Source organism: Sarcophilus harrisii, chromosome 1 (genome assembly GCF_902635505.1).
Source record: "Sarcophilus harrisii chromosome 1, mSarHar1.11, whole genome shotgun sequence".
In the NCBI taxonomy this organism is placed as follows: Eukaryota; Metazoa; Chordata; class Mammalia; order Dasyuromorphia; family Dasyuridae; genus Sarcophilus; species Sarcophilus harrisii.
This window is the reverse complement of record NC_045426.1, coordinates 481,616,113-481,688,201: the sequence shown is the minus strand read 5'-3', so window position 1 is coordinate 481,688,201 and position 72,089 is coordinate 481,616,113. Positions and strand designations below refer to the sequence as shown.

The 72,089-nt window shown below is 32.0% G+C and overlaps 1 protein-coding gene across 3 annotated transcripts; it reads right to left on the bottom strand.

Annotated features, from left to right (window-relative positions):
• Positions 1-13,177: 13,177 nt before the first annotated feature.
• DSC1 (desmocollin 1) lies at positions 13,178-51,322 on the bottom strand. Of its 3 annotated transcripts, XM_031946487.1 has the most exons (17): positions 50,850-51,322; positions 47,431-47,515; positions 44,739-44,941; positions 43,339-43,458; positions 42,208-42,363; positions 39,520-39,661; positions 33,240-33,403; positions 31,560-31,694; positions 27,527-27,712; positions 26,481-26,740; positions 26,213-26,355; positions 21,681-21,893; positions 20,976-21,218; positions 18,109-18,230; positions 15,409-15,666; positions 14,530-14,575; positions 14,310-14,445 (listed from the first exon to the last, which is right to left on the bottom strand). In XM_031946487.1, exons 1-16 carry the CDS (start codon positions 50,910-50,912, stop codon positions 14,540-14,542), a joined length of 2,529 nt encoding a protein of 842 aa, XP_031802347.1. In that variant the 5' UTR covers positions 50,913-51,322; the 3' UTR covers positions 14,310-14,445; positions 14,530-14,539. The 3 variants fall into 3 exon arrangements, with proteins under 3 accessions (XP_031802346.1, XP_031802348.1, XP_031802347.1); XM_031946486.1 differs by lacking the exon at positions 14,530-14,575 and having other exon boundaries at positions 13,178-14,445; XM_031946488.1 differs by lacking the exons at positions 14,530-14,575; positions 44,739-44,941; positions 50,850-51,322 and having other exon boundaries at positions 13,178-14,445; positions 47,431-47,505.
• Positions 51,323-72,089: the final 20,767 nt, after the last annotated feature.

Genomic DNA, 72,089 nt, shown 5'->3' with positions numbered 1-72,089 from the left:
TTAGAGTGGATAAAGCAATGGTAATGGATAACAGAGAGAAAGAGGAGCTTCTCAGTTTTGCTCTCTATCAAGGATAATGCTCCTCAGTCAAGATAGGATAAAACAAATCAAAATAATAGCAGCAAAACAACAAAAAAGTTAGGAGGGAATTGAAATCTAAGATAACTGAAGAGTCAGAAATCTCTTCATTGCCCTCAATCAGTTATAATCTCCTGACCCTGATGAATTATATTTCAGGGAACTGAAAAAAACTAGAAGCTTTAATCTCTGAATCACTGTCTCAGACCTTTGAGGAAATGTGAAAATTAAGAAAGGTGTTATAGTCCTGGAGATGGATATATTTTACTATAATTATTTGAAAAGAAAAAACAAGCTCTAAAAGCTCATCAAGTCTTTGTAAAATACTAGAATAAATTTATTAAAAGGAGAATATGGGAGCACACAAAGAGGGATAAGATTCAAATAAGAAAGATTACATACGAATGAGTTTGACAGGGTTTAACAAAGATAAAAAGGTAAGGCATTTAAGTGCTACTATGCAAAATACTGAAAATATGACAATGACAAAAATAATAACCACAAAAAAGATTAGAATTGTATTTATAATATATGTGGATTATAAGTCTTGCAGAATCAATAGACTCTCAGAACTGGAAGGCATGTTAGAAATTACTGATTCTACTCCCTCATTTTACAAATGAGAGCTGAAATGATTTGACCAAGATCACAGAATATAATTAGATGTTGATTTGTCCAAGGCTACATAAATCTGTCTCTCTCTATTAAAGAGGTCAAGACTATTGACCTCTCTGGGCCTCGATTTTCTCATTTGAAGAGTGAAGCCTTTGAATTAGATCCTTTCTTCAAACTTTAACACTATGGTCTATGTTCTTTATGGACAAAGGTAGGCAGATTGTAGCTAGAGATATTTATATCCCATATGGAGCAGGGGGCAAAGGGATAAGGCAACTGGTGAAGCCCCATCTAGGACAAGAAGATGAAACACATGAGGAATTGGAGGGAGCGAGATAACACCATGAAGTAATGAGTGCTCCATTATTAGAAATGTTAAAAACAGATATAGGAGAACTAATAAATCAGGAATGTTTTGGATTGGATTATGGTTTTGGTGTTGGTTGAACTAGAAAACATGGAATCCAAGCTTTGGGTTTCTATGATTCAGGTGCTTCCCTTGTTACTAATACTGAAGTAAAAGAAGTGAAAAAATTTTCATTTGATTTCTTCTTTCCTTGATATTCAACCTACTGCACTCTTGCTTCTAAATGAACTTTCTAATCTCATCTTTTCAGTAGTGTTCTCTTTAATAGATATCAACATGATGTGATCAACAAGATGACAAACTACAATTCTTATATTTTAGAAACCATAAATCTTTGGTTTTCTCAGCTTTAGGATTTTAGTATGAGGCTACAATGTTTCTGTCTGAAAGAATTTGTTGACTATCATATCTGTTAGAGTTAGAGGGATTTTGAAATATTCTCAAGATGAGAATATCCTTACTAATAATTATTCATTTAATGAGGTTTTTCTTGTTTTTTTTTTCTTCTAGATCCCTGATTCCATTAGTACAGGCTGTTCCCATTTAGAAAACCAATGCAGATAGACACCTAAAATCTTGGAGAGTTGCCTGGGATATTGAAAAGTTAGGTGACTTACACAGTCTCACAGTCAGCATGTGTTAGAGGTAAGACTTGAAACCCAAGTCTTCCTAATTTCCAGGTGAACTTTCTCTTCATTATACCATGCTACTTTTTGATATTTTGTGACATATGTGGAAATAATTATAATAATATATTTTCATAATATTCATGACATAAATCAGTAAAAGTTCCACTTCTTTAATGGGCAAATGTGCATTACACCAGGTGACACATGTCACACCCAAAACTATGAACACATACTGTATTAAATTAGAGATTTAGTCATTTTGAAGGATCACCATTGTATCAGAAAATATTTAATAAATATTTATTATAAATAAATATGAGGAAAAATTCTGCAACTAATGAACAATAAAGAAAAAGCTATTTTTTTAATCTGATAGCTTTCTAGGTTCATGAGCAAATGCTCTAAAGCCCTCAGAATACCACCAAATATTAAATTCCAAGAAACAACAATTATTTCATACAGAAGGAGTTGGATTGATTTAATCCTACTCAATTTATGACAATGTGTCAATGTATATAGTGTATACTAGGTGATTCATTGGATAAAGTTCCAGTCTTAGAGCCAGCAACTCATCTTCCTTAATTCAAATGTGGTCTCAGACACCTATTACTTGTGTGCCCCTGAGCAAGTCACTTAACCCTGTTTACTTCAGTTTCCTCATCTGTGAAAGAGCTAGAGAAGGGAATGGCAAACCACTCATTTTGTTAAGAAAACCCCAAATGGAGTCACAGAAAATTAGATATGACTGAAATGATTAAACAACAACAATTTCAATATTTAGAAGAAGAAAGTCTTGACAGGATGGAAACATGTTTCTATTTCTATAAATTTATGAAACTAAAGTTGAATCAAAGAAAGGAGTAACAGAGGAAGATGTGTATTTTTTTTTTCAGGTCTTGAAAATTAAAGAGAAAAATTTAGATTTCATTAATAGGCATTGCCACCAGTAGGTAGGATTTCATTATGGATCCTTAAACTGTGAAGGGAAACAATGAAAATAGCATTTAGAAAGACTACTCTGTCAAATAATCTAATCAGGATAGATGAGCAGAAAAACATTGAAGGTCAGAAAACGGGCATAATTTGGAGACCTAAACTAAAGCATCCTTTGTGAGAATGGAAAGAGATGAAAAGTGGGAACTCTTCTTGAGAAGTCAGAGATACAACTAGAAAACAAGATGAACTGTTTACCTAACAATTTTTTCATTTTTCTGTTGTATCTGCCTCTTCTACCATTTCCTTTTTCAGTTTATCTTACAGAAAAGGAAATTGAAGCAAACAGAAATAAATGACTTGCCTATAGTCATATAGTTAATATCTGAGATCAGATCTGAACTCATTAAGACCAATCTTCCCTACTTCAAAACCTTCACTCCATCTACTGCACTTCTTAGGTCTCTCAACATAGTAATATCAGGCCATAATTAGATGAAAATTCCTATAATTCTTTGGTATTCCTGTAATATCTAGACATCCCAGAGGAATACTTGCAACACATAAAGTGGCCATACTTTGGCAGATTCATTGGAAGATGTAGATAAAGTTGACATAATGGAGTCAAACAATTAAAAGCAGTATCTACACTGAAGAAATCACAGCTTCATCATAAAAGAGAAATAAATATGGTTCAATAGAAAGAACACTGGGTTCATGATCAGAGAACCCAGGTTCAAATCCTGTCTCTGATGCTTTCTCTCTGTGTGGCCAGGCCAAGTCACTTTACCTGCTCCAGTCTTAGTTTTTTCATTTATGAAATGAGAGAGTTAAACTAGAGTGCCTTGAAGATCTTGTATAGTTCTACATGCATTATACTATGAATATATGGTACTTTTCGTGCCTAATGCCACAATTTTTTTCTTGAATAAAAAATTCACAATGTATAGAAACATGTCTTTAGTGTATTCTCTAAGGCTTTGTCCTCTCTTCTATTTACTATTAGATCATTTTTGGCAACATATTTTCACCACTTTCCCCAATCTTCCCAAGTATGTTGTAGTCACTGAATCTTAAAGCATATATTGGCTTAATTTGTAGGATCTTATTGAGTCTTTTATAAATTATTTCTCCTTCCTTATTCTCTACAGCAGACATTGCTGAATAAGCAATAAATATCTTCACTAATCATGTACGTTTTGCAAATGCCTGTCATGAGTACTGCAGTAAGACATCCAATTGGCTCATAAAATGATGTTTCCTGTTGCCTTTGGATTAATGATGAAAACCAACTCCTTCATTTGACTCCATGAAAATCTGTGAGTCATCCTCCCACTTAGTTTCCTTCTGTCTTCTGACTTCATTTATAGAATGTCAAGACTGTTATGAATCAAGTAGCATATTCATGTATTGGTCACTGGGCAAGGAGCTCACATTTGAAATATTCACATTTAATGTTTTTAGATGGTACAATAACAACAATAACTCATTTTAAAAACATTAATATTTGCAAAAATCTATGTATGTTGTTTCATTTGATTCTCACAGCATCCCTGTGAGGTAGGTGCTACTCAACTCGAGTGGACAAAAAGACTTGCTTAGAGACACACCTTTAGTGTCTGAGGCTAGAGTCTAACTTAAGTACTCCTGCTTCCAAGTCTAGAATTGGGTTACTATGGTGCCTCTTTTATTTCAAAATTGTATGATTCTTACTGATCTCCACTCTGTACCCGTTTCCCTGAACTAGTCATTATATGGCATGAACTCAAGACGATTCACAATCTTTCCTGTCCTCCTTGACTTCACTTCTAAACATTGCTTCATTGGATTTGAAGTCTTTATTAAAATGTGATTATACTGGACTTGCAATCTCTGAAAGATGCTACTCAACTATATTCTCTGTCATCACCTCTATCTTGTGGATCATTTGAAATTTTTAGCTGTCTCTTTTTTCAGGAAGAATAGATGTTACCATTATACTTCAGCTAAAATAATATCTAAAAATTTTCTCCTATTTTCTTTCAGAAAAGGCCAAAGCCTTAGGAAGACTACCAAAAAAAGCCTTCCCACTCTAATTCCTTTAGGTTCTAGATTATCAAGAATTCTCATCTCCTTAACAAAAGATTCTCAGTGTCAGAGGTCAAGTTATTTAATCATTCTAGTGACATAATTCTCTTAATCTTACCTTTGGACTCTTCTTCCTGAAAAATTTAGTTACCTTGGTTGGAGATTTCAGTTCAGAATGAGCAATGAATACTTTCTAATTTCATAGTGGATAAAATACTGTACTAAAGTCAGGAAGATCTGTTTCAGAAATTTACACTAACTTTTGGAAAGTCATTTCATCTACCCTAACCTCCATTCTTTATCTATAAAGTGAGGGAGTTGAACTTGGTAAGTATTAATGGTACTTTTCAGATCTAAATATTTGATTCTTTGAAAGTTAAGCTTTATCTTATATCTATGAGTTTGGATAATATGATAGAAAAAGAAAATGAGAAATGTTGGAGAGAATATTGGAAAATTATTGTTGATGGAGTTGTGAACTGATTCAACCATTTTGGAGACCAATTTTAAACTATTGGGGCTAAAATACCAGTCATACCCTTTTTGATCCAGCAATACTACTACTAGATCTGTATCCCAGAGAAATAATAAAGCAACCTATATGTACACAAATATTTATAGCACCTATTTTTGTGGTCAGAGAATTGGAAATCGAGGAGATGCCCATTAATCTGGGAATGGCTGAACAGGTTGTAGTATATAATTCTTATGGAAAACTATTGCATCTTTAAAAAATAATAGATTGTATGCTCTCAGAAAATTCTGAAAAAAACTTGCATGAACTGACACAAAGTGAAATGAGCAGAACATTGTGTACAATAAGAGCAATACTGTATGATGATCAAATGTATATGGATTAGCTATTCTCAGCAGTGATCTAAAATAATTCTGAAGGACTTATAATGAAAAATGTTACCCATCTCCAGAGAAAGAACTGCTGGAGTTTGAATGCAGATGGAAACAGACTTTTTAAAACTTTCTTTTTCTTTCTTTCTTTTTTTGTCTGTATTTTCTTTTATAACATGACTAATATGAAAATATGTTTTACACAATTGCATATATGTATAACCTGTATCAAATTGCTTGCCTTCTCAATGAGGCAGAAAAGTAGGGAGGGAGAGAATTTGGAACTAAAATTAATTTTAGTGAATGTTGGAAATTGCTTTTATATATAATTCAGAATAAATATTAAATAAATACAATTTTTAAAAAGGAAGCCAAGCTATAAACTTAATAATATTGTTTGCCCAATAATTACCAAATAACTTTACTGTTAATTGCTCCATAGTTTTAACACCCTGTTTCTTCCATTCTCCTGTGTACTTAAAGGAGGGAGAATTTCTAGATGTCATTCATTTTCATTGTTACTTGCTTTACCGTGTTCCTTATCTTTTTGTGTGTAGGCAAAGCTATCCCCAAACTCAGAGGGGCTTTGTGAATATTCCCTATATGTGAAAGTGAGTAATTTTCCATTGATTTCCTAATTTTTCCTAATTTCCTAATTTCCCATTGATTTCCTAATTTTTCCTAATTTCCTAATTTTCCATTGATTTCCTAATTTTTCCTAATTTCCTAATTTTCCATAATTCCAATAATATCAATGGCTTTTATTCCATTTTCTTTTCCTTAACACCAGCATATTTTACTCTTCTCCAATTCTACAGCACTTCTCAGTTTCTCTATAAAATTTGGAAAAATTGTTTATAAATAACGTACAACATGTTCCAATGTTACACAGAAACAAAAACAATTTAGAGGACTTCACCACGGATAAAGATTTAACATTTCTATTTTAACTTTGTACTGGGAGGGGAAGAATATATAAATATCATAATAATGAAAGATAGCAATTATTTGATGCTTTTATGATTTTCCAAGCACTTTACAAACATCTTATTTTGACAAGGGGAACTCTGAAACACACTCTCATTCATTCTCTCTCTCTCTCTTTCTCTCTCTCTCTCTCTCTCTCTCTCTCTCTCTCTCTCTCTCTCTCTCTCTCTCTCTCTCTCTCTCTCTCTCTCTCTCTTTCTGATTTTGGGGGGAAAGCTTGGGAAACTCCCTCAGAGAAGCTCTTCCCTGAGAGACCCACTCCAGGGAATCAAGATAATGTGGTTTCTTTCTGTTATCTGGGTGGGACTAGTTGAGTTCAGGATCACTCCTACTTAACCCCAAGCTGGAAGTCCAGATTTCTATCCAACTTTATTGACATTCTCTTTTCAGCATTACTCCTTCTTTATCTCTTTCACCCATTTCCCTAACAGGATCTTACCCCTCTTTACCTCTCTATCAGGATTTCTCTGCTAGAAACTTTCTCTGTTAGATTTCTCTGCTAGATCTTTACTTCTCTATCAGGACCCTGCTGCTAAGAAAGTCAGCTTACAAAAGCTGACTTCTCAGTTTTAATAATAAACTTTTTTTGCCAGTTTAACTTTTTGGTTTTGTAAATTCATTTACGAAGGACCTGTGCCCACCAGAAAGGGGTTCCCACAACTCCCTGCCCTGCGCCGAACCTCATCATTTTTGGCTCCCTGACCGCTAACAGAGGGGAGCCGAACCTCATTAATTTGATCTTCACTACAATTCTGTGAAATGAGTGCTATTACTCCCTTTGATAGAAAAGAAAACTGAGGCTAATTGAAGTTAAGTAACTTTCTTAGGATCACATCTGAGACTAAAAGTAAACTTATATTTTCCTAACTGTAGGCCCAGCACTTAACATACATTGGCAACAAGCTGCTTCAGATATTTGAAATATAAGTATATAGAAAAGGGGTTGCTTTTTTCCTTGCCCTTAAAGGAAGCAGAAAGGCAAGCAGATTTGAGTTCAATATGAAAAAACTTCCTAACAATTAAAGTTGACCAAAAATGTAGTAGATGTGATTTTCCTGTTGCTGTAGTTATACAAATGAAGCTTAGTAGGACAGATGCTTTTGATCAAGCTAGCATTTCATAGAGATTTTTTGCCTAAGTATGGGTTAGATTAGATGGTGTTTTAAGATGCCTTCTAACTGAGTTTCCATGTGGGATGATTTCCCTTCATCAGGTTGTTGTTTTGGCCAATTATATTCACTATGTTTTAGAACTGGAAGAGATGTTGAAGATCCAGTTCCTAATCTAAGAAAAGCAGTACTTTGTGAAGCAGGTTTTAACAATCAGATAAAACATAATCATGGAGAAAATTGGTTATTCTTTATTTTAGATTTAAATCTTTCACTATTAAGGCCACTTGAATATCTTTTTTTCTTTTTATTTTTTTCCCAATTGGAAACAAAAAAGCAGAAACAAACAGAACCAGATAGAGCAGGTTACCTAACAGGATGCCGCTGGTTTTAACAGGTCTTAACCACACCCTTGTGATACTTCAGGGAACCACACCTATGACAAAGAGGGCATTAAAAAAATTATAGGAAAAAACTAGCTCTGCAATTAAGAACAGTTTGAGGCAAGATAGCACAAGTGAAGCTGAGCTCTGGTGACATTACCCCTGATTTAATTCTGAAGAATATTCTAAATATAATTTGATTTATTAGGTAAATAATCAAAATTAGGTAAGCTGAATTTGCCACATAACTGGGATAATCCTTCCTCTTCATGACAAAGATATGGTCAAAAAGATTAAGAATTTTTTCAACTAAATTATTAGTTAACAAAATAAATTAAGTTATGACTATGTTTTAAGTGAATATGGTCATATTAGGCTTCATTAAGTCACCTTGTGCAAAGTAATTTACATAGTGCTTGAATGTTTGCAAAACATTTTACAAATATTAACTCATTTGATCCTAATAACAACCCCATAGGTTATTATGATTATCCCTGTTTTACAGATGAGGAAACTGAGGCTAAGAAAAGTCAAATGATTTGCCTAAGATTATACAATTAGTAAGTGGTTGAGGCCATGCCCATACTATAACAGAATCATATAAATATTCAGTGATAAGAGTGCAAATGAAGTTTGTTGAGGGAAAAACATCTATATGCATACCAAATTGGAATGGGGCAAGGGTTCAAGTGTCTAACATACAAGTGGTTATAGACTTTCTATACTTGGTGCCAACCTATACAGCTACTCCATTTCCTATAATTTTCATAGTTCATAAGTTTCATAATTAGAACCATTAGTTCATGGTATTTAAATATTAATCTAAAATTCCATGGAGATTGTTACTATTCTCATTTAATATAATACTAGAAAATAAAATTATTTATTATTTTTCAAAATCTTTTAGGTTTTATAGGCATGAATTTTATAATTTTTATAATTTATACTTTAATAGTAGACTCAGAATCCATGCTTACCTTTAGATTTTCCCTTAAAGTCAAGCCATGAACTATTTTCTTTTCAGCAAAATCTTGTGGTTTTCTTTGATTCATTTTATTTGAGCTAGATGACTCGTTTATAGGCATGTTACTGAAAAGATTCTTGTCTTTGTATGCTCAGCACCTGGAATAGGGTCTTATATAGTATATGTGTGTTTCAAAATTTTTACTTGAAATAAATTCAGATAAGCTTTTTTAAGACTTCATTCAACTGAAAATCTGTGAAGATTTTCCCCAAAGGATGAAATCTGCTTTAGGAAACAGTGGAATTAATTAAATATGTTAGATAACTTGAAAAATATTTGATTAGTTTCTATTCATAATAAAACATACTTTCTGAATAAAATAGTTGAGACATTACTTTTTATGAAATTTTGTTTTTATTCTATGTTTACAAAACATTCCTTTCACTTAATTTCAGTTAGTTTGCATATATATTGGACAAGAATCATGGCAAACTTTTCATTTTGCTACTGTGGACTATAAGTGCCTCTATAAGTCTGAACAATCTCCGAGTTCCTAAGACATCCTTAAAATTGTTTTGAAAAATCGCTATATTCACTTAAAACTAAATTTGACTTTCTGTAATTTGCACATATCTGTCTTATACCTACTTAATATTGCCTTCCCTTTATCAGGGTCTTTTTTTTTTTTTCTATTTTTTTACTACTTTTCCCCTATTTTTATTATTCCCTATATCAGTAAGAAAATACATTGTAGCCAACACCAGTCATTAGTGTTTCACAATTTTTTGTGACTAATTGACAAAAAGTGATTAGAATGTCCAGGACAGAATATTTCCATGATTTATCAGTCTCCTTGACCAATTTTTATTTGAATATGTCTAGACTTTAAGTACACGACTAGGCTTTTTTCCTCCCACCCCCAAATTTAACAAGCCATAATACTGGAATTTGCTTCCCTTTTAATAGCTATTTAAAAATGCATTATCTATAGTAATAATACAAAACTTTTCTAACTACTATAAGCATATTTTCTTGAAGAATTTTTAAAAATATTTCAACTGATACAAAATCATCTACATTTAATGAACACAAAAGATTAAAAACTTTTAAGGGTTAATGAGGAACTTGGTATTCAGTGAAACTCATTTATGATAATTACACTTAATTTTCATATACTTCAATACTCCCACATAATTCTTCCCTATGAGTAAGAGATACTTGGGGATATGACATAGGGTGAGGATGTCCCTTCAATTTTTTTTCCTCTTCTCATAGTCCTGAAACTGTTGTGTTTACAGATATCCCTGTGAACTCAGTTGAAGTTGTACTTAAGACAAAATTCACAGGTAATTAGTATTACACTTACATGCTTGAAATAGTATCATACCTTAACAAAATTAATCTGAATCAATACCTTTTTAATGAAATTTTAGAAAATTCATTTAGAAAATTAAACATGAGGTTGACTCTATATTACTTCAAATTTTGGTTAACTGTTCCAGAAAGACTTTATATTATTGATGTTCATTTTTTTAATTTTCCACCCCCACATACACACACAAACCCACATGACAACACCAATGATTGCTCTATAAATTATGATTATAGAAACCTATAAGTAACAATTCTCTTAGGTCCTTGATACCATGAATACTATAGTAACAGGGGTATCATATATACCCTAATTTCCTAAATCATCATTCTTCAAAATTGATCCCACCAACCACTGTCAGTCCACGAAATCTTCTGATGATTTGTGAGCATATCTTTTGTGAATAACAATGGCCTGTTCCTGGCATTGTCATTAATTTACTAAGGAAACTTAGATAGATCATTCTGCTTTTTGGAATTTCAATTTTCTTACTGTCAAAGAGTAATGATTCCCAAAGTACCTCTAGATTCTTGGACTTTAAGTAGCTTTATATTCTTGAATTTTGATTGTGCCCTATTAATTTAATTATGATATCTTTGCTTTTTTACTTTTATCTTTGTTACCAGTGTCTAGAACAATGTCTGTTGCATAGTTGATATTTAATAAATGCTTATTGATTGCAATTTCTTACTCAGTATCACCTATATGCTTGTTTCAATGCGAATGTCATTTTTCAAAGTGGTAAGAAGACAGGTGAGATAGGATCAAGGATTACTAAAGCATATCCTGGGCAAGTTTGTGCATTCTGAAACACAATTTTGCCAAAGGGTAAATAATTATTTATGTTTAAAGATAATTTCATAATATTGATTTTATTATTTTGACATTTGGGACTCTCCCTTTGGAGTTAAGCATATTAATTTAAGGTAGATTAGGATAGCTTTCTGAAAGTCTGTGAATAAACCTCTGAAGGCATACAACTTTCTTGTAGGAAGAAAAATTTTTCCTAGGGAAAAAGAAACACACATAATATTAAAATTAAACAAAAGAATGGTATATAACCTCCCAATTTAAAAGAATCATTGATATATTTTGTCTTTGAACAATATGCAAACTCTTTCATTAATGTCATAATGGGATTTACATCTGTGAAAAGCTAGAAGTAACCTAAAATTTTAATTCTTATTGATGAAGAGAATTGATGTATATACAATCTCACTGTGTTAATATATATAATCTCACTGTGTTAATACGCATATAGGAAAAAATACAAAGAAAAGCAGAAAAAAACAAATTTATTGCAAAATACAGTTCTTCCTTCCCACCCTACCACTGGCTACTCACTCCATTAGAAATCTGTTTTTAAGGACTAAAACATTAGAAGTACAGAAAATAATCATTTGTATAGGTTAATAAGTATTAGCTTATTAATTTGTAGGACATGTTAAATTCTGAAATTTTTGACACATAATTTCAATCATAACACTGTCTTCAAAAATCATATTAATTTTAACAGAATTTAACTGATATTTCTGAGAGGTAATAACTAATGATATCCAAGTGGTTTTTAAACAGTGAAAATCAACTTAGAACTCCTTCCCCCCCCCCCAGACTTCTGCACATTTTCCCCAGAATTTTAATGATAAATTCTCTAACTTGAAGAAAAATACATGTTTGAAACATAAAATTTTATGTTCACATATATGAAAGTCAACAAGCTGTACTGGATAATATGTTTGATTTGACATCAGGAAGACCAGGGTTCAAATTTCTGGCATTTGCTACTAAAACAAGATAATATAACTTTCTTGAGCTACATGAAACCCTCTATGACAATGTATTAAAGATGAGTTGCAATCTGCCTTGATGGTGGGAGCTTCTACACCACCAAAATCATTTGTCTTTTATACAGTGATGATTAGAAACATGCTTCCTTTTTGTTCCTTCCCTAAAACAATGTTGAGTTCAGTGTATTATAGAAAGTAAAGTTGGGAGCAAATTAATATTGCAGCAGTACCTTTTTATCTTTCTCCACAAAACTCCTTGCAAATAGCTTTTTATGTTGCTAATAAAGCCTCACCACATTCTTGTCAGTACTACCACCTTTCCTTAGAGTTGTTATGCAAATGAGATATAGACCTTTCTTTTGCAATGTCTTTGGTGTAACAAATCAATTTAACTTATGCCATTTATTATCATCTATTTCTTATTTTAAAATATTTTACATAATGTGTATAACATTTATAACATCATTTATAAGACACTGAGTCATATGTGCAATGGGGGAAATATATGTCTCTCTTCTGCTCCAATACACGCTTTCATTTTAAGGAACACATAGAATGGAAATTGTCACTGAGGAGAAAAAGAGAGTATAGGGAGAAAAATAAAAGCCCAACCAGGTACCCTATTCAACTATCTAACCAATTAATTGACAAAGAGAAACCTATTTTTTTAGATAGAAAACCATTTCTATGTCATTTGTAATTTTTATCCATTGATATTTCATATCCAATAATCAAATCTCTTAATAAATATTTACATAAAAACCAAAACTGTGCTCTTTTCTGGATTGATGTATAATTGAGAAGTTTAAAACTTTAAAAAATTCACTTGAATTATTTTATATACATATATGTCAGTTTTACTTCTCTTTCATTTTCTGAAAAATCTTTTACATTGCTTTTATTTTCATTTCTGTCAAAAGGAAATTTCAATAATCTCAATATTCTTTTCTTATTTTGTTTTGCATTTACACAATACCTTGTAAACAGAGAGATTTAATAAATTATCCATGACATATGCTAATGACAAAAATTCAGAGATGTAAATATATTTACATATGTGAGAACTACACTTATTTTATGCAAACTCTGCTCTCTGGAGTAAGGTGCTTGAAGCTGATTTTTAATTGTAATTCCAAAGAATCCACCAAGGAATACTGACAGATTTTACACCAGAAATTGGACCTGTGATTTCATTGATATAAAGAACTCTTTGGAGAGAAAACTCCTTCCAACTTTGCAGCTATATTCGCCTTTTCTAAAATATACAGTCTTAGACAATTGCTGGGGGGACTGTGAGGGTAAAGATCACACACCCAGTATGTATCAGAGGTGAGGCTTGAATACAGGCTTCCTGCCAGATCAGCTCCAATATTACCCTCTTTTTCCTCAACCTCTTCTCTTCTTGAATATTAAAATTCTTACATTTATATAGTAACTAAATCAGAGCAAGAGGTCTTATTTATAACCAAACAAGCTTAAAATCTTTCATTTCATTATCCTTGACAATATACTTATTTTCCAGGTATCTCTATTCACAGAAAAGATACATAATGTACAAGATTGCATAAAAAATTCCAAGTAGATCATCACTTGCTTGTTCTGTATTAAAGCATAGGAAAAGAAGACAAATTGTTGCATAAAATGAACAAAGGAAATAACTGATAACCTTTTAAAATTAAAATACTGAATCAAACCTTGATGAAGTTTACCTTTCTGTAAAGAGAGAAAAAGAGAGAGAAGGAGAAGAAAGAGTCACAGAAAGATACAGAGATTCTGACAAAAAAATTGATTTACAATCCCTGTAAAAAACAAAACAAAACAAAACTCTAAAAGAGTCATTAATAGTTGTCACTAGGATTATATGATTTAGAGTTGGGAAGGATCAACTCTAAACTCTTCATTTTGCAGATGAATGAAGAAAAAGTATGGCTTAATAATACTACTATTAACTCACACACTTATATTGCATTAGTATTTGCAAAATACTTTACAAACATTTGATTTCATTGACTTACTAAAGGTAGCATGGGCTAGTAACAATCAAGTTTTAAACCCAGTCATCTGATTCCAAATTGTATGTTCTTTACACAATTCCCCACTTCCTCCCACTTTATTTCTTTATGCATGTCTTTGCTAATGTCCTAAATTTGGGTTCCAGATGGTCTAAAAACTCAAGTCCCTCTTCATCCTGCCGATCACTGCAACAGCCTACAGAGCCAGCTACAGATCCTTTTCCTTCATAGTTATATGAAAGGACATAGTCTTTAGAATACTTATGCTCTTCATCTTGTCCACAGTGATACACCTTCTGTAGATGAAGAAAAGACATTTTATTATCATTTTTTAAAAAACACCTAAACATATTCACATAAAAATAATTTCTTTGATTTACCTTTTATTGTTTAATTTTTAATCAGAGTGTGTCCTCTAATGGATTCCTACATATAAAAAATGCACATGATTGGTCTAAATTATATTCATATTTAAAATAAATATTTAGCAAATAAATGTTTCTAGTGATTTACAAAGGTATAAATTAAATTATATATCTATTATAAAAATAGCTAACATTTTTCCAGTTAAACCCAAAAATATTTGAGGTCTTTAATTTGTCTGCTAAATAAGTGTTTTACATATTCAAGAGAAATTATGTTGTCTGTAAGGTTTACATGGAGTTGCAGAACTATAATATTTGAATACTTTAAACTAGGTAATGTTTATATTAGGTGATAAATCTCTACAGTAATCAAAATGGAAGATAAAGAATCAAAATAATCATGTCATTAATCATATTAGCTGATGTCAAAAGTTGTTCTGAGTTCCCCATTGATTATTGAATGCACTTGATAGTCACATATATTATAGTTGTAAATTATGTGCTTTAGTGCCAGATGCTTATTTTAAATTCATCAAATGTATTTCTAATTTATAATAAGCTCATCATTATGCAAACCTTATTTAACTTCATATTACTGATAATATTAAAGCAAGAAAGATGTCACTAAAATCTTTATCCCTCACTAAAATATATGCCTGTCCATAAATATCTTTGTCTAATATCTCTCTTAAAAGGTAATGGTAAAAGAATTTGTTGAAGAAAAATCAAGGAAACCATAAGTTATAAGCTGAAAAATCAGATTAAACTGTAGCACATTGCTATTGAGAGTAACAGGATGACCAGCAGCATCAAATACACTGAAGTTTGTCATACATATATAATCACACTATGAAACACACACATATATAATGTGAACTTGGGATAATAGCTTACTTCACCAAGGCGAGGTTGGGTAAAACTGTGCCAGTCAGTATATGCATATCTTCCAGTATCCACCAGTCCCTGTCCTGATCCTTTGTATGATTCCAATGTCTGATGTCCTCCACTTTTGGTTGATTCCAATGTGTAACCTTTGACCATTTCAAAACTTTGTTGCCCACCGGTTTTGGTTGCCTGTCCACCAAGTGTCCCAGTGGAGATAATCGGCTCAGAAATATTTGTAGTTTGTGTGGGAAGTCTAATATTTGCTTCCTAAAGATAAAATTTTAAAATCATATAAAATAATGTTAATAATTTGATTTTATTCCTTTTATAGATTTTTCATTTGATATTTTCTACCCAATAAGGTAAAATCATAAGACTCAAAAGTTAGGTTTTTGTTTAATATCCCAGTGTGAAATGAAAACAAGCAAGGATCCTTTAAAATTTTAAATATGATAAACATTTATGAACAAAAAAAGACCTGACCTATAAAGTAAAAGAATAAATTGGTATTTTGTTATTTCTATGGATTTAAAAGATTTCATATTATGTCTATAAAAAGCAAAGATGTTTACTTGAAATTAAATTTTATTTAATAATAAAAAAAGGTGTTGCCTCACTTGACCAGCAAGAAGGTAAAATGGAAGCTTTATATAATCTTTTCAGTGTAAAATTTCAAAAGAAAATAATTAATGTAGGAATTACAGCAGATTCCATAAGACAAGAAGGCAGAGTTTTACTCCCACCACAGGGTTTTTAAAAAATAGAAAATTCATTAATAAATATCAGAAAATTTGTACATAAAGATCTTTCACTGAGGACTACTCTCCCAAATAAATCTACATACTTGCTATAGTTAATGCAAGTCATCTCTTAGATTTGTTTATGGGGATCTGGATGTAAGAATCTCTTATAATTGTTGTATATTTGCCTAAAATACCTCCCCTATGCTTGTCTCATCCCAGAAGATGCAGTGGATATTGATTCTGCCTACCCATATAAGGCAAGGAGAATGAAGGGATAACATAACATCACCCATTGCCATAGGCAAGAAAGGCAGAGCATTGACTCTAATGAAAAAAGGACGAAAACCACATGGGGTCAGGCCTCTCTTCCCCGAGGTTACTCATGGCAGGGACTCCAGCAGATGACTCCATATTTCCCAAGGTAAAGAAGCTGAAGTTGCTAAGGAGCCCAGACTGTGCAACAGTGGAAGGATATACCCAAAGAGTAAGTGCAAGATAAATATAAGAAAAACATTTAAACAACATAAATTTTAAAAGATTTTTTTTCAGTAAAAGTCATCTACCCAAACAGATTAATGAACACAAAAGGACCCCTCCAAAAAAAAATCAAATCCAAACCCAAATCTTACAAAGGAACCAAAATATTTTAAACAAATACTATAATATGAAAGAAGGGAAACTGTCATAACTTAATAAAGACAGAATCTTGTGGACTCAAAATTACATTAGTTCAGAGTTGGAAAGGATCTCTATATATTCTAACCAGTTGATTATTCTCAAAAAAGAGCAAAATGTTATCTTTATGTCAAGTTATGGTGTATCTGATTTTGGCTGATTAGATCAATTTGAGCTTGAAATTCTCTGCCACATTTGGGGTGGATTCCCTAATTTTGCACATATTGAATTTCTTCTGAGCTACTTCCATTCTATTTTGCTTATAGAACACAGTACCTTTTCTGATGAGGGCATGACATGATGGGGGGAAAAGGGGGTCCTGTGCCAGTGTCTTCCATGTTGTGCATTCAATTCTAAAGTTCTTAAAAGAATCCTTGAGAGTGTGCTTATATCACTTTTTCTGACCACCATGTGACCACTTGTCTTCTGTGAACTCTCCATAAAATAATCTTGTTGGCAAGTGTACATTTGGCAATTACCTAACAAATGGTCACCCAGCCTCTACTTTAAGGCCTTTATGAGATAGAAAGCACCATTTCCTTCCATTGGACCTTTGTATAGCTCTAATAGTCAACAAGTTTGTCATTACTTCTATTCATTTTTCCTAATTCTGCCCTCTGGGTTGGCCAAACAAGACAAATCTAATCCCTTTTCTATATAACAGTCTAAAAGTAATTGAAGAGAACTATCACTTTTATCTGAACCTTTTTCTTTTCTGGCTAAACAAGCCAAATACTTTAAATGATTACTTAAGCTTTCAAATATTTTGAATGACTTACAGTCAAACTATTTAAAAAATTATCAACAGTCATTGCCATGACTTCTCTATATCAACTCACTTTTCATTATTTCACACCCTGGCTTATGACCTTATTATTTGATTAGAATTGCACTTGCCAAATATATCAATAATCTCTTATTTTCTAAGTTATTGGTCTTTTCTCACTACTTATCTCTCTTGATTTTTCTATAGCATTTGATATTGTTTACCATCCCATTTCCTAGATACTCTTTCCTCATTCTCAAGCCACAATCTTCCAACTTTAATTGGAGCAATATGGAAGGTGAGGAGGAAGCCCAATATTCACCTTATGCATTGTGCTCCAGAAGAATCGAGCATATTTATATTTATATAATCTATAAAATAATAAAACTAAAAAACTATGAAACCAAAAAATCATAAAATAATAAACTAAAGAAAAAATATGAATAAAAGAAAACATTTGAATGCCACTTTGAAATTTATCACAAAATCTAAAACAACCTCTCAAAAATATATAAAATGTTTTACCATCACTTCTTCTCCTGGTGCTTCTGTATTTGATACAATTAAATTCTGTTGAGCTATATCTTCTGGAAAGCATTTTTGTACTGTCTTCTTAGTGGTAACACAGAAACATGCAAACAGGACACCTAAAACAAAGTACTTGAGTTAAATCTTCCATTTGTCTAAATTTTTATTGGATGGCTTTCTTTTGTGGATGCCCCCAAGGTTCTTAGCTTATTGATAAGTTGTAAATTCCTCTCAAAACCTTTACTCTTTCTTACAACTTAAAAAAAAAACAAAACAGATAGACACATTGGGAAAGACAGTAGTGAATTTTATAAAAAGATGTTAACAAATTCATACATTTTAGTTTCTTTATCTTGCTAAAACAATGATTCATATAATTAAATTATCATTAGAAATCTAAATTTAAAAAATATAGAATTAGACCACCGATTCATTAATTTTGTTCACTGATAATACACTCAATAAGAGTTTAACATAATACATGACAAAATAGACTGATAATTACTTGATTCCAAAAAATAAGAGAATTTTGGATTCTATGTCCAGTGCTGTTTTATGAACTTATATGTCAGGAAGTTAAAAGAATAATAGTAAGCCATCCAATATAAAACTTCCTCTCTGAAAGATTATTGGGGAAACAAGGAAAGAAAAATCATAGAGGAGGTTAGAGGTATCCACACAAATAATATAATAGACCTTTCAAAGCATTAGGTTCTTTCCAGCTCCTGAGTTGCTGTGCCCTTTTTAGAAATTACTGTGCCCAATTTAGAAATTGACTGTAATTCTCCTTTGGGAAGAAGACCAAATCCCAACCAAGATCACATAGGTGATAGTAAGTTGAAATGAAATTTGATTTCAAATCCTCTGACCTCACATTCATTGCCTCCCACTCCCTAGTAGCACATATCCCCTTTTGGGATCATTTGAGGTAGAAGAACTATCTCCACCATTTTCTTCATCATTCTGATCTTTCCCTCTCCTACTTCCTATTGTACCCTTAATTCCTTTCCATCCCTCCAAGTTCTCAGTCAGTTGCAGTATTTAAAAATAAAATTAATCATAAAACAAAACATAACAAAAACTTTGGGATATGATTTCAATTGGGGGTGGGGTTAAAACTATATAGGGAAATATAAATAATTCTAGGCTTTGAATATATTCCATTGCATCAAATTGATCTTGAGATTAAATGATCAATGGCTTAAATAATAATAGTTGACTTTATTTTGTGCTTTAAAGTTTGTAAAGTGCTTTATAAATATATTTTTTGATATTGTATATCAAATGTACCTTATGAGGACCTTATGAAATAGGTACTACAAGTTATGTCCATTTTATTGGTGCTTAGAGCATACAAGTGATAGGATCACATGGCTAAGTGTTAGAGGATGGTTTTAAACTCATCCTCTATTACTTCATGCTACTGCCTCCAAAGCCAATCCCAAGTTCATAACATAATGATTAAGAAAAACTGCAAATGTAGACATGATCTGAATTAACTACACTATAAAACTCCTTGGAGGAACTATCTTTTATTTATTTGACATTTTTCTACCTCTCTACCATCCATCAGTCATATTCCACTGCACACAAGATATGAAATTGTATGAGGGAGGATGAAGCACATTAAAAGAAGACTATTTGAAGTTCTGTCCTATAGCATTTTAGTAAAGATGAAAAAAAAACTGTCACTTATAATTTCACTATTTTATTACTGAGAACAGTGGCTTTACTTCATGATGCCTGACTTCTACCCATTAGGGTGATATTATTTAAAGCAGGAGTTGGCCACAAGATAAGAAATCTGTATTTTTCAAAGTACATATATTTAATTTATTTCATTAGTTACAATTGCTAATAGCCTGAATGAGCTACCAAGGCACCTGAGACAATAAGTTACAGAACAATAGTGGGCACTTGGACATTGGTGTCTATTGGCCTATGTGTGCTCCCTAATTAGGTTAAGAGCAGGTTATTAGGTTTCATGTAGGCTTTGGGGTCAAGCAAAATGCATTTAGATGATGGGATAGCTCTAGGGTAAAGTAAATTGGAGTGGAGGACAGCTGTTAGGTATTAGAAGTTTAAATATTTAAATAGAAAAGATTCAAGGCAGAGTGAGCATGAAGCACTAGAAAGAGAATTGCATTTGGAATCAGAAGACTTGGGTTCAAGACTACCATTCCCTGTGGAACTATAGGAAAGTGAAAATCACTCTAGAACTCAATTTCCTCATATGTAATGTCAGGATTAGACAAGATCACCTCTAAGATCCCTTCCAGACTTAAATCCATAATCCTATAGCAAGCCACAGACTAGACTCTTACATTTAAATTTGTGTTAAGAAAATTACTAATTCATATCTGAATAGCCATAGTTTTAAAGAGGAATAAAATTTCTGCTATGGATAGATTCAAGTATCATACTCAAGAATATATTTATTTTTTTTCCTTAAGGAGGACAATGAGTAACCCCTAAAACCATGGCTAGGAGATGATCTATGTGACTCACAAAAACCTTCCTAAGGAATCACAAAATGAGGTGCACTTCTTTTTTTGGTAGCGTGGAATATGTTAATCCTCAAACATGACAGAGCTGTCCAATGCCTCAGAGTAAGAAAAGAACAATGGTAGCTTTAAATTAAGCTATTCCCTAGCTATCTCCCTCAAGTAGGTATTGCTCAACCTCAGTTTCCCTATCTATAAAATGAGAACATTAGACAGTATGAAATTTAAGTCCCCATGTAGTTCTGTAATTAATTTTCTATAGAAGTTCATAAATTAGATATTATGAAAAAGGTATTGATGATCACAAAAAACCACATTTAATTTAATTTGAGGAAAGATAAAGTAAATAATTATACTTACATAGTAGCAGTGCAGAACCCAGCACCATTGCAAGGATAGCCCATTTTCCAAGACGTATATTTGAAGGTTCTACATCTCTCACCCGACCAGCAGGTAACTTGCAATCACTTGGTAAAGTACAATCACACAATCTGACTTGTAAGTGAGATACTTTACCAAGGCCATGCCGATCTTCTACTCTAATAGGCACTGAATAAAAATCACTCTTAAGGCCATCCTTTGGATGAATTATTGCAGATGTATCTGAATGAAGAGAAGTATTGACCTAATATTAACAAGACTTTTCAATGCAATTTAATAATCAAGTTATGTATTTTGATAAAAGTTCTTGGGTAAAAAGAAAAGTCATGTGGATATTTTTATTTGGAGTTACTCATTTATTTTGAGCATAAAAGAGATGGAGTTATCCCTTAACTTAAAGAAAAGCTCAGTTTAAATCTCATGGCATTTAAACATTAACAAAACAAACAAATTGCATATTCCTATATGAACATTGACACATTTTTGTCCTTAAAGGCTTTATCCATTAAAGGATTTGCAGAGCAGGGAAGCACATGCAATGTTGTTTTTTTTTTTAATAATACTTTTCTACCTTTTCATAATATCTGAGATTGTTACAAACTAATGCTAACAATTTTCATTGCAATAAGAAGATATAAGGATTTTAGTGGATTATAAGTAGAAACATTTCTTATCTTTACATACCAGACTTTTTTCGTATTGTCCAAAGTTTATTAGACTGATTGTCCAATATAAATTCAAAAGGTGGACCATTTCTAGGTCCATCATGATCCACAGCTTCTATCACACCACCTTCATCCCCATGACGACAAATTGTCACATTTTTCTTAATTATTGGTGAATTATCATTTTCATCTTCCAGAAGTACTACCAATGTACCAGTGCATGACCTGCCAACTAAAACAGAAGCATAATAAATATTGAATTAAAATTGATTTTTTTCATTTCATTATTCATACATTAAATGGAAAGATCTATAATTGGGATAACTAGGTGGTACAGTAGAAAAAATACAGGAAGACATAAGTTCAATTCTATACTAAAACATTTAGTATCTATTTGCCTCAATTTTCTCAGCTGTAAAATGGGAATAATATTTCTAAAATTGTTGTGAGTAGCCAATGAGATTATATTTATAAGTTGCTTAGCTTAGTTTCTGGCATATAGTAGGTACTATATATTCATCATAATCATCATTATCCTCGTCCTCATCATCATCATTATTAATCTTTGTCACTGATTAACAGCATGACCTTCCACAAAAATCACCTGATCTCTTTGGGACTTAATTTGGGGAAAGGACTGTAAAACAAGGAACATACCAGCCAATCTTAAAGGTCTTTGTTGGTACTAAGAGCAAAACTATTATTGTTCAAAGTGAATTCAAACTACTTTTAGATATTTTTATACTACTTTTTAATTATTTTCATCATTTTCTTAAATATACAAAATTTACCTCATCTTAAGTATATTTTATTGTTCCATGATTGAATGTTAAATCAATTACAACAAATTGACAATAAGGATATGGGGCTAAATCATTTTAAGTTCCTTTGCTGCTCCAAATCGAATATATAGGTACATATTTTTTGTTTATACTTCAAATATCTATTTAGTGAATAGAGTTGAACTGGATTAAAGAGAACTGATAAATAAAATTGCTTACATATAACAATAGTGAATCTTTTCATATTAATTAACATCAAAATATAATTTAATAAACCAAACCTTAGATTGGGGAATTGAACAAATATAAATATAACTGATTGCCTTACTGTTCTTCCTTGCTTAGAAAATAATCATTAGTTCATCAAATTAAATATGACTATAATACAGTATTTAGATAGAGAAAATTTCAAAATCAAAATTTTACAAGGAAATATTTGGAGATTATTTCATATTTAACAAAACAGATCTTATTTTTTTCCATGACTTTAATCAATGAAATAGTATAAAACCACTATACCTATTTAAAATGTTTTCTGTTCAAATATATATTTTAAAGTGACTGGGAAAAAAAGACTGCTACTCTATGTCAATGGTTTATGACAGATTATGAAGCTACAACATGTTACTTCACAAAATAAGGAAAAGGATTTGGGAAATCTTAAAGCAATATTTAAGGATTGAAAGAAGTTAAACAAAACAAGTCTTATAAAGATATAACTGTACCTGCAAGAGAAAGATGAGAGATAGGTTAGGTGATGAAGTCTTCTGATTGAACTAGAAGAACCATTCCAAAGATAAAAGTGTAGGATATGATTACTTTTGAATAATGTACATTTAACTTTATATTTATATAATTATTTACTCATCCACCTCTAGATAGGATTCAGATTAGATGCCCTTTGAATTATTTTCCAATCTGAGATTCCCTATGCAAGGCTATCTTCCTTCTATGTATGATCTCCAAATCCACTGATCCAGTCCTAATTTGTCTCCTGAACTAGTCCTGGAATAACAATGGTCTGATCTCTACCTGGTTGTTCTGTGGACACAGAAAACTCACTATGTACAAAAGAGACACTGTGATTTTCCCTCTCCCCCCCACCCAACCCTGGCCATTGGCAGCTAGATGGTGCAGAGTTGGTTCTGGAGTCAGGAAGACCTGAGTTCAAATCTAGTCTCAGACACTTACTAGCTGTTTAACTCTGAGCAAACCACTTAATCTCTGTCTGCCTTAATCTATTCAACTGTAAAATGAAGAATGCAATACCTCCCAAAATTGTGAAGATCCAATGAAGTATTTATAAAGCATTTAGCACAGTGCCTCACACCTAGTAAGAACTTTTAAATTCTTATTTCTTTCCACTTTTTTAAAACTTATTTCCTCATTACACACACACACACACACACCTGAATTTAGCAATATATCTCCCTCATCTGTGCCTTTACAAAGGGAACTCCTTTTGCTTAGATTACACTACTCTCTCATCTCTCAATAAAATCCTTATTTCTTTCAAGATTCAAATCAAAGACCACCCCATTATTCTCTTAATTATTAATGCCCTTTCTACTTAAATTGTCTTGCATTTATTTCTACCCTGCTGACAAGGACAAGCAGTTCAGGGCACCTCTACACTTTGGAACATGTCATACATTTTAGACATGATTGTGAGATTAGCCACTAGATGTAAACCATTTTCCCAGAATGTCTGACAAACAACAGTATCAATAGCTAGGAGGAGGAGTGAGAAGTTTCACTCTTTAAGCATCACTGGTTACCCATACTGTCTCTGTGACCCTAAGTGACTAATGTAGTCCCTACCGATTTGATAATTTATTAGTGAGCAGCCCAACTGGCATGACTGATACTGATTCAATGAATACATCCCAAAGATCTAAAAGAACTGACATGTAGTAGTAGTAGTAGCAGAGCAGCAGTAGCAGCAGCAGCAGCAGTAGATGTAAGGACTAGGACTAGGACTTGTAATACTAGTAGTACTAGTAGTAAGAAGAGGAGGAGAAAGAGAAGGAGGAGGAGGAATAGTAGGAGTAGGAGTAGCAGCAGCAGCAACACCTGATACTTATATAACACTTCAAAATAGACATATTTCTTGCCAAACCACTTTCTATGCTCTTTGAAAAACAAAGGAGAAGGGTGAGAGATACTACAGAGCTGCAGAAATGTGAGACAAAGATTTTCAGAAAACCAAAGAACATGAAGTCTTCAAACTATCTAGGCTAAAAAAAAGTAAATTTTAATTCCTAGGAGAAAATAGTCAAAGTAAAAGGGAAAATCTCAAATTGTTTATTAAAAAGAGAGTTTGTGAAACTTAGAAATTGAAGTAACAAAAATCATAGCTTCTTCCCAAACAAGTCAGGGCAGATTATCTTCATTACCTTTTCTGACTGGGTTTTGATGCATATAAATCAAGAGAATCTTTTAAATATGAACTCCTAGATTTTTGCACATTTGACAAAATTTCTTTATTTTCAACTTTAGGACAAGATAGAAAGATATAGACAAGATTAAGATAGGTGGATTTAATTTGAATGACCAATGAGTAGTGATGAATCAATGATCAGATGCTATGTTGGAGAATAATCTCTGGTGGAACATCTCAGGAATCTTTCTTTGTTCTTGTACTATTAACATTTTTATAAATAACCACGATTAAGTTATTAATGACATGTTTATAAATTTTACATATCATATAAATCTGTGAGTCAAAGATAACATATTAAATAATAGCATTCAAAAATATTTCTTTGAACAAAAATGGGCCAAATGAAAAACTAATTTTAAAAGGGATAAATATAAACCCTTATATTTGGGCTCAAAAAATAAATTGTAAATTCAGTGTATGTGGGAGAATTCATGGTAATATAACAATTTGCGTTAAAAAAAAACCCTAGGATTTTAGTAGACTATATTTCAATGAGTCCACAATTTGACATGGTAGCTTTAAAATGTTAGAAAATCATATTGCCTTTGGAGACATAATCATCATTATCTTGATCCTACATTTAGGATATTAGGTTCAGTTTGAGTCAATTTTTAGGAACAATATTGATGATCTTCCAAAGGAAGGAGGGGAGAATGATAAAGGAACTAGAGACTTTGGTATATAATGATCATTTGAAGAAATTGGGATGTATTCTTAGGCTTAGAAAAAGAGAAATCTTAAGAGTTTCATGAGAATTACCTTCAAATACTGGAAGGTAATGTTGAAGAATAATAGCTCACAAATTTTATAAAACTTTAAAATTTAAAGAAAATTAGAAGAGAACATTATTCTCACAACAATGACATGAGATTTGTTGAACAAGTATTATTATCCCAATTTTAAAGATAAGGAAATTGAATCTGAAAGAGATTGTCCTTTCCATAGAAGTTCAAATATAAAGTCTCAATACCAGGATTTATAGGAAGTCTTCCTATTCCACATTCAGTGAATGTTCTTTCCATTTATACCCTCACATTATGAATTAATTATTCTATTCAACCCCCTAGGGCAGAATTAATGATTGTAAAAAGGAACATTTAGGCTCCTATAAGAAAATCTTCCTGAAAGTTAGAACTGCCCCAAAATGAAATTGGCTACCATAGGAAATAGTGGGCTCCTCATCAGAGTCTGTCTTTGAGTGAAAGATGGATGAATACTTGCCAGGAATCTTGTAGAAAGGATTTCTGTTCAGAAACCAGTTGTAGAAAATAATTTCTTCCAATTCTGCAATTCTGAAATATTATATTTTTCATATATGGTACTCACCACTATCTATTGCAAGCACTGTGACATTGTATTGGTCATTTTTTACAAATGGTGACTCTCTGTCCAGGATTTTAGTGGTTTTCATATTCCCTGTTTTTTCATTAATTTGAAACCAATTAGCTTCATCTTTTAGCTTCTGATACCTAATTAGCAGATGTGAAATGAAAAATGATATATTATAAGATTCATCATATAGGAAATGCTTGTCCCCTTTCCCACATTCCCTACATATGAAATTAAAAATAAATGTGACTGAAACATTCCATACCTTAAGCCTTCACCACTGTAGGTGTCTGGGTCATGTGCTTTGTATCCAAGGATTTCTTTCCCAACCCCCATACCATCTTTAGATTCTATAACTGTTACAGGAGGCTGGCATTCAGGTCCCTCATCACTATCTTTGACATTGACAATGACAGAAGTTGTGCAAGTCGTAATGCCTTTGGAGTTTGTTCCCTTAGAGAACTCAGCTTCATTTACTACACCAACTTGTAAAATTACTTGGCGACTGATTTCATAATCCAGTGGCTGTTCAATCAAAAATATCTTATTAGTCAGAGAAAACAATATATACATAGTAGATCTATTTTTTATTTGAACTATAATTTCTAGGCATAATAAACAAAAAGTTTGGGAATACCAAAGATATGCTCAAAATAAAAATTAAAGTAACTGGAAACTAACTGGCCACTTTCAATAGACTTTCCCATACAAGCTTATGAGATTTAGGCAAATGTTTTCTATGTTACTTCATATTGTTTCGCTGATAAGTTTCAGCCTTCTTCCTTTTTTAAAAAATCTGCTCTTAATTACAAGTACAAATGCTAAAGAAGTTGTATAATACTACAATTTGAATAGTCTCACATTCCACATAATGCTGCTTCCCCCATTTATATAATACAAAAGTCATTAAATCACCAAGAAAACAGAAACCCATTAGACTAAGGAGATCTAGTAATTCATTAAAGAACCACTGACACATTTTTTATTTTATTTTTGGAAAAAGCAAAAATATTATAAATACAACTCATATATTGAACTACTCAAGTGGTTCTGTTGGAAATTCCCTTCAAGTAAACAGAATTCAAATCTGCTCATTCTGTAGAATTTTCATTATAAAAAAAATCAGTATTATTTAATCAACTACATGAGTGTTTCATACACACATATTTTGTGTATATATAACTACATAGTGTGTACATATAAAGTGAATATATATAAATATATATAGTGTGTATATAAATATATATATATTATAATTTGAAATCCTATAGATATAGAGATAACAAAAATGCTTGAATTTTATTTATTTACCTTGACAACACACAAGATGCCTGCATTTGTATTAGGATCAGTAGTGATTTGGAATTGTTCCTTTTCATTTCCTTTTAGGATAATGTATTTAGCTCTTGAATGAGGAGTGTTAGGCAAATCCTTGTCCTCTATGTCCATGCGCAGAATTTCTACATTGATTCTGTTTTCTTCCACCTCTGTCACATACTGAAAAAAAATTATAATTTCATCATATACATGATTTCTAAAAGCAATATTCTGTTCACACATCTCCTGGCTTCAGCAAGAGTTAGGTCAGATTGACAAGTATTTATTAAGTGCTATGTGTTAGGCTCAATGAGTTCTAAGTGCTAGAATACAAAAAACCAAAAACTGTTCCCCAAGGAACTCAAAAGCTAAGGGAGAGAGAAAACAAGCAAACAACTATATAGTTATGATATACACAGGATAAATTGGAGATCATTTCAGAAATATTAAGGAGGATTGGGTAAGATGTTTTACAGAAGGTAGGACTCAGCTGAAACTTGAAGGAATTCAGGAAATGCAAGAAAAGATGAGGAGGGAGAGATAAGGAGGGAGAGAATTCTAAGTATGGGAGACAAATAGTGAAAATGTCTGGAGTTGGGAATTGGAGTGTCGAATAAGAAACAGCCAGGAAGTTAGTGTCTCTGGAGAGTAAGGTGGAAAAATATTGAAAATGTAGGACTTCAACTGGGGGGAGGCAGGTATGTTTGATCCTGGAAGTAACAAGGAATCATTGGGTTGTATTAAATGGGTATGTGAGTGGGGTAATGTGGTTAGACATCTGCTTCAGAATGAACAATTTGATGCTAAATGGAAAATGATCTGGAGTGGAGAGTAGGGAAAGATTTGAGACAGAAAGAACAACCACTGGACAACCAGTATTGCAATAATACAGATGTGAGGTGCTGAGGGCCTATATCAGGCTAGTAACAATATCAAAGGGAAAAAAGGAAAGTTTATGAGAGATGTTAACAAAGTAGAATCAGTAAGACTTAGCAAAATATTGGAAGGAGGGAGGATAATAGTGAGGAACTGAGGATGACACAGAAGTTATAAGTCTTTATGGTAGCCTTTGATAGTAATAAGAAAGAGAAAAGAAGGGAAGGTTTTGAAGAAAAGATAATGAACTGAGTTTTGAATATGTGGAATTTAAGGTGTTTATAGAACACCTACTTTAAGATATCCAGTAGTCACATGGTTGTAACAATTTTACTTAATTTATTTGTTCATTACCATACAATCAAACTATCAAAGAATTATTTTGTAGAGATAGAAAACAGTCACAAAATTCAATTTGAAGAACAAAAATCAAGAAATTTCAAGATTTGATGAATTGATGAAAACAATGTGAAGGAAGGAAGAAAAGTAGTTTCAGATTTTAAAAATCACTAAGTAGTAATCATAAATACAAATCTGGTAATAATGCTAATAAGTAGAGTGGTACATCAATAAAAAAGATTAGGTACACAACATACAGTATTAAATGACCATAGTCATCTAATATTTGATAAACCCAAAGATCCAAGCTTTGGGGGTAAGAACTTATTTGACAAAATTTGCTGAGAAAATTGGAAAGCAGTTTGGCAAAAACTAGGCATAGAACAACATCTCATACTTCTTTCACAAGATAAAGTCAAAATGGAATTAGACACAAAGAATGATATAAGTAAATTGGGGGAACATGGAAACATGAACCTGTCAAATCTATGGATAAGGGAATGGTTTATGACAAAACAAGAGAAAGAGGAAATATAGGAAGTAAAATGGATAATTCTGATTACATGAAATTAAATTTTTTTGCACAAATAAAACTAATGCAGCCAAAATTAGAAGGAAAATAGGGAACTGGGAGTGGAGGGGAATTGCAACAGGGTTCTCAGATAAATGTCTCATTTCCCAGATATATAGAAAACTAAGCCAAATTTAATTTTTTTTTACAAAGAGTCATTCTCTAGTTGATAATGGTTAAAGGATATAAACAGATAATTTCCAGAAGAAGAAATTAAAGCTATGCATGATCATATAAAAAAAATACTCTAAATCACTATTTATTAGAGAAATGCAAATTAAAAGAACTCTGAGCTATCACTTCACACCTATCAGATTGGCTAATATGACAGAAAAAGATAATGATAATGCTGGGGAAGGGAGTGGAGAATGTGGGAAAATTGGGAAACTAATATAATTTAATTAAACCATTCTGTTTTAACATCCAAATTAAACATCCAAAGGAATACAAAACGTTGCATACTCTTTGATGCAGCAATACCACTACTAGGTCTGTATTCCAAAGAGATCAAAAAAAAGGGAAAAGAACCTATTTCTTCAAAACTATTTGTAGCAGCTCTTTTTGTAATGACAAAGAATTAGAAAATTAGGAAATACCCATAAATTGGGGAATGACCAAACAAACTATGATATATGATTGTAATGGAATACTATTATGCTATAAAAAATGAGGAGTAGGATGGTTTCAGAAAAACCTGGAAAGGCATATGAATTCATACAAAGTGAAATAAGCAAAACCAAGATAATATTGTAGATATTAACAGATTTGTAAAAATGTTTAATAGTGAAAGACTTGGCTACTATGATCAAGCAATAATCCAAGAAAATTCCAGGTACTCATAATTAAAAATATTATCCTCCCCTAGAGAGAGAAAACTGATAAACATACTTTTTAAAAACTTTATTATTATTATTTTGTTTTGTTTTATGTTTTCTTTTGCAATATGGCTAATATGGAAATTTAAAATAAAATGAGATAATTAACTTTAGCTGCTTATGAGTAATCCCAAGGTAATGTTGCCTTACCATATTTTAAAGAATATATTTTCTTGTTTAAAAATTTTGCAGTTTAAATCTGGCCTCAGAGACAGCACTTCCTATCTGTGTGACCCTGGGCACCTAACCTCAATTGCCTCAGCAATAACTAAATAAATAAATAAATGAAATAAAAATAAAAATAAAAATTTTGCAGTTTTATATTACCATATACATGTTTTGTTTTTAATTGTTCAGTCTTACCCCATATGCTAATCACTTCTCCCCATAGCAAAGACAAATGAAATTAGCCTTACTTTGTCTCTCTCTGTGTCTCTTTCTTTCTCTTTCACTCTCTCTCTGTGTCTTACTTTGTGTGTGTGTGTGTGTGTGTGTGTGTGTGTGTGTTGGTCTCTATCTACACCAAAGGGAATTATGGGATTTTGTATATTTATGCATATAATATAAATACATATGTACATACATGTTTATATGCTTATAATATATAAATTTAATGTGTATATGTATATATATGTATATTGTGTGTGTGCTTGTGTGTGTCTATATGTCTGTATTCAGCTAGGGCTTGGGATTTAGGAGTAGAACTGCCTTAGAAATTCTACTTCCTAAACATTATCTTCTTTCCTTTCACATTTCTCAGTAGCTCATGCATACTAAACTTATTTGTCCTTATTATGACTTTTGTTCTCTTAATTCCTACCTTTTTTTAGTCTATTTTTCTCTATGTCCACCCTTGTTCACAGCCTTTGGTAGAGTCTTCCAAGCTTGTATTGTGACAATATGGCGATGTCACTTTGGTCCTTTTTGAGAATGAAGGACATCAATCAACCAACCAATCATCCTTCACTCAATGATCTACTAGTTTAGTGATTCACAGTTACTATTACAGAATTCCTCATTCCTTTTATTTAACACTATTTCAAACCTAGTAATCATGTGCCAGTAGCCTCATGAGTTTATTTAGGGGAGAAGGCAAAAGTCTTTATGGTGAAGATAAAAGTTTCTCCAAGTACAGTTAGAAAGGAATAATTCTCTCCTTAATATTCTGGATCTTTTGACTCATTAGTTTGAAATTAAGAGGATTATCATAATATTCCTGTCAACGTACTATTTTCTTTCCCACATAAATTTTGCTACCATATATAATATAAACACTAAAAGGTCAACCATAATGACTGTTCATGGTCTCACAAACCTATCAATTTCTGAGGCAGAGGATGGATATGTGGAACATTGTGAAACTTACAGAAGTTTTTTTGAAAGTTGGAGCATTGTCATTTTCATCTTTAATGTCAATAGTCAGTGTTGTTGTACTTGATAAACCAAAACTCTGGCCAGCCATATCTCGTGCTTCAACATGCAGTATATATTTAGGACATATCTGGGGGGGGAGGGAAGAAAGAAATATCAAAGTCTGTAATGTTCCTCGTTCCTATAATACACAAAGCCTTAAAGTTAGCATTCACAATCTCTAGTGTAATTTGCAACCTTTTGGGGACAAATAATAATAAAAACTAGCACTAATGTATAACACATTAAGATTTTCAGAGCTCTTTCCACATATCTCATTTGATCCTCACTACAATCTGGGAAAATAGGTGATTATCTCCATCTTAGAGTTGAGAAAATTAAGGTTTAGAGGTTAAGTGGCTTGCTTAGGATCATACAATTAAGTAAGTGAATGAGGCTCAATTTGAACTCAGGTCTTTCTGACTTAAGTCCAGCACTCTATTCATTGCCTCACTTAACTGCCTTATAAATATGATGGCCACATTAATCAAATGTAAGCATAACAACAAACTTGAAAATAATGTTTTAAAAATCTATTTAGAAGGGCAGGACAAAACTCTCATGGAGAAAGATTTGGTTTAACTTGCTAAATGGTGTGATAAGAAAGAAATTCCTAATTCTGATTGTAAGTGATTCTTGAAAAATTTTAGGTGACAATCAATTTGCTTCTCTTTCTTTGGAGCTCGCCATTTCTTTGGAAATGTTTCAGTCTTGATTATGCATTTTCATAGACAGAAATGGAGCAACTTGGATATTTCCTTTATATTTCCACTTAATTTTAAATTTCTTAAATTTTTGCTTGGCTATTTTCACATCCTGAATTTTGTTTTGCTTCCTATTCTCATGTCCTCCATTAAACAATACTGTCTTATTTCTGACTTTTTAAGAGAAGATAAAGCAAGGAACCTAATCATGTTTGCCATTTCAATTTGACTTTCTGTCACACTTGTAAAATTTTTGATTTGCTAAAATTTGCATCAATTTTATAAATGGGCTTTTTTCAAATTTACCTTTTCCCAAGTTTCTTTTTCAGTTTGAGCATAGAACCTACTTGGTTTCATCTTTTGATTTTTTTATTGTTATGGATTTGCTTCATCTGCTTTTCTAACTTGACTTATTTGATTGGATAGTTTATCTTCTATCTTCTAGAGATACTGTTATAACATTGATGCAACCTTTTATCTCCCCTTTAATATTGCTTCATCTTTTTTAAGTTGCTTGCCCATTGTAATGATTGAACTATTAATATATTAAGTGGACCAATATAAACTCATATAAACAGCAATTTTACAAAGATAAATGTACCAATTTTATGAATAATAATCAATTTCTACCATGGACTTTTTACTTTCAAAAAAGGAAAAATGAAAAGGGAAGAGATAAGAAAGAAGAGGTAATGATGCTTATGACAGTGATCTTCCCACGTCATCTATATCATTCCAAACTCTCTTGAAGCATACAGAAAGGACTTTAGGAAGCAGGCAACAAATTTCCTGGCAAACAAATTTAATAGATACTCCAAAAGCAACCTTACAGGAACCAAATAGTCATCCTAGTTGTGTTATTCATCACACACACACACACACACACACACACACACACACAGCATTACTCAGAAAAATTGAAAATAATTTACTTCTCTGTCAGGTGGGAATATGGTAGTGATCACCCCCGTATCTGGATGGATTGCAAAATGCTTTGGGTTTTCTGGAATCTGCTTTAAAATGGTATATTTCAAACGAGTATGTAGTGTATCAGGCTCATCCCTGTCTTTGGCCACTACTTGTCCCACCGAAGTACCTGTAGAGATAAATCAAATTTTCTTGGATAACTGAATGAGTGATGAAATTATTATTTTTGATACATATATGGTTATAGATCATTCTTTTCAAAAGGTGAGAAATAGAATGGTTGAGGCTCATGTGATCATATTCTGAAAATTTTTGATTGTTTACAAAATTTTAAAATAAACTTTCATTAGATGCCTGCTTTAATTAATGTAGTTTGTTTCCAACTTAATCTATGTGTTTCCTATTCATTTGTAAGTATAGTTCTCACCTACCTCCAGACAGAGAATTGATGAACTCTTAATGCAAATTGAAGTATATTTTTGCAGTTTATTTTCCTTATTTGGCTTTGTATGGCTAATATAGAAATATATTTTGCATAACCTCATCTGGATAATTGATATCAGATTGCTCATCTTCTAACTACATAAGATGAAGGGAAAGAGAATTTGTGGCTCAACATTTTTTTTAATTAATCTTAAAATAAATAAATAAAGCACTTTTAAAAAGCAGGTCATCACTATGCAGAAGAAAAAAAAATGATTAGAATTAAGACTAAGTGATAGTACTCTTTTTGATGAAGCCAAAGAAAACATACCTGTTCTTAAAAAAAAAAATGGAATAACAACAGTATTAATTTATGTCAGCAGCAAAAATACAGATGTTATTACTTTAAAAGCATCATTAACATAAGAAACCAATATTGGACCATTTTTAAATGATATAGACTACCTTTGAGACTGTACTTTAAGAATTATTGATTATTTGATGCTCCATTTGTAAAAACACATCTTATTGAAAATAAATGCTTTATAAGATTAATAACCTTTATATTTCCCCTGTAAAAGGTTATATTTGTGGTGTTCCATTTTTTTTCATTTATAAAATATATCCTTTTGAAAAGGAGTTTTTGTGCCCATACTCATAATATTTTATTTTTTAAGAATCTTAAGATGAATGATAAAATTCAGAAATATTTTTGTTTGTTAACATATTTATTGATTAATATTTATGTATTTTTATATTATATGTTAGCATTTTAAATACATAAGATGTTCAAAAGTTATTTGTGCCTTTCAAATATTTTCTATCTTTTGGATTTGTGATAACCACAATTTTCTCATTGGTGGTTTCTCTGATTTTTTGTAATACATAATTGTCCTTACATTATAATTGTGGAAATATGTTTAGAAGAAGGGGTTTGGGGAAAGAATGGAGAAATTTAGAATGGAAGGTTTGCAAGGGTGGATGTTGAAAATTATGCACATATTTTGAAAATAAAAAGCTTAAAAAATACATATTTGTCCTGCATGTTGTATGAAATAATTATACTGCTATAGAGACTATTTTATTAAGTCTTTACTATTTAGAATTTACCAATGCAAATAAATATTGCATATCTCAGAGCCATTTATTTTCTGTTTCTTTATTTCATAGACTAACTGGGAGAAAAAGCAGTATAGTGAAAAAAACAGAGATCAAGCCTGCAGTTAGAACTTGGATCAGAATCCTTGCTCTGTCAATTATTAGTTGTATGATCATGGGAATATAACTTATGGCTTCTGAATTTCAGGTTATTTATCTTTAAAATGAAAATAATAGTAACTATTTCATAAGATTATTATGAGGATCAAATGAGATGATGTACATAAGACAAACTGAAAACCTGAAAGTATTGCCTTTTTTTATACATGGGGCATGAAATAAATCAGAAAGTCTTGAGGTAGTCCATAAGCATCCAAAGATGTTCCACAGATTGGCATCTTGTTACAATGGTGCTTTTAAAATAACAACTATATTTTGTTATTGACATAAACTAATATTGTTCTTATTTCAGTTAACTAAAAAAAATAGTAACCTCCCCTAACAAAAGTTAGTAGCAAATTGTGTTCAGTGCAAAGAGAATATAAAAAGAGGTTCACTCTCCATTTTTATAATTGCTAACTTTTCTAATAATAATAAAAATTATAATGTTAATAATAGCAATCATTTACATAATGCTTTAAGTTTTATATAGTATTCAATTTTATCCTTATATCAATCTTGAGAGGTAGTCTCTATTATTGATTCCATTTTATGAAAGAGAAAATTTACATGATGTTTTTGCCCAGAATCACACAATGTCTGAAGCAAGTTTCAAATTCATCTCCCTTATTAAAAGGTATTTTCCACACAATTGTCTCAAAAATTGCCAACCAACTATATTCCATAACCTGGGCAATAGACATCATTCTGTTCTGTTTTTCTACTTTGTTTTACTTTTTTTTGAATCTTCAAATCTTTTTTAGTTGCTGTGGATTTTATCTAGGATTTCTTGAAGCAATTATGAAGAGTTATGGCACAATATGCAGTTTTAGCCAAAAATGGGAGCTAACATCTCTTATCTGAAAGCTGTTCAAAATATATTTTATGATAGTGATGATCACCTTTGATGACTATATAGCTCACCCTTTTATACTTAATCCTAACAGAGAATTATTGAACAAAACTCTCCTATGTTTACATCTCTCAAAGATCCAACCAATTTTAACATATACATAGGATACATGTTCTAAGAAGGGAAAATTTAAGGTAACTTTTTGTTCTATCGACTCAAATGCTTCTTTAGAATAAACAAATAAAATATACATACTCAGGTCCTCCCAACCCCAAATCATTGATCTGGGAACTTCTATTCTATTCATCTAACAGTCAATTATGTACTCCTGAAGATGAATCACTATAGAAACTAATTGATAAAATCTTACTTGTTTCTTTCATTTACACAAACATACACATATGTATATACACACATGTACATCTATAATCAGAGACCACCAAGATACTAGTGTTATATGAATATTTAATGGATATGAGAAAGTAGGCACAGGATAAGTAATTAATGATATCATTTGGTTATCATTTTGGAGGTAACAAAATATTGCCCATATTTTTTCCCATTTCTTGTTCTCTTCTTTTTTATGAAGGCTTAAATTTGTTTTCATAACTTTTTGGTTTTCAGGATAGGTTTCTTTTATGCATATTTTAAACTAATTGTTCATCCTATCTTTTTCATGCCATTTCCACTTCCTTTTATATAGCAAATTGGTTTTCTGAGTATTCAAGTCTGAATGTGATTATTTTGCAGTCATCAAAAATACATCACCATAAAATGCTGGGAAACTTATTTTATTTTAAATATATTTGTTTTCTTCTGGTATATGCTAAAAATGCTTTTGGGAAAATTCATTTTAGTTGTGTCTCATGCTAAGTTTTCTTTTCCCTTTCTACTGTTTTTTCCTATTTCATATTAGCAAGTTTTCACATCATCTTCCATAAATGTTCTGCAAATGAGGTAATACTTTAATTTGGTGCTTCCTCTTGCTTGTATCTTTCTTTTGTAAGAGGAATAAGTGATTGCTTGTTGGAGTGGTTTCCCAGTAATCTTGTTTTATTCATTATGGTCCTTGCTTTACATTAATTAACTTTTAAAAAGTTGATAACCAGGAAGACTAGTTTCTTAATTCATTTTCCATTTTTAATCAAGACTGTATTTAAATATGTCAAAATGAAGCTGATATAATTTACAGAGGCATGGGAGACAGCTTAGGAGACTTGTCTTTCAAAGGCAAGGAAATAGAATATTGTGTGTGAGAAACATTAAATGTAGCTGTATCACAGTGCATGTAGAGGAGAATAAAGTAAATAGACTAGGAAGGTAGGAAGGGGACAAATAGTGAAGAGCTTTAGATGTCAAACTTTATATTTGGTCCTTGAGGTAATAGGGAATCATTGAAGTTTAGTGAGTAGGTTAGTGATATCATTTGTCGGTTGCTTTAGAAAAAAATCAATTTGCCAGCTGAATGAATGATAGATGAAATGTTAAGGAGAAAAGACTTGAGTGGGGAAAGACTCAAGGTAAGGAGTGGGGAAAACCTATAGGATGAGTAAGCCTACATAGTTGAAAGTGAAACTGAAGGATAATGGTACCCTCCAACAATAATAGAAAAGTTCAAACGAGGGAAGTTTTTTGATGGAAGATAAACAAGTTCTGTATTGGACCTCTTGAGTGCCTATGAGTTTATAATAGTCAGTTGGCAAAGTGAGTGGAGCTCAGAAGAGAGACTAAGTCTAAATATATAAATCTGGGGATGATGTATATAAAAATGATAATTAACCCAGCATGGGATTCAATGAGATTAACAAATAAATTAGTATAAAGCAAAAAGAAGAGTATCCAGGAAAAATCAATTCAATTTAAGAAGCATTTATTAAGTACAGACTATATGCCAGACATTGTGTTAAGCCTTTGTTTAGAAATACTGAAATGAAAGTAGTCTCTGTGCTTAAGGAGTTTCCATTCTACTTAAGGAAAGAGATATAAACACAGCTATTGTAATTAAATGTAAAAATACATCAAATACATCATAATGAATTAGGAGAGACTTCTTATAGGAGATGGCACTTGAATAAAGCTTTGAAGGGAGTGAAGAGTAAGAAGAGGGAGAGCTGAAAAAGAGGAATACAGGAAGGGATGACAGATTATATAGGGGTCTGAAAGTGGAAGATGGAATGTCAATGGGATTTTCATGTAATATAGAGTACCTTACAACAGGTGATATGTAATCAACCACAAATATTAATGGCTGATATATTGTGAGGGACTTTAAATGCCCCAAAGAAGGATTTCTCTTTTATTCAAGAGGCAATTAGAGATTATTCAGCATGAAAATAACATGGTCAAACTTGAACCATTACATTATAAATTCAAGACCTGTGTAGAAAATGGAGGATAGAAGAGAGAGAATGGATACATAGACATAATTAAAAGGCCATTATAATAGTCTATACAAAAGAAGATGAAAATGGAAGGTAGGATTACAATTATTTCCTCAATTTTAATAGCATTTTAGAATTTACAGAGCACTTTATATACATCATATCATTTAAACCCTAAGAAAAGTCCTATGAAGTAGGTACCATAACTATTATTACTCAGAAGCTGAAGTTCAGAGAAGTTTTGTGATTTGCCTATGGATGGGAAATGAATTTAGGACTTCTTGTCCCCAAATCCAGCACTCCAGTCACTACCTGAGGTGTTTTTGTGGTTGTTTTTTTGTTTGTTTGTTTGTTTTTGTTTTTGAAAGGAGACACTATGTATAAAAGGGAACCAAAGTTAAAGCCTTTTAAGCTTGGAAGAATCAACCAAAGCTGGTAGTTTTCTCTCCATTCCTTCAGAACTTAGGGATCATATCTATACCATGAGAAATTAAAGTATGACTGTTTTGGAAATAGATAGTAATTAGTTATAGTAAATATAACTTGGAAAAAATACTGCAAAATAGCTGTTAAATACAAGTGAGTCTATTGAACATGGGAAATATTTGAAAATGCACTTAATCCACATATTTTTGGGTATCTTTTCCAAGATAAAAAAGGAATAATCAATTTCCATTCAACTATTTCTGATCTACACAAAAATCCATTTAATAAATATTTATTGAATAAATGAAAGGGGGAAATTATCATGCCTGTTTCTGGTTATTGTAACTGTCATTTCATTCATTCAGTATTAGCTTACATTTACTGTATTCCTTACTTTTAAAGATATTTGTCTCTAGGGGTATTAAGATTTTTTTAATTGACAATTTCTGCCCTTAAAAATTTCTATTCAACTAAAAAAGATGAAAAGAAAAAAAAAGTATTTGAATTATTCATACATTTCCTGAATCTATGTCAATACTATATCCATTTTTTTTCAATAGGAAAATTCTCCTTTCCATTTCCTAGAATACATAATATCTCCTCTATATAAAGCCTGAAGTGATTCTTTCACACTGAGAGAGTGTCAGAGTATACAAGAAGATCAAATGAGCACAAATGGAATATCCTCTATTTTAAAAGCTTTGGGTCAATTAAAACTACCAATATAACTACATAATCTTAACAAAACATTGCAATTGTATTCTATTACTATCATTTAAATTTAGATATGATTTAACGTTGAATATTAACGCTTTAGAAACTAACAATGTAATACCAATTTTAAATTTAAAATGACTTAATTATAACAAAAATAAATTCTGAAAAAAGTGTTAATGTGTTAAATTTAATACTCACTACAATATTTTGTTATAATTTTGTACTTACCCACTCTGCAATTTTCAAGCACAGAAAAGATAATCATATGTTCAAAATAGGGGGCATTATCATTGTCATCTTCAACTTTGATCATAAGTGGGAGTGGCATATCTGTTGAGTAACCATCTGGTGTTGTTGCATAACCAGTTATCTACAATATGGAAAGGAGCCTTCAGAAATTTCTTAATATAGTATATATCATAAAAAATCGTGAATGAGAATTAAGAAAAAAACAATTCCTTTTAATCATGGCATGAAAATGCAAAATATATAGTACCAAATGATTAATACTGTAACCAAGATGTATTCAAATTGTTCTCTTCAATTAATTCCTTTTTTCCTCCTTATCAATATGTCTTCTGAGTTTCATTTATGAGGGCTTTCTACCCTTTCCAGGTTTGCTTTTTCCATAGAATTTTAAATCAAAACATCCTACTTAAAATCTTTTAAGAAACTCATGCTAATTTATTGTTCCTCTTACAAAACACTTAACTCTTGACTCTGCCATTTTCACTCATGGTCCATTCTAACAGAAATCCTCTCCCTGATCATTTCCAACTCTAATTTTTATTCCTTCCTCCAAGTTTCATCTAAAATCCCATCTGCTTTGAGAAACATTTCCCAATGCTCTTTAATAATAGTGATTTCACTGTGAGATAATCTCTAATTTATCCTTTTGCCACCAACATTTTCCACCATCACCCCTTTTAATTGTGACCCCCTTAAAAACATGGAGGCTTTTTACATATCTTTGTATCCATACTACATAGTAAGAATTAATAAATGCTTTTTGAAATGACATTGAAATTTATTCTCTAAAATTTAGTTAAGTCTATGTCTGGCTTTCCTCTCCATCACAAATTCTAAAATAAATATAATAAACATTTTCCTCCAAGGTTATTATCATTTCAATCTCAGTAGCCATAGCTTTCTTTGGGGGCACAATCAGGTCTAGACTAGTCATTTTCTTTGTTGTTTCATCCTTATTTTGAAGGATGAAATTATTATGATGGCAAGCTAATAAATTGTTCTCCCTGAGCTTCTTTTGCTGAGCAACAACAGCTGTCTAGATAACAGAAATTCTCCATCATTACTCCACCATGTCTCTGTGCCAAGGTTGTGATATGCTTCATATGTCTTCTCTCTCTCTCTCTCTCTCTCTCTCTCTCTCTCTCTCTCTCTCTCTCTCTTTTCTCTTCTCTCTCTTTCTCCACACACGTGCGCACACACACACGCGCGCACACACACACACACAGAGCCCTTTTGTTCAGGTAATCTGTAATTTTGCCATAGGACAATATTTCTGGTTTCTTCTTCCATTTATCTTGATCTCAGTAGGCTCTACTATGATTTTTCATATGGTTCCTAAATTGTATCACATGAATATATCTTCCTAATATTTATTGTTATTTTTCCATTACTTCCTTTCATCTTTTTAAATAAGACTTACCATTCTAGCATTGTATTCAAGTAACAGGATGACTCCTGTCATTAAGTATTTTAATTAGGTTTTCTGGTTTAACTTGCTTTATGCATTTGTATTAGGATGTCTCAGCTATGTATTTTATTACTGACTCCTTTTCTTTCCCTTAGTCATACTGAGCATCTTTACCTCCATTGTTCTCATATAATAGTTACTTTCTAGAAAGACCTTGGTGGATACATATAGTTTTCTCTTTCCATTTTTCATTTACATCTCTTTAATTTTGTAATAACCTAGCAAATTCATTTTTAAAAAATCAGTCCTTATTAGGTATATTCTATCTCTGGCCAAACTCATCTTTCCTATTTTAAATAGTTGTCCAAAATCTAAATCCTATTACCAGGGACCCTCCTTTTAAACAGATAATCTTATCTCAAATCTGTTACTTTGTTCTGCCACTTGTTAAAGTCAACCACATTCTACAATGTCACACATATTTACAAGGAAAACAGTTACTAGAATTTTTACTATTGGGTCTCTTCTTCCAATGATACACAATTAAGGGATTTTAATTGTTTATAGGTAAATATTTAATCCCAATTAGAATTGCTTGTATTTCTCCTGTGCTTTGCATCACCCTAAATATAAAAGTAGGAGAAGCAGAGAGAGCCCAATCTACCAGTATATGGTTTGATACTATCTTGAAGCAAGATATGACTTTATGATATTTATGAAACTTTTGGGATATTTCTCATTCTATCCTCAGAAAAACTTTGTGATAAAAACTGTGATATTTGCAAATCAGATAGTGTTATTAAACCATAACTTCTACTCTCTTCTTTTTATATGAAATGATTGAAATATCAAATTTATTAAAAATTTTATGACTGCTGCTGGAAACTCTTAACATGAATAAAAGAAATGAAATTGTTCTGCTTAATTTGTCTTTTGGAAATATTTCTTAGGATTTTTTACCAACTAGAAGGCATCTTTTTTAATGTGTTTCAAAACTGATACAGTTCTAGGCTCAAAGTTTTAAAAAGTGTTTAAATAATGATTACAAAACTGGAAAATGCTTACTCCCTTATTTTCTTCACCTACAATAATGAGCAACTTGATGATGTTTTCCTATTAAAATATTCAAAGGAGTAAAACAAATATTTGACATAGTAAAATATAATAAATAAAAGTCTTTAAATGTTACTGTTTCTAAATATGAAGTACTGAAATCCTGAAACAGTAAATAATTCAGTGTAACTAATTCAGGATTGTACCTGAAAACTGTCATATGTTTCACGGTCTACAGCACGTGTACAAAAGATATCCCCTGTGTCTCTATCAATGTAGAACAAATTGAAGGGCTCCTTGTCTACGCCAGGTCCACTTATAGAATAGTAGATGGTGTAGTTTTGTGCAGAATCAGATTGGATCTATAAAATTAACAAGAAAAAAAGAATAATTATATAAAACAAGGATCATAATATAAGGCTAAATGTCCAAATGTCTTGGAATTTGGGGCTTTTTCTGACCACACTCCTTTCTTCCCTGTGTAAGCTCTCTCACCCAGTTCCAACTCTTTCCCAAACATAGTATAGTTAAGAACCACAGAATCATTTTTTAGAAATTTATAACTTCAAGAAGACTCCTGTCAACATGATCTTGTTTGCCTTTCAAACCTTATTTTATAACATAAACTCATGTCAAAAGGAATTTAAGTGTTTTCCCCAAGGTTACATATAAAGGGAGTAGAGCCCACTTTGAACTCCATTATCTGACTCCCAGGTTATTATTTCTTCCACTACCTCACAATGTGTTCCAGTTTTTCAAAACCCAGACAGAGTTGTCTGCCATGTACCAAGCTATCTATGTCTATATTCACTTCTCAAATTATTCATTCTTTTGAGGTTTATCTCACCAATTCTAGTCCCTATGTTAAGACAGATAATCACCAAGTTATTTTACAATAATTTTAAGATCAACTTAGAATCTTCTGTACTACTGCCTCCTGAGATTTTCCAGGCTTTATCATCCTCCCAGCCTCTATACATCCCAGATCCTGGGAATTGCCATTTAACTTACTGGTACAACTTCGGGTCTCCTGGATCTTACCATCATTTCATCACTACACCCTTAGGATTTGTAGGCCTTTCTATACAATCTACAGGATTAATTTTTTTATGTGTTTTCTCCCTCAAATAGAATATGAGCTCCTTGAGGAAGTGACTTGATTTTTTAAAAATTTGTGTCCCTCAATAAATAGCATAATGCTAAGTACTAAATGTTTAATATAGATAATGTCTTTTTTCACTGCTTTTATAATAATGCATTATATTTGTCATATTATATAATTCAGCTGAGTTAAAATAAGACTTCTTCAAGTAAAATAAAACTTTAAGAGCCCTTACCTGTTGAATTTGTTGTGGAAATGGACCTAATGAGTTTTCCATTATTGAACATGGAATTGGAGCCCATCTTCTTTTGGTTCTCTTAAGAGCTTTGTCTTTTGCATGTCTTTTCATAGGTTTCTGAATCATGTAGGAGGCAAAAAAATCATAGATTATAAACATATAAAATAAAATTTCACAGTTATAAATTCAGAGTGGAATTTAAAAAGTCATCACATAGCATAAAATAATCATATTATGTTTGAGTTGAAAAGATACATATTGTGTGACATGCATATATGCACACAAATAGAGAAAAGCTCAAACTGAGACTTTCAATTCTTCCCCACTTCCTACTTCTGCACCTTTCCCCCAGTTCTTATGTCCAACCCTGATCTTATCCTAAGGATGACCTAGGGTGTAGGGTAGGGTCCCTACATTTGATGAATCAGAAACTTATTGATCAGTCATAAAAAAAAATCTGTACTGCTGTGGGAAATCCACAAATTAAATGATTCATTGGGAGACAATAAAAAAACACTATAATTTGAAGTGATATAGTACTAGGCACTGGGGTGTGTGTGTGTGTGTGTGTGTGTGTACATACACAAGGAGTCTTAAAAGTTTTAATGACTTAAAAGTATTCTAGGATTTGGGGGATCTCTGTATTAACATACAAATACATATGCCAAAGCTTTTTACTGTAGGAATGCTTTCCTTTATACCAAAGGTGGATAATGTCCAGCCCTCAGGCTGACATCATTTGGCCTGACTCTGTCAAGGCAACCAAAGGTGATAATGAGCTAAAAGCTATCTATAACAACCTCTCACTGCTTGAATTTTTGATAATTTTGTATGGCTTGTTGATGCTATAAATATCTAAATGGCCCTTGGCAGAATAAAACATTCCCCACCCCTGCTTCATACATATGCATGTATACATATATACAAATATGTTCTGAAAAGTGTGTAATTTGAATTCTTACAAATTAAATGAAGGCAACGTGATATAGCTGAGAGAGCACAAACTTGAAGTCAGGAAACCTGAGTTCAAATCACTAATTATGTGATTATAGGTAAGTTACATTATTTCTTAGAGCCACAATTTCAACATTTTTGAAATAGAGGTAATGATTCTCACAATACTACTCTCCTGGGAATACAAAGAAAGCTTTCTGTAAAGCTTAAAAGATTTTTTGTATGTGTATTATATTTACATTATTGTATTTAAAATGAACTAGGCATACCACTTTAAAAAAAATTTTATTGTAAATCCTTTTTATTTTATGCTGTAACTACTTAATTACTTATTTGATAAATCAAAATGTTCATATTGAACTTTCACCTAAACAGCAAAGTGTAGTATGTTTGTTTTAAATATTCAAGACAGCAAAAATACTTCAAGTTTTTATCTATTGTACCTTCTTTTCTGGTGCTAACAATGCAATCTCTATATTTTTTTTATCTTTTTTCTGAGAATCTGAGAGCAATATAGCAAAGGTCCTTCTCTCAGATGATAACCCAATGTTCTTTGTTGTATACACTGAACCATCTTCCAGAATTCTGAAATCAGGATCGCTGGAATGGATGAGGTCAGCCGATTTGAGACACTCCTCTAGATTAACTGCATGGAAGAAATTTGACAGAGATTTGAAAGATGCAAACAAAAAGAACATGTTTTACAGGAATAACAACTGCTTGTTACAGCATGATAAGGATAGGGATGAACCTAACTATATTTGAATTATAAGTGTCTCTTGAATTCAATTCCATTCCACTAATATTTACTAAATGTCTACTATCTGCAAGACACTGTGCTACAAGTCAAGAATATTAAGGAGAAGAAAGAAGGTCCTGCAAATAAGAAATTTATATTCTACTTAATAAATATAAGTTACACAAGTAAATACAAAAGTCATATATAGCAATTTCAATGAAAGTGCTAATAACTAGGCTAATGCCTAGTAATATCTTGCATTGATTTCATGTCATAATTGCATGATAATTAAATCTAGTACATATAATTCACTTTAGCTATATTACCAAAAAATATGCTGCCAACAAATATTTATCAGTCTTTTCCTTCTGGAGCCCAGATTTTTGTTTTGTTTTGACTAATGGAGATGAATATAAGTACACAAAAGATAGAATTACTTCTGACTTTAAAATCTGTTTCTAACTTGACAGATCATATTCTTCTGTGATTGATATTAAGTTACTTGATGCTAAAAATTTCTTCATAAGAATGTTGAATTTTTAAAAAAAATAACAGTTGAAGATGCTATAGGCAATACAATGAGCATTTATTAAGTGGCACCTACTATGTGCAAAACTCTGTGTGAGGCTTACAGAAACAAAATTACCTGTCTCCCAGTAGGGCATATAATTTTTCTCCCTTCAACTTTATTGACTATACTTATTAAATTGCATGTATCTTCTTTTTCAAGCAAAATCTCTTTTAGATATTGGTTTGGATTCCAAGCTTTCATACAAAAGACATTTTTCAAGCAGTTATAAACTTTTTGCTTTCAATAAGATAATTTTCTTCCCATATGAGAAGTAAAAATATAGCTCCATGGTTACAAAATGCTAAGTTTTCATAAAAAGGAATACCAATTTTCACTTTTTTCAAACAGAATTCATATTTGTACAATTTCATTTTTCTTTGACAATATAGGGATTTATATGTATTTATATCATTTATCCTTTGAATCTTAAACTCTATATTATACATTCATAGGAATACAGACTCATATATTTCAAATGGGAAGGAATATCTAAAGTTTTTTAATCCAATCTAATTTTACATATAAAGAAATCAAGACCCAGAAAAGTGGAAACTTGTCCAAGGGTAATCCATTGATTGATTGATTGATTGACAAAGAAATCACAGTCAAGATCTGAGCAGCCCAAATCTGCTAACTGGAGCTGCAGCTCTCTCTCCAGTGCAAAACTCAAATAAAGTCAGTCCATTGTATATCATTATTAAGAATTTGGGAGATATTTTTGGTAGCTTTAACTCTATAGCGACTAGATTGGAAAGTATGATTGAAAAAAGGAGGAAAAGTTGATTATGCAAAAGTAAATGAGATACATTTCCTCAGTAATATGACAAATGCTAACTTTCCATAGTACCATTAAAAAATCTACAATGTATTCTTTTTAAAAGACTGAAAACTTCCTTGTAATATTCTTAATTGAGTCATTGTATACTACCTAATATGCTAAATCTATAGGGCACTAAAATGTCTTTTATTATTAAAATAATTAAAATTATATAATAATATGCTTATTTCAAGAGAAGGTATATAAATGTGGATTGAATAAAGAATAGAGATCAATGAAGAACTTAAATGAGGTAATATAGTAGAATGTTGGATTTGGAGTCAGAGGACCTGGGTTCAAATTATGGATTTGTTGTATATTTCTTCTATGATGTTGGGTAAACTAACTTTTCTGAGTCTCAGTTTCCTCATCTATAATTTTAAAGGGTTGGACATCATGACTTCTGTATTCCCTTCCCACTATAAATTTATGATTCTATGAATCTTAACTACAAAATATGAGGTACACCTACCTCATAAACCAGTAGAAACATTGGTTATTGTGACGAGAACAATAGCTCATGTGGCTCACGTGCACTTAGGATAATACAAAGATGGATTTGGTTTTGTTGGTCTGTGAGTAAAATTTATTGTGGTTGTTACAGTTTGGATTCTTGATATTTCCTATCAATATCTAGTGATTTAGAGAATCATACTTTAGGAATGTTGGAAGTAGATTAGCAACTTGAGGGCAGGCACAATGTTTCATTTCTTTTTTTTGCATATTTGGAGCTAACCTTAGTGAACTGCATATAGAAAGTATTTTAAAAGATTTGCAGATCTAAATTAATTTGATGTGTTCCCTCTTTTCTCTCATATGAAAAGAAAGCTCATTCTGGGATTTCAGATATCCCTAACCACTTCAACAAAACAGAAAGTCTGTCCATCAGTATAGGTCCAGTTTTACAGAGGACAGTTACTACCTAGCTTTCATTCCAGAGCTTAGAAAACTAGCCTTAAGCAAAATGTAGAAAATTACAACTTTGGGGGTCTTTGGACATTTTCTCACCTCTGCCTACAAGTGTGTCAGCCGGAAGATGAGAGGGGACTTTAAGAGCAATTTTCTTACAAGCATCACAAAAGAAACACAGGACCTACAAAGGAAAAAAAAATCTGTTAAGAGGAATTACATATCATTCTAGCATTTTGCATGTTACTTGTATGTTGTAAGAAATGTTAATTTCTTACTACAATCACAGTTTGAGTCTTTAAGAATGAATTCCTTATTATTGTTGTGTAAGAAATGACCAGCAGGATGAATACAGAGAGGCTTGGAGAGACTTACATGAACTGATGCTAAGTGAAATGAGTAGAACCAAGAGATCATTATATACTTCAAGAATGATACTGTATGAGGATGTATTCTGATGGAAGTAGATTTCTTTGACAAAGAGATCTAACTCAGTTTCAATTGATCAATGATGGACAGAAACAGCTACACCCAAAGAAAGAACACTGGGAAATGAATGTAAACTGTTTGCATTTTTGTTTTTCTTCCCAGGGTTATTTTTATCTTCTGAATGCAATTCTTCCTGTGCAACAAGAGAACTGTTTGGTTCTGCACACATATATTGTATCTAGGATATACTGTGGCATATCTAACATGTATAGGACTGCTTGCCATCTGGGGGAGGGGGTAGAGGGTGAGAGGGGAAAAATCGAAACAGAAGTGAGTGCAAGGGATAATGTTGTAAAAAAAAAAAAATTACCCTGGCATGTGTTCTGTCAATAAAAAGTTATAATTATTAAAAAAAAAAAAAGAATGAATTCCTTTGGGAGCTGTTAAGTGGTGCAGTGGATAGGGCACCAGCCCTGAAGTCAGGAGGAACTGAGTTCAAATGTGACCTCAGACACTTAACACTTCCTAGATGTGTGACCCTGAGTGAGTCACTTTACCCCAATTGCCTCGGGGGAAAAAAGAATGAATTCCTTTGAAAGGCTTGGAAAAGTGATTTTACCAATTTTTTAATTAAAAGGAAGGAGAATATTAGCTTTGAGATAGTGAAATTCAATTTTCAGTCATTCAAATAAAAATATTTATTTCTTAATTTCTTAATTCTTCATACTTATAAACAAATAATTTGTTAAAATAATCACATCTTTCACCCTAATTTCTAGCATAGCATAAGTACTTAATTTATTTCACTGGAGTTTAATTAAAAGGAGTTTTATTCTTACCCTGATCTCAAATTAAGGAGTTCAAAAGCAATGAAAAGAATTCACCAAATGAAGTTATTTTTTATTATTTATTTCATATAGTTACTACTGAAAAGTCATTATAAAAAGAGTCAGGGGCTAATTATTATGGAGTTCTAATTTGGCTTTTTGTTGGTTTGTTTTCCCTTGAAGACTACTTTATTGTGTTATGTGCATGTGTATGGGTATATGTTTGTATATTTACTATTCTGCAAGGATCACTTTGTAATTTGTTATATAAAAATTTTCATAACAAAGTTAGAATGTCAAAGAATAATGTATCATTTTTCTTATAATTCTTCGGTGAAAAGAAATTTCTTTGGAGTGATTCTTTTTGTTAGGGTAAGGATTCCTGTCCATTTTTACAGCCATTACTTTTTTTCTTCTTGGAGCTAATTTTGATTAGAAGGAGAGAATAAAACCTCAGGAATACATTAAACTATACTGAGATTTTGTGAAAACCCTCAAGTGAAGCTGAAATTACCCAAACCAGGAAGGAAAGGGGAGGAAGCCACATTTGTATTTCTCCTATCATGGATATTTTTAAACACAGGATATATTTCCATCCATTTAAGTATGTAAGTCTTCTTTCCTCAAGTCAAAGAATAGTCTACAGTGATTTCTTAGGATTAATTTAGGCCTATGATTCTAAGAAAACTTTTTTTTTTTTATAAATAGTATTCTAAATACATAGTAATATCATCCTGGTCTTGATTCTTAGATATATGGGAGAGGGAATCTTTATAAATAATTTTTTAAAGAAAATTGGCTAAATTCCATGCATTTTATGCATTCATAAGTGTGCATGGGTGTTGCATTCATTCTCAATCTCTTACTCTTTTCTTTCTGCCTAGACATTCCTATAAAGCATTACAAATAAAACCAATTGAACTATTGATGCCTACAAGTTTAAGCAGGGGCCAAAAAATATAAAGGAAGGAAGCAGGTGTCAGGAAGTGAAACAGGTGTGTCATAGATAAGATTCTTTGCATCCCTATACTGTATTAATGATAGTGGGATGGGAAATAAAAGTGATATGGAAAGAGAATAAAATAAAGAGAAAAAAAGAGTATATTCCTCCTAGAAGAGAATTCTCCAACACTTTTGCTTGTTTTTGACATAACCCAAGCAGTCATGTTCCTATTCAGAGGTCATTTTTAGGCCATCATTAATTAGAACTAAAGTGGGTCAACTGAATCATCAACAAGGGTAAAATTAATGTATTTGCAGGAAGACACTTTACAGAGCAAGTCCATCCCCCATGCCTTGTGCTTCTTTGGTGGATTAGTGATTATGAAAGAAGAGCAGCCGCATAAAAAATAAATAAAATAAATAAAGGAAAGAATTCAATACAGTGGGAGAGAGGTACAGCACCTTTTAAAAAGAATGAGCAAATATACACACAGGCGCACTCACTAAAATCTCGGTAAAGCCAGTCCTGTTTGGCAATGTAGTCTCCACATCTCTTCCAACCATCCTTATCTTCCACTTTGCTTTTTTTTTTTTTTTTTTAACCCAAAGCTCTCAGGAGAAATCTCTGCATTGGACCTAGAACACTAGCTCTTTTCCTGGGTTTTTTACCCTTCTTTTTCTACAATAGGGGTTCTTAATTTGGAACTCATAAACTAGAATCATAACTTTTTAATAATATAGTTTACTTCCTCCATATGTTGTGCATTTGAAAACATTATTCTTAAAAGGTGACCACAGACTTCTCAAGACTATCAAAGTCCACGACACACAAAAAAATTTAGATAGCACTGTCCTTGGTGGAGGAGCCTCAGCTACCCATTTCTGCACTTTTTCTGCTGACTTGTCTGAGCGCACCTATTCTGTCCCCAAAATTCCTTAGATGATCAGTAGCCAAAGCAGCCTCTTCCAATCCCCAAATAGTTTTACAGTTGACAGCGGCTCGTGCTACTGGGTCGTGTGCCTGCCGAATGATTGTATTGCACTCACTTTTCTAGGGAAAAAAAAAAAAAATAACTCTGCAGGTAGGAGAGCAAGGAATTTCCCTGGAGCAGGAAGTCTTGGAAGCCGATTAATTGGGTGTCCCGCCTCCCTCATCCCCTTGTTTAAGGCTCCAAAAGAGCGACCTCCCTACATTAATCCCCATGGTCCATCATTTCCCCTTCCCTCGGCCTTCACACCCTCCAGATCCACAGGACTGAGAACAGGAAGAGGCTGCTAACAAGCTTGGTCGCTCTGGCTAATCCCTTGACTCTTACTCACCAGAAGAGAGAAGAGATGCCTGAAGAGGATGCTCCTCAGGGTGCTGCCAGGAGTTGGTGCCATCAGAAGCGCTCCCAATAGTCAGAGAAGGCAGCAGTAAGATGAATCAGGGCAAGCAGGTACCCCCGCTGCAGGGCCCTGGCTGGAGGAATATGTTGCCTCCTCTGCAACAGCTGAGAGTCAGGAGAGAAGTGAGGAAGGACAGAAGGAGGAGGAGTAGGAGGATGACTTTTCTTTTCTCTTCTTCTCTTTCTTTCCCCTCCCAAATCTGTCTACCCCTAATTGCCAAGGGATTTTCCCTCAAATGTAGAGGGTGGGGTACCAAATCACCCCAAAAACCAGCTAATGGCTCCTCCTTGCAGCACCTTTCAAAACTTCTGCTACTTGCTACATAGACAAGAAACAGAAGGGAACTCCCTTGGTCTTCAGCTCTCTCTCCTCCTCCTTACCCCTCCAGATTGATGGTATGAAGTCCCTTGCCAGTTATTACCCATCCCTTCTCCCACCCCTTCTCCTCCTCCTTGGCCTTATTAACCTGATCTGCCCCAGGCAAAGAGACATGGATCATGCAGGGAAGTCAAGTTAAAATCATTCTTTCTTTCTCCCTTCCCCCACTTCCCATTGCCATTGGCAAATCAAGGGACATAAACAGATGTGCAATCACCTTCTCACCAGTCTGTTATCTCTTCATCTAAAGCATTTAGGTGTTGCCTTGTCATATACAGAATTGTTGTTCTGGAAGAGAAGAAGTCATCTAGGCTAAAGCAGTTTAGTCTATGTTTAGTCTCCAGTATTCTTCCCTTCCATTTAGGATGCTGCATAAGATTTTAGCCTAAAAGTCTAAGGGAATCTAAGAAATCATTAATTCAGTAGTCTGTGTTAAGAATGAGAAACTGGGAGTACCCTCTGTTTTCTTAGTTTTTTTTTTTTTTTCCTTTGGAAGAATTATTTTTCTTGAACATTGCTTGATAGAGTTTCTTATAAAATGGTAAAGAATTCTGAAAACACTCCATTGTTTTCAAATCATAACATTTTAGCACTGGAAGGAATATAAGCAATTTGATAAAACCACTTCAATATAAGGAAATGAAAGCCTACAAAAGTTAAGATATAGATAGTCATGGTTATATACATCAATACTCAATCTAGAACCTGTGCCCTGATATTTAATCCAGTCTTCTCTTTGATTATACCACTTAGAACCCAGTTAGTGGGAAGTAAAAACAAAGATCTCATTAAATCGAGCATCTGATATAGAACATTGATGCAAAACTTTGACTTTCTGACATTAAACACTTGGCTGAACTCAGCAACATCTATTTTTCATCTCAGAAATAGAAAGCTGATGTAAGAGAAATAATTTTTTCAAATTGTTAAATGCTCTTCCCCTGGAGAAATCAGAATGATTTATTGAGTAGACTCTGTGAGACATAAGAGGAAGAATATGACCATAGCCCTTGTCTTCAAGGACTTTATAATCTAATTAAGAAAACACTATAAATAAGAGGTACTTAATTTACACATTATATCACAGCTTTCTCTCTAAAGAAATTTGAATGGATCTTTTATTTTTATCATATGGGGATTTACTTCATCAGTGCCTCCCTCCTTTATCCTTTTAAGTTCTTCCTTCTCTCTTTTATTATAAATTTTATAAAAACCAACATTTATAAGTACAAAGCAGAACAGGAAAAAAAAGATATCTGTTATGCCTGGCTTGATAAATCTAAACAAATTTAAAACTGTTTTCTAGTTTGCCCAGAAGTTGTTTGTTTGTTTGTTTGTTTTTTGTCTCTAATCTTTTTTTAATGATAGAAGTTTTTAGGTATTATAATGATTCTTACATTGTCTTGACTTATTTTGCAAAGCAATTGGTTTTGATAGAAGACATATTTTCTTCTATTTGCTTCTATTTTCTGCTTTGTTTTCAGTTTTTTTCACTTCTCTTTTTAGCATCTTTTAATTGGTTTCTGTTCCTATCTAATTTTCAATGAGTCTGCTACTCCAGTTTAATTATCTTATTTTCTTTTAGAATTCTCCCTTATTTTCTTTCCTATTCTTTCTTTTAGAGTTCTTATTTCACTTTAAAAAAATATGATTAATTTTTGTGCAATTGTTTCAGTAATTCTAGGAGAGGTTATAGCAAATTTGTGATTTTTTTGAGGCTTTGCATATAAATTATGCAAAATTTTCTCTCCTACTATGTTTGTGTCTTGATCATCACTGGATCTACAATATTTCTTTATCACCAATGCTTTATTCATTTTTCCAACTTTACTTCCTGAATGGGAACATAGTGTCAGGTTTGCCTCCTCCCAAATAGTGTCTATGTTTATGTATGTAGGCAGGAAATAATCACTACAATCCCACTGTAATTTCATACTTTGAATGCTGGGTTTGGAGGATATTCAAGCAATCAGGAAAATATATATATATTCAGGTTAAAATCATAAGTCAGGAAGCAACAAAGTATTTAATCTTGTCTTTGTTACTAAAGCTTGGTGGTGTGGGATTCATGACTGGAAAATAATTGTGAAAGGCCATGTTTCATTCAAAAGAACAACATAGAGAAAAGGGAAGAATAGAGTAGCAAATTATATTTTAAAAATATAGTTACATATAAGAAAATTTAAAAATGTGAAAGTAGAAGTATGTTAGAGAACATTTAAGGAACAAGAAGGGAAAAAAGAGGTATACATACAGTAGAGAGCTTTGACAGAAGGAGAAAGTAAATTAAGAGACTATGAATCATAGCTTACATTTATATCACATTTTGTATATATCATTTCATTGATCCACATAAGAATCTTATAACATAAATAACTGAAGGTATTATCTTATTTTTACAGAAAATGAAACTGTATTAGGAGCTAAATGATTGTATGGTCAGATAGCAATTAAATGTTATGGACAGAATTCGAAACTCAGATCTTTCTTGAGTTTAGATACAACAATCATTCCAGTATACAGTGATGTCTCCTAATCACAATGTAACCGCAAAGTGAACACAGATGTACAAGATAATAAAGGTGGAAATTTTTTATTTATCCAGATATCTAAAAGAAATTTTTTTTTCTGCCCAGAGTAAAGGAGCTAACAAATTCTTGACTAGCTTTTAAAGTATAGGGCATAATGAAAGAGGCTACTATTCTGACCAAGTAGGAGGAAGTGGTTGCTAAAAGATAAAAATAAACAAGACATTAAAAGTAAGTCGAAATTTTAGAGCTTACAAAAAATCAGGAGAGAAAAATCCAGCAATATTTGACACATATTCTAGATTTGGAGAAACCAGATTTAAAATGCTCATTGAAAGAATTCTATTATTTCATTATCAAAAAAGTCCTATAGGAAAAGTCTACCAAAGACAATCAGAATGCACTCAGAAATTATAAACTCAGAGAGTTCATATCCAAATAATTCCAATAAGGAAAATAAAGGGAGCTATTTAGAAAACAATGCAGGTAAACAGTGAACTGATCAACTATTTTACAATTGAAATGTCAAGTATAAAATATGAAATAAAGGGCATATGATAACAGATGGATATGTGTAGCATGATCACAAAAGGATAATATTGGGAATATAAAGTTAAAAGCACTGTAATAGTGAGTTCAGAATAACAAAAGAGATTTGGAAGTTGTTGTTTTTAAGTTGATTTAGAAAAATTAAGAATATTAAAGACCTGTTGTTGTTTGGGATGGAACAATAATAACAAATAAGAAAGAGAAGACAACTTCCAAACTTTTATTTTGTTTGGGCCAAAAGCCAAAAAGAATGCTCACTGGACCATAAAGTATAGAACAAAGATGGCTAACAGGGAATTGAAGCCCAAGTAACTATTAAGATAGAAAACACCTTTCTGTGTGTTATATTTACATTCTAATTTATGATCTTATAGCTATGACTACCCTGTCCACTCTTCAGATTGTCCCCCATCTTTGACTTCTCATCCTGTATAATTGTTTGTTTTTCCATAATTCTTTCTTAGAGAAGCCACTCAGATCTCTAGAGATTTTTTCATATGTTTATTTATATTCAAGTGTAGCACTCAGACATTATGTCTATACCTGCTACATGACTAGCCCACCTTGATCATATTAATTTATTGAAAGATACATTTTATATCACTTATTTTATGCATATTTTAATTACTTAAACATTCTAAGGAATTGTCACTTTGTCAGTGTGCTGATGTACATTTCAATCCTTGCAAACTTTAATAAATGGTCTTCAAGAATTGTTATACCTGGAAGACAGTGAGTCAAGAAATTAACATTTATTAAGCTCCTACTATGAACCAAGAACTGGCTAAATTGTGCAGATACAAAAACAGGCTAAAAATAACCCTTGCCTTTAAAGATTTAACAATATAATGGGGGAAATAACAAATTTTAAAAATGAACAAACAGGTTATATATAAAATAAATAGGAAGTAATAAAAGAAAAATGTTAAATGAAGGGATTAGAAGAAGGTTCCTATAGAATATTAATTTAATTGGGATTTGAAGAAAGCTGGGAATATTGAGAGGTGGAGATGAGGATGGAGAGCTTTTCAGATATAGGGAACAACCGGAGAAAATATCCAGAGCCAAGAGAAAAAGTATATTATTTGTAGAATACCAAATAGGCCAATGTCACTAGATCAAGGAGTATGTGTTGGTAAATAAAGCATACAAATACTGGAAATGTAAGGGAAACTATATTATGAACAATTTTGAAAAATAAACAGAAGATTGTTTTTTATACTGGGATAATAGGGAGCTACTAAAGTTTATTGAGTAGAAAGGGGCACCTAAATTATTAAAATAATGGATTATTTGTAATAGGGAAATATTGGAATGAGTATTAGATATCATCATGGGTGCAAGTGAGTTTTAGGCATGCTAGTACATAATAAATTAATGGGATAATGTGGCATGGAAAGAGACCAGTCAAGACCAGATAAGGGGCTGCTGCAGAAATCCAGGTAAGAGATAATAGAGGCATTGGTTAAAGTGTTGACAGAAAAAAAAAATAGAATGGCAAAACCAAAAGAAATTTAGGGGGGAAATGAAGCTTAGAAATAGAGAAGTGGTGCTGAACAGATTTTTTAAAGTTTTAGTGGTGATCTCAGGAAGTCTAGCTTGAAAGACTAAAAGAATACAGATGCTGATGGCAGAAATGAAGGCTTTGAGAAGGAAATGTGGTTTGGGTACTTCACAAATGAAAATAGATTTGAAGCAGAACTCATAGAATAAATGGAATTTCAAAATGCGTGGAGTTGAAAGGGAAAGACCCTCTAAGTAGTAAAACAACATGGCCATAGTGTGGATAGGGAATACTAAGGATCATTGAAGTTTAATCTGATGGGAAGCATTCTGGATATATAAGTTTAGGTTTCATCATATTGGTGCTAATTATTTTTTATTATAATTAATGAGTCAAAGTTTTTAGAGTGTGTCTAACAGTGACTATCTTATAATGCATTAAATATGCCAAACACTTACTATCAAATTCTGAAAACATTTGAGACAATTAATAGAATTTTAGAGGCCATATTATATGACTCAGAGATTCATATTTTGGTAGTCTTGGGAGTTTAATTACAGTATGATGGAGTTCTTAAGTCACATTGACATCTATTAAAGCTGTTTCTACTAAAGCAGAACAGTTGACAAGTTACTTTCTTCTCCCAATGACTATTTTATTCAGAAGGCAAAGGAACTGATGAGCAACTTCTTTTATGGACCTGATTTTCACCAATAAATAGAAACTGGTTACCAGAACAGAAATTACATAGACATTAAAAGCAAGTGACTACCATCATTGTCAATATCATCATCTCTGGCATTTTGAAGGGAGAGAAGTCTGATTCTGTAATTTCACTGGTGTTAACTCATTCTCAATGAGAAAACTCCCTCCACTAATGCAGAATGATGCTTGGGAGCACTGAAGAATTGTCTGCTCAAATTCAGTCAGTATGCTTGCCCAAAAATATTTCAATATTTTTTAGTAATAACTTGGATGAAGGCATAGATGAAATGTTTAACAAGACTGAGAATGACACAAAAGTAAGGGATAATAAACATGTTGGATAACTTTTATATCTCAAATATCTCTCAAAAAGCTAAAATGATCTGTATCTATAATTAAGAAATAACAATAGCTCATTAGAGAGCAGGTGATATACAGAATCTAAACAGATGAGAAAGATGTACAATAGAATATGGTAGGAGAAAAGGAGAGTTCCAGGCAGAACACTCAAGGAAATATATTTTTTTAAATGGTGGTTTTAATAATGTGGCATTTAATAAGGATAAATTTTCAAATGCCACATTATCATATACAAAATTTCAACTAAATACAAATGAGGAAGTTGTACTTAGATAGTAGCCTTATGAAAAATGACATGGGGGATTTTAGAAGACTATGAACCTTTTCTCAATCCTCATACTTCTTGATCTTTCCAAAAAGATTGACACACTAAATCACTCTCTTTTCTTTAATATTTTCTCTTTTATAGTTTGTTCTGATAATTATCTTTCCTGGTTTTCTTTCTACCAATCTATTCACTCTTTAATTCCCCTTAGAAGTCACTAACTAAAATTCTTTGCTGGAATTTCTTTTCTTCTCTATGATGCTTCAATTAGTAATGAATTCAGCTCCCATGGATTCAGTTATACTTGCTATGCCAATGTTTCTCAAATTTATTTTTTTCATCCCCAACTTCCCTTCTGACCTCTATATAGTCTCATATCTCCAACTGCCTGATAGACATGAACTAGAATAAGTAAAATAAAATATGAACTGGATGTTCTATAGACATTTTGAACTCAACATTCCCTTCAAATCCTCCAACACTCCTTATTTACTTTTTATTTCTGAGGATATTACCAACTTTCCATCACTCAGACTTGCAACCTAAGTGTCATTCTCAATGATTCACTCTGAATCACGTACGTACCAAATCTATTCACAAGGGCTATTGTTTCTGTTTTCATGATATTTCTCATATAAATCCTCTTCTTTTATCTTTCACTGCTATTACCCTGAGAAAGGACTCACCCCCTGGGTTACTTCTTTTGGGTCTCCCTACCTCAACTCACTACTCATTTAATTTTATTCCCCTAAAGCAAAGCGATCTTCCTAAAGTATAGATATATTTCTCTTCTCCCACTTAATAAATTAAAGTCACTTTTGCCTTCCAGTTCAAATATAAAATGATCTGTTTGGATTTTAAAGCCTTTTACAACATAGTCCTTTCCTACTTTTTTCAATTTTTTCATACTTTATTCCCATATATAAATTCTATGATCCAGAAACATTGGCTTTCAAACTGTTTCTGGCACAGAACATAACTCCCCCTCCAAGTTGTTTCACTGACTCTCTCTCCCAGGCCTAGAATGACCTCCCACCTCCTCTCTTCCTCCTGACTTCTCTGGTCTCCTTTAAGATTCATCACAAATCCTAACTTCTCAAAAGAGTTTTTCCTATGCACAATCACCCCACCATCCATGCTAGTGACTCTTTTTGTGCTTTTCTTCTGCAGTTACCTATAATTTGCTCTATATACGTACACAATGGTTGGCATGTTGTCTCCCCCATTATTAAGCTAGCTCTTGAAAGCTATTTAAGCTTTTGTTTTAATCTCTGGTGCTTAGTACAATGTCTGGCATAGTAATTACTTAATAGATGCTTATTATTTTATAATAAAGCACCTGTGGTCTCTGTGGTCAACAGTCAGATTACTTAAAATTTTAACTTAGTTTTCTTCTCAGATTTTATATTTGCTTCTTCTCCCAGTTAGCTCTTATACTGGCACAGAAGCTCTGTGTTCTTATGATAGAGAAAGAGTTTGGAGGAGACGGGAAACAAACTCTGAAACTGTTGAGAAAGAAGTGGAAAGTAATTCTTAAATAGAATCATATAGAAGAAAAAATACTCATTGTTTAATTTCCATGAATTTTGAAAATTTCTGAGTTTTCTTCATTCATTAATCCCTAGAGGAATATCTGTCTTTAAACATTCTACTAGTGATTAATTGTATCAGACTAACTATATCTTGATGGAGAGTTCCCTCATAAGTAGTAGATTTTTAAAATAAATTTCATTGAAGAATCATAGTGCGGGTACGGGGAAGTGGTAAAAAGAATGGAACTCCATTCTCGCCAACAATCATGGTATTGTTTCTCAAAAGAAAATAACATATTGAGGCAAAGAAATTTTGGAGAAATCTTAATTGTAAATCATCCCTAAGCCTGAGAATCTTTGTCTTAAAAGAGATCATTAACCATCACTATATTCATTCCAAGAGCAATTATGAGTTTAAGAGAAGTGAAAAAAGTACTCTGATTTAAAAGAAAAAGAATGAGCCCAGTGAGAAGAAATATCAATCATAAGATTTATGATTTTAAATACAGCAAGCATTTATTTTCTTCTATGTGCCAAGTGTTGGGGATTTAGACAAAACAAAACAAATAGTTATTGCCCTCAAGAAATTTATATCTAATGAAAAAGTACTCTAAATCACTACTGATTAGAGAAATGCAAATTAAAACATTCTGAGGTACCCCCTCACACTTATCAGATTGGCCAAGATGACAGGAAAAGATAATGATAAATGTTGGAGGGGATGTATCAAAACTGGAACATTAACACATTGTTGGCGGAATTGTGAACTGATCCAATCATTCTGGAGAGCAATATGGAACTATGTTCATAGAGCTACAAAACTGTGCATACCCTTTGACCCCAGAAGTTCCATTACTGGGTCTGCATCCCAAGGAAATAATAAAGGAGGGAAAAGAACTCATATGTGCAAAAATATTTGTAGCAGCTCATTTTGTGATTACAAAGAATTGGAAAATGAATAGATGTCTATCAATTGGGGAATGGTGTGGTATATGAAGGTAATGAAATATTATTGTTCTATAAAAATGATTAACTAGCTGATTTTAGAAAGGCCTGGAAAGATTAACATGAATTGATGCTGAGTGAAAAAAGCAAAACCAGGAATACATTGTGCACAATAACAGCAAGAATGTGCAATGATCAACTATCTTCTCAGTGGTTCAGTGATCCAAAGCAATCCCAATAGACTTTTTGAACAGAAAATACCATCTGCATCCAGAAAAAGAACTATGGAGAATGAATGTAAATAAACACAAGCTATGTTCACTTCTTTTTTCTAATTTTTTTTTCTCTTCCATAGTTTTTCCTTTTTGTTCTGATTTTTCTCACCCAACATGATTCATAAAGCAATGTATATTAAAAATAAATAAATATTTTTTAAAAAGAAGATTACATCTACTTTGAGTAGATTCAATTTTTAAACAGTTAAATAAAAGCTTATTTATATTTATTATAAATAAATAAATAATGTGAAGAGGGAAAAAAGCTAATTAACCAATAGATTAAATAAAATATTTTCTGTAAGAAGCAGCACCTGAGTGCTGCTTTAAGAATTCTTTAAGAATTCTAAGAAGTGGAAATGATGGTGCTATAGGGTGAATAGTGCATTCAAAGCATATAATAATGGAAGTTGGAAAAGGCATATAGATTTTTCAGTGTTGTGCTAGTAACATTTAACAACTAACTCTCCACAAAGTTCCAAAAACATACTTTTAAGTTTAGTTTTCCTTATTAACATTGTCTCCATCATTTTCTTAAGCTTAGATAATCAAGAAAAACATAAATCAAGCCCTTGATTATATAGCATCTGCTAATTTTAACTGAAATTTTTAACCACTGACTCTTATAAGCTGATTCAGTCTGGCTCCAGAACATCTCTGAAGTTGGGGGGTGGGAATAGGTAGGTTTATTTTTTCGCAGTATAGGCATAGTTGAGAGTAAATATATGTAAAATGAGTCTAAAAAGATACGCTGAGCCACAATGTAAAGGATATGAAATGCCATACTGAGAGATTTTCACTTTATTTTAGGTACAATTATGACTTGAGGCAGCTTGAAGGAAAACTCACCTTAGTGAGTTCAAATCTGGCCTTAGATACTTACCAGTTGTTTGACACTGGGCAAGTCAATTAACCTTGTTTGCCTTAGTTCCCCTTTCTGTAAAATGAATCAAAATACCAAACCGCTCCAGTATCTTTGCTAACAAAACCCCAAACGATGTCGCAAAGAGTTAGACATGACTGAGAACAACAATAATGACTTGCCGAATATTTTTGATCAATGAAGTTATATTACTGTACCTGTGCTTTAGAGAAGTCAAGTCAACAAGTATAAATTAGGTGCCTACTATGTACCAGTCTCTGTGATAAATGGAAGAGATTGGAAACAGGAAGCCTATTAGAAAGCTATTGCAACATTAAGGGATGAGAAGTGTTTAGGGTCTTATGTTGGTTGGTGAGCAAATGAGTAAAGAGAAGGGAATGGATTTGAGAAATGCTGTTAAGGTAGACTTGATTATATTATATATTATTGATTATATTATGTATTATATGTATAAATAATAATATAAATATTCTATTATAATACATATTATTATATTATTATATTATATATTATTATGATATATATTATGTATTATATATCATTATTATATTATTTGTTATAATATTAGATTAGATTTCTTATGGGGAGTCAGGGAGAATAAATAATTGAGGATGAAGTAAAAATAGGTAATTAGATGGATGGTAGTACTCTCAACAGAAATAAGGACATTTAGAGAAGAGAGGTTTAGGAAGAAAAAACTAATGAAGTGTTTTAAATGACTTGAGTTTGAGATGCTTTCTGTATCTGTATCAGCTAATTGCTGATTGGGAACTTTAGCTCAGAACAGAGATCAGGCTTGTTAGTATTTGTGTCTACAATGATAGAATAGCTTAAAAATTTCTCCCTCAACTGAATTTTTCTTAAGTATACTTATAAGGACAACCATTTTATATAAACTATATAGAAGGATAAGAAAAGGAAATTTTTATTTTCCTAAGTAGAATATATTGGGAATGAGCTTGAAGGAATTTGTTGATGAGCACAAAACAAGAACAGGCTGGGCTATCTTATCTTCTTTTTTTCTGGATGCCCTAAATAAATAATGATTAGATACTTAAATGATATTTCTGAAACTGGAATAAGGGAAAGTATAAAGACAGAATACTGGTTTTTTCCATAGAATTCTTGATTAGTTCCATGTAAAAGCCAAAATATTTCTGAATTCCAATTATCCAATCTAGAGACAATATAGGGTAGCCAACCCCAAAGCAACAGTTTGGAGGTAGCACTAGTAGCTTAGGTATCATTACTACCATCATTATCACTATTACTAATTCTGTGGTGATTCATGGTAATCAATAATAACAATTCTCATCCTTAGGGATTTTTAAATAACTATTTTTGCAAAAAATATTGATTGCTCTACTACATTAGAAATTACACTGTTTTTAAATCCAACCATTCTGGAGAGCAATCTGGAATTATGCCCCAAAAGTTATCAAACTGTGCATACCCTTTGATCCAGCAGTGTTACTATTGGGCTTATATCCCAAAGAGATACTAAAGAAGGGAAAGGGACCTGTTTGTGCCAAAATGTTTGTGGTAGCCCTCTTTGTAGTGGCTAGAAACTGGAAAATGAATGGATGCCCATCAATTGGAGTGGGTAAATTGTGGTATATGAATGCTATGGAATATTATTGTTCTATAAGAAATGACCAGCAGGATGAATACAGAGAGGCTTGGAAAGACTTACACAAACTGATGCTGAGTGAAATGAGCAGAACCAGCAGGTCATTATACACTTCAACAACAATACTGTATGAGGATGTATTCTGATAGAAGTGGATATCTTCGACAAAAAGAAGATCTAATTCAGTTCCAATTGATCAATGATGGACAGAATCAGCTACACCCAGAGAAGGAACACTGGGAAATGAATGTGGACTACTTGCATTTTTGTCTTTCTTCCCAGGCTATTTTTACCTTCTGAATCCAAATCTTCCTGTGCAACAAGAGAACTGTATGGTTCTGCCCACATATATTGTATCTAGGATGTACTATAACATATTTAACATGTATAAGACTGCCTGCCATCTAGGGGAGAGGGTGGAGGGAGGGAAGGGAAAAGTCGGAAAAGAAGTGAGTGCAAGGGATAATGTTGTAAAAAAAATTACCCAGGCATATGTTCTGTCAATAAAAAGTTATGATTAAAAAAATAATAAAAATAAAAATAACAACAACCAGTTACATATTAAAAAAAGAAATTATACTTTTTTTAAATAATGGCTTTTTTTTTCAAAATATATGCAAAAATAGTTTTCAGCATTCACCCTAATAAAACCTTGTGTTCCAAATATTTATCCTTCACTTCCTCTATACTCTCTCCCCTAGACAGCATGTAATCCAATATAGGTTAAATATGTACAATTCTTCTATACATATTTCCACATTTATCATGTTGCACAAGAAAAATCAGATCAAAAAGGAAAAAAAAACATAAAAAGAACCAAAAAGCAAGCAAACATCAAAAGAAGATGAAAAACTATGTTGTGATTCACATTCAATACTGATAATCCTCTTTCTGTATGCAGATCACTCTCATCACAAGTCTATTGGAATTGGCCTGAATCACCTCATTGTTGAAAAGAGCCATATGCCTCAGAATCGATCATCACATAATCGTGTTGTTGTGAGCAATGATTTGGCTCTGCTCATTTTACTTAGCATCAGTTCATGGTAGTCTGAAATCATCCTCCTGATTGTTTCTTATAGAACAATAATATTCTATAATATTCATTTGTCATAACTTATCCAGCCATTCCCCAACTGATGGGCATTCACTCAAATCCCAGTCTCTTGCCACAAAAAAAAGTACTGCTACAAACATTTTTGCACATGTTAAGTTCTTTTCTCTTTTTTATGTTCTCTTTGAGATACAGGCCAAGTAGAGACATTGCTGGGTCAAAGGGTATGTACAATTTGATAGCCCTTTGAACATAGTTCTAACTTGCTCTCCAAAATGGTTGGATCAGTTCACAATTCCACCAACTATATATTAGTGTCCTAGTTTTCCCACAGTTATTTATCATTATCTTTTTCTGTCAACTTAGCTAATCTGAGAGGTCTGTAGTGGTATTTCAGAGTTATCTTAATTTACATTTCTCTGATCAATAGTGATGTAGAACATTTTTACAGGACTAGAAATGGTTTTAATTTCTTCATCTGAAAATTGTCTTTTCATATATTTTGACCATTTATCAGTTGGAAAATGACTTGGCTTCTTAAAAATTTGAGTCAATTCTCTATATATTTTTGAAATGAGGCCTCTATCAGAACTATTAGATATGAAGATTTCCCTCTCCGCAGTTTTCTGATTCCTTTCTAATCTTGTCTGCATTGGTTTTGTTTGTACAAAATCTTTTAAATTTAATATAATCAAAATTACTCATTTTGCATTTCATACAATTACATATTTCTAGTTCTTCTTTAGTCAAAAATTCCTTCCTTTTCCACAGATCTGAGAGAAAAACTATTCTTTGTTCTTCTAATTTGCTTATAATATTACTCTTTATGTCTAAATCATAAACCCATTTCCACCTTATCTTAATATAGGGTGTTAGGTATTGGTCAATGTCTAGTTTTTGCCATACCCTTTTCCAATTTTCCCAGCAATATTTGTCATATAGTGAGTTCTTATCCCAAAAGTTGGCATCTTTGGGTCTATCAAACACTAGATTACTGTAGTCATTGACTATTGTGTTTTATGAAGCTAACCTATTTTATTGATCAATTACTCAATTTCTTAGCCAGTACCAAATGGTTTTGATGATTGTTGCTTTGTGATATAATTTTAGCTAGACCACCTTCATTTGCATTTTTTCAATAATTTCATTGAAATTCTTGACTTTTTGTTCTTTCAGATGAACTTTGTTAATATTTTTTCTAGCTCTTTAAAGCTCTGTAAAGTAGAATTATACTGTGTTGAGAAGGCAAAGAGTTATTGTAAGAGGTAGAAGAATAAAATAGAGAAATTAATATGTGATTTCCACAAATTTGAAAATTTATGAAGGTATTTCATTTATTAACTCCCAAGGAGAGGGTTGGATATACTTTATAAACAAAATTCTACATTCATTACCTAGGTTTAGGGGATTTTTTAGTCAATTAGATCGAGTGGAAGCAAATTAAATATATTATTGATACATATAGAAGATATAGAAGATTATATAGGATACAAATTGCCTCTAGTCTCCAGAAACACTATATCTCAACTTACTGTTTTTATGTAGACAATTTTATTTACAGAATAAATTTATCATAAGTTCCATGGTCCTTTCTACAATAGAAGAAAGATAATGATATAGTTTATAAGTCACAGTGACATAATATGTCATACAATTTCCTTACCAGGATATATACCATTGTGAACTCTCTTGTACTTCTTAATTTAGCATATCTACATTGGTTAAAAATGCTTTAGATCTACATTATTGCATTCCCATTTGCAGGCTTTGTGAAACAAGGTGTGGTTTTATACATACTTCAGGTTTTATTGTCACATGTCCTAGAAACTTTATCATAGACAAGTTTATACACGTATATAAATCTAGCTTGTTTTATACATCTATTTATGTAGATGTTTCAGAGATTTTGCAGAAAGCACCAATTCATAGTTCTTCTAAACCAATGAAAAAATGTCTTCAAATAAATCACCATTGCATTCTATTGTATTTTGTTTTTATGTTCTATTTTAGTCTATTCTATTCTCCTCTCTTTTTCCTTTTTTCTCTTCTTTTCTTTTTTCCTTTTTTCTTCTCTTCTTTTCTCATCCAATCCAGTCCAGTCCAGCCCAGTTTACTCTTCCTATATTTTATTCAACAGGCATATTTCATGCTTTCTATATCCACTTCCACATATAAACTCTGCCTTATCACTCAACTTCTTCTCCTACTCTCCATTTATAAGTATCATTCAGGTCAGATTCTTGTTACTATTGATCTCCAGACCTATAGGCTACTCTACCTCCCTTTTTCTAGTTCAGTAATAAGATCAAAGATTACCTCTCTACTCAACTGCTTCTCTCACATTTGGAGATTTCAATATACAGAATGATATTCTCTCAAACCCTTAGGCCTTCCAGCTCCTCAGACTTGGTTAAATAATAATAATAATAATAATGATGATGATGATGATGATGATGATGATGATGATGACAGACATTTATATAGGGCTTTAAGATTTGCAAAATGCAATATATATATATATATATTATATATATATATATATATATATATATATATCATATGATTCTCCCAACAGCCCTGTGAGATATCATCTGTCGTCATTTTACAGATGAGGAAACTGACTCTGAAAGACATTAATTGATTTGTAGGTTCCCCAGATAGATGGTATTTTTTTAAATGAAGGATTTGAACTCAGGTCTTCATGACTTGTGTTCTTTTACTAGATCATCTAGCTGTCTCCAGTCCCATGGCTTATATCTTCACTCTACCTCAGTCACTCAAGGAAATGATAGTATTTTAGCTCCCACCATTACCCCTACTGCTTTTTAAAGCTGCTTTTTAAAAATTTTATTTTTAAATACTTTTTAAATTTTTCAATAATTTTATTTTTCCAAATACATGCAAAAATAGTTTTCAACATTCACCTCTCCAACTATCATCCTATCTCTCTCTCTCTCTCCTTTCAGTGTGACACATTATTTTTTTGAGGAAAAAATCATCTCTATTGCTTGCTCATTTTTCAATCTCTTGTAAACTGACTTCTGCTGTTTTATTGAAATGGTTTTTTTTTCCTCAGAGATGTCTAGCAGTATGGACTTTTCACATCTTTAATCATTTTTAAATATCTCTGCAGCTTTTTGATACTCTTGCCCTCCCTCTTCTTCCTGCTAAATCTCTTTTTCTCCCTTGACTTCCAAGACACTGATCTTTCCTGGTTCTCTTCTACCTATCTGATTGCTCCTTCTCAATATTCCTTATTAAATATTCACCCATCTTTTGCCCCTTTCAACTTTCTATTTTAAAAATTGTCTCATTGATGATTTTTGTTCCTTTTTCAATTTCAAAAACTTCAATAAGTGTTTAAGTACTTACTAGTACCAAGCAGTATTCTATGCACTGAATATCTTTATTTTATTTCTATTTTCCTAGGGCAGTGGGAAGAAAATATAACATATATACAGATAAATAGATATACATTATTTCAGCAGGGGTGGGTGGAGACAAGAGAACAGTAACAACTAGAGGGTTTAGAAAATGCTTTGTGAAGCAAGGGGTAAAACCTGAGCAGAACCTCAAAGGAGATAAGAATTCCCAAAAGTACAGATGTCTGTTAGATGGAATGTTTGTGGAGATAATCAAAGACTTGTGCCTATGGTTCACCTGTATGCAAGTAAGTTTCTGCTAAGACTATCATAAATCAACATGGAAACATAATCATATCTGATTCTTCATGATATTTTTTCAACAAAACTTCATAAATATTATTTTAAAATCTTGACTAGGGATGCATTTGGTGATTAGTTTTTTTTTTCTTTATATCATTGTATAACTGCCACAAGAAACTCCTTAGAAAATGAAGTGATCAAAAAATATAAAGATATAGGTCATTTTAGATAGTATCTGGAACATTTCTCAAACAACATGGTACTCTTCTCTTATGATAGAGCCTTTCTAGGAGAAGAACATATCAACAGCTTAAAAAACATGCCAGACAGCTATAATGAAACATGACACAGATGAATATGGATTTGCTCCACCTCAGCAGATTAAGTAGGCAGGTCATAATAACACTGAAAGAGAAGAAGATTTGCAAAGGGAATATGTACTCATTAGAGAAGATAATTTATATTCCTTGGACCATCCCATCTTCACTATGGAAAGGGGTATAGATGAACAAAGGATTCTTATGAAATATGTTTTAATAATGATGAAAAGTCTTTATATTGGAGAAAAATGCAACTTCACACAGTAGACACTGATACATTTCTATGGGTTGGCTATGTTTCATTGCACACATTATACTTTTTTTTTTTGAGGAAGTTTACAAGTCCTGAAAGCAAAGCATGTATGACAGTGGCAAGAATCTTAGATTGAAAGTCATAGTACCTCAGTTCAAATTCCATGTTCAGCATTTTCTACATGATGACCTTGAATTAATCATTTAATTTTTCTGAAACTCGGTTTCCTTAGCTGTAAAGTGAGGCAATTGGACAGGAAGAAGGGTTCTATGATTACTAGGAAGTAAAAAGTAAATATTCTTCCTCAAAAAAACTCATGCAAAATGTATGGATAATTATAACATAGGTATAGTTTGTAAACACGGATCATGGAAATATTGTATTTGGTAGAACATCAGAACTTCTAAAATAATAAGAATATTTAACAATTCATTAAGCCAAATACAAAAATCATACAAACAGAACTTCAGAGACTCTCAAATTGAACCTGTGCCTAATTAAGAATCTTCTTTACAACAAAATAAGTAGTGTCATTCAATACGCATTTGAAAACTTCCAGTGACAGATAATATACTATCTCTTGAGCCAAACCTTGCCCACCTTTGGATGGCTCTAATTATATAGAAAACTTTTTGATTTTGCTTGTTTTGATTTTGGAGTTTTTTTTCTTTTTCTTTTTCTTTTCTGTTTTATTGAGCCTAAATCTTACTCTTTACATCTTCAATCCTTTCTACAAAGTTCTGTCCTTCAAAATAAAAAAAATAGGCTGAAAAAACTGAACAAACAACAAAAAAGATAACTTGATCATAAAAAGTTTCTATGGTGGCCAAGAAGACTAAGATTTAAACAAAGAAGTTAACAATGTCAAAGCAGCTATAAGCAAATATATAAAACCAAGTCAAAAGAATGAAAAAAAAAAGAAAATACCAACTATTTCATCAGAAAAACAATTCATCTAGAAAATAAATCAAAGGAACTTTGAAACTTGAAAGCCATGATCAATATATAGCCTGGACATCATTTTTCAAGAAATTACAAAGAAAAAAGTATTTTAATATTTTAGATCCAGATTATAAAATAAAAATCGAAAGAATCCATTGATAATCACCTAAAAGAGATCCCAAAATGAAAATTGTCAGGAATATTACAGTCAAATTCCAGAACTTCCAAGTCAAGGAAGAAACATTACAAGCAGCCAGAAAGAAACCATTCAAACACCATGGAGTCACAGTCAAGATCATACAAGTTTTCATGTTAAAGTACAGAGAATTTGGAATGATATTCTAAAAGGGAAAACAGCTAGGATTGTAGCCAAGAATAACCTTCCTTTAAAATTGAAGGTTATTCATTCTTTAATCTTTAGGGGAGGGGGAGAAGGGAGAAGAATGAATATTTAAAGAAATAAAGAACTTTCAAGCACTCCTAATGAAAAGACTGGAACCAGAATAGAAATTTTGACATTGAAAAACAAGATTCAAGAGAAACATGAAAAAGTAATCTTAAGAGACTCATAATGTCCAACTGTTTAAAATCAAAAACTAATTAGCTAGTCTAATAATCTTTGCAATCTATTTTCATCAAAAGAGATATTACAATAACTACAAGAACATGTCGAAAAAAATCCATAATTACCTCAGTAATTTAAGTGTCCCACCTACTTTTAATTGTTTATACTTTGATGAATAAATGGTGTGTATGGGGAGTGGCATTATTTTATGATATCCAAGTATTTCTTTCAGAGCTACTTATCCATCCATTTGAATCTCATCTTGCCTTAGATATGATGGCTCCATTCTACTATTTCTATAAAGTAAATGTACTTTATGAAAATAAGCAACTTAAAAATTGTCTAATGTTAGGAATCAGAGAATCCATTAAGCAACTATCATAAATGAATGAGCCAGATGACCCTAAGGTGTTTCACTCTTGAAGTGTAGTTTAAAAAAAAAAGTAGAGTGACTCAACAAATCTAAAAAAAAAAAAAAAAAAAAAAAGATCACTAACAGATGATTACAATAAAAACCAATTGCTGACACTGCATATGGCACCATTTTCTTCTTTTTACTAATATACTACCATCAGACAGATCCAATTACAATAAGCTTCTGCACCTGCACATAAAAAATGGTATGTATGATTGAGCATTATGGCAGAGTCTTTCTCACAAAAGGTACCTATATTTGGCCACCATAATGTGCTTATATTGCTTAGGATCCTAGATCAAATACTTTTAAAAATGGAAGTAAATATAAAGAAGGAAAAGGAAGAAATCTAGTCCCATACTGAGTTGCTACCTGACTGCCAGTTGCCTGATTCCTATTATTCATTTTAAAAAATGAAAAGCCCTTCTCCTAAGTAATTCTTGCCTCTAAAGGGGTTAAAGTCACTGAGGTCAAAGATGTATATAAAATATTCTGGGATCTTAAATAGAAAGGCTACCTAAGAGAAAGATGATATTAAGATTATCACATTTTCATGATTGATTAAACCAAGAACCTCAACAAGTTTTCAAGGAGTATGCTACTACTTTTCAGTCCATCTCATATTGTAAAAAAGTACATACATATATTACAACATCTGTTCAAATGTACCACTGATTGTTTATATTTGCATATTTTTCAAAAGTGTGAGATCTTAGACATATTATTCAAAACCTCCTTAAATAAAGTTCATTCCTTACAGTTTGCTTTTTTTTTATTTTCCAATGGAAAGTCATTTGAAAATTTCTTCATTGTTTTGTAATTCTTACCTAACGACATGTTAAGCACTTTCTTCCAGTTACTTAATATATTTACAATAGGAAAGAAAGAATGGTGTATTGTATTTATCTTTTGCCCAACTCCTTGCAAGCTGCTGGTTCACAAAATAATTTGTCTATATATTTAGGGACCTCAGAGAAAAATGTTTATAGAATTTTAGAGGTCATCAGTCCAAACATCAACCAATTCATGAATCTTAGTTATAACATTCTGAGCCAAAGTTCATCTTCTTAAGTATCTTAGCAGAAAGTGTAACCTAAGCCCTACCAGGGGTCCTCAAACTTTTAAAATAGGGGGCCAGTTCACTGTCCCTCAGACTGTTGGAGGGCCGGACTATAGTAAAAACAAAAACTTTGTTTTGTGGGCCTTTAAATAAAGAAACTTCATAGCCCTGGGTGAGGGGGATAAATGTCCTCAGCTGCCACATCTGGCCTGCGGGCTGTAGTTTGAGGACCCTTGCCCAGATCTAAACTGTCAAATCCAGGATCTGATTTATAATAATCATAAATGCTTTCTAGTTAGAGTCCTTCAGTGACAGGGAACTCATTTTATCACATCAGTTCATCTCACATATTTTCTGAAAACTTTAATTTCTTGGAATTTTTTCTTTTCTTTAAAGTGAAATACACTTCCCTGAAATTTCTAGCCAATATTAATATCATAATTCTGACTTTACAGCTTAGTTGTACAAATTAAAATTTTCTCCCATGTGATATAAAGAATACTTCAATGTCTCATTAACAAACAGTATTCTGACACATTAAACAATACCAAATAATTGATATGTCATTTGTTTTACTATGCTATATACAGATGAATCATCTTATTTTCTTTACTCTTTTCATTGAAATAACCTATGAGTTTATTTGAAAAATTTAATAAAAAAAACACAGCCCAATCATTATTGTCAAGAATCTAACAAATACAACATAAATATAAAATATAAAAACTAAGGTCACCTAAAGCCCAATACATAGAATGTTACTATTTAAAGCTCAGCTTATAATTAGTTGTTGTTCAATCATCTCAGTCATGTTCCATTCTTTTTTATCCTATTTGGTATTTTCTTGACAAAGATACTAGATTGGTTTGCCATTTCCTTCTCCAGTTCATTTTACAGATGTAGAAATGGAGGCAATATAAAGTTAAGTGACTTGCTTAAGGTCACACAACAAGTCTCTGAGACAGAATTTTAACTTAAATCTTCCTGACTTGAGGTGCAGTGCTCTATTACATTCCCATAATAAATACAGAATTTTAAAATTATGTTTTAATAGTTTACATTGCTTGAAATTAGATTATAGTTGTATTTTATTTGGTTTTGGAAGAAGGAATTTTGACTTTTAAAAAAATATTAATAAATTGAATATTGTAGTTAAGTATTTGGAGCAATAAGAATGTTTGCTTTCCTGAAGTATCAAATGAACACAGGATTTTTCTGAGCTTAAATCCTCATCTTTAAAATGGAGAAGATAAGAGGACTGTCTTTAGAGGGTTATTATAAGAATTTTTAAAAAGATAAGGTGCATAAAGCTTTTTTTTTTTTGCAAACTTTAACATTAGATA

Coding starts and splice junctions, on each gene's coding strand:
- DSC1 (XM_031946486.1), bottom strand. CDS start 50,912: ATGGCACCAACTCCTGGCAGCACCCTGAGGAGCATCCTCTTCAGGCAT. Junction 47,516..50,849: donor GGCATCTCTTCTCTCTTCTG/GTGAGTAAGAGT, acceptor TTTCCTTTGTAG/GTCCTGTGTTTCTTTTGTGA. Junction 43,459..44,738: donor TGTTAGCACCAGAAAAGAAG/GTACAATAGATA, acceptor TACATGATTCAG/AAACCTATGAAAAGACATGC.